The 71,092-nt window shown below is 37.2% G+C and overlaps 7 protein-coding genes and 1 pseudogene across 7 annotated transcripts; all 8 read right to left on the bottom strand.

Moving 5' to 3' along the window:
• Nucleotides 1-8,061: 8,061 nt before the first annotated feature.
• Nucleotides 8,062-10,001, bottom strand: LOC135198731 (putative uncharacterized protein DDB_G0286901). Its single transcript, XM_064226586.1, has 2 exons — nt 9,913-10,001; nt 8,062-9,478 (listed from the first exon to the last, which is right to left on the bottom strand). Exons 1-2 carry the CDS (start codon nt 9,932-9,934, stop codon nt 8,400-8,402), a joined length of 1,101 nt encoding a protein of 366 aa, XP_064082656.1. The 5' UTR covers nt 9,935-10,001; the 3' UTR covers nt 8,062-8,399.
• A 9,429-nt stretch (nt 10,002-19,430) lies between these two features.
• On the bottom strand, nt 19,431-21,312 carry LOC135198732 (pro-resilin-like; annotated as a pseudogene).
• A 2,078-nt stretch (nt 21,313-23,390) lies between these two features.
• On the bottom strand, nt 23,391-25,349 carry LOC135198414 (pro-resilin-like). Its single transcript, XM_064225948.1, has 2 exons — nt 25,206-25,349; nt 23,391-25,101 (listed from the first exon to the last, which is right to left on the bottom strand). The coding sequence occupies exons 1-2, from the start codon at nt 25,225-25,227 to the stop codon at nt 24,134-24,136; spliced, it is 990 nt and encodes a 329-aa protein (XP_064082018.1). The 5' UTR covers nt 25,228-25,349; the 3' UTR covers nt 23,391-24,133.
• Nucleotides 25,350-32,787: 7,438 nt separating this feature from the next.
• Nucleotides 32,788-34,741, bottom strand: LOC135198730 (pro-resilin-like). Its single transcript, XM_064226584.1, has 2 exons — nt 34,599-34,741; nt 32,788-34,494 (listed from the first exon to the last, which is right to left on the bottom strand). Exons 1-2 carry the CDS (start codon nt 34,618-34,620, stop codon nt 33,527-33,529), a joined length of 990 nt encoding a protein of 329 aa, XP_064082654.1. The 5' UTR covers nt 34,621-34,741; the 3' UTR covers nt 32,788-33,526.
• A 3,627-nt stretch (nt 34,742-38,368) lies between these two features.
• Nucleotides 38,369-40,299, bottom strand: LOC135198735 (pro-resilin-like). Its single transcript, XM_064226589.1, has 2 exons — nt 40,157-40,299; nt 38,369-40,050 (listed from the first exon to the last, which is right to left on the bottom strand). Exons 1-2 carry the CDS (start codon nt 40,176-40,178, stop codon nt 39,098-39,100), a joined length of 975 nt encoding a protein of 324 aa, XP_064082659.1. The 5' UTR covers nt 40,179-40,299; the 3' UTR covers nt 38,369-39,097.
• A 9,981-nt stretch (nt 40,300-50,280) lies between these two features.
• On the bottom strand, nt 50,281-51,796 carry LOC135198736 (pro-resilin-like). Its single transcript, XM_064226590.1, has 2 exons — nt 51,720-51,796; nt 50,281-51,533 (listed from the first exon to the last, which is right to left on the bottom strand). The coding sequence occupies exons 1-2, from the start codon at nt 51,739-51,741 to the stop codon at nt 50,641-50,643; spliced, it is 915 nt and encodes a 304-aa protein (XP_064082660.1). The 5' UTR covers nt 51,742-51,796; the 3' UTR covers nt 50,281-50,640.
• Nucleotides 51,797-59,600: 7,804 nt separating this feature from the next.
• On the bottom strand, nt 59,601-61,412 carry LOC135198741 (pro-resilin-like). Its single transcript, XM_064226596.1, has 2 exons — nt 61,274-61,412; nt 59,601-60,978 (listed from the first exon to the last, which is right to left on the bottom strand). Exons 1-2 carry the CDS (start codon nt 61,293-61,295, stop codon nt 60,284-60,286), a joined length of 717 nt encoding a protein of 238 aa, XP_064082666.1. The 5' UTR covers nt 61,296-61,412; the 3' UTR covers nt 59,601-60,283.
• Nucleotides 61,413-65,577: 4,165 nt separating this feature from the next.
• LOC135198304 (pro-resilin-like) lies at nt 65,578-66,767 on the bottom strand. The gene is made up of 2 exons (XM_064225874.1): nt 66,743-66,767; nt 65,578-66,311 (listed from the first exon to the last, which is right to left on the bottom strand). Exons 1-2 carry the CDS (start codon nt 66,765-66,767, stop codon nt 65,770-65,772), a joined length of 567 nt encoding a protein of 188 aa, XP_064081944.1. The 3' UTR covers nt 65,578-65,769.
• Between the last annotated feature and the right edge of the window lie 4,325 nt (nt 66,768-71,092).

Genomic DNA, 71,092 nt, shown 5'->3' with positions numbered 1-71,092 from the left:
ATTAATATATGCATGTGTGTGTGTGTGTGTAGTGCGCGCGCGCGGGACATGTCAGTTGTACCTGGTATTATAATAATATCCTATGACTTCAATGTTCTAATAATTTTGTTTCCATTGGTTGGTATCATATACTAAAAGAAGCTAAAATAGCAGTTTGCTTTTATTTTATGTTAGTCACAGTACCCGATAGGAATCTAGGTTCTAGAATTTTCTTCTTGGTTCCTTTTTCCTTGACATGTAACTTCCTTTTAGGGGTTGGTCTGTCGCTTCCTCAGGGAGTAAGTCTCTCTCTTTTCCTTTTTCCCGTATTTTCTCCTATCGCTTTTTTCTTTTCGTATTTCCAAAATATTTCCTTCAACTCTTCCATTCTCCTTTTTTCCCCTTTCACATTCCTATTTTCTTGTTTTATTCAGGCTTGGGCCAGAAAAGGGCGCGGGCCGTCCGTCCAACTGACCTCTGCATCTTATTCTCCGGATCAATTGAGTAGCCATCCTAGAATCACTACCGGCAGCGTTTGTTATTCATAATATTCGTGTCAAAGTCTTGATTGCTGTCATTCAAGGCAGTTTCATATGTGCTGTGTAATTTAAGGTCAGGTATTGCGTCGACTTCTCCCTCAAATAGGTTTCGTAGCTGTATTAGAAAGAAAGTCAAATCGAACTATGAATTGGGTGCAGTTGTTACTGAAAGTGTTCTTGGAAGTTGTAAGATAGTGTACAGGGAAGGCTCACACAATATCAGAACATTTAAACCGGCTGTCACGACGATGGCTATCCAACGAAATTTCGGGCTATTTTTTTATGGTCAATGATACAGACGAAAGGTTGTGGAGTTCGCTGTTTATCTTTGAATTTTTTTAAAACCGTTAATGTTCATTCATGCTATAAAAAGTATTTGATGTGAGGCACCAGAAATTTTGTCGTAATGATGAGTGTTTGTTGAATATTGACTATTTATTTTTAATGCACGACTTGTGAGCTGCATTCCTCCTTGCTGACACAAACCCTTATGGCGATATTACACGAGCCGGTTTTCTTGGAATTTTTCAATTAACTCTTTTCTTTAGTGTTCAGAGTTGAAGCCGCGCATGTTCCTGAAGATAATTTTCCACAAGGAAGAGTTGTAAGACATCAATTTTGATGGCTGTAAGTTGCCGGAAAACCTGCTTAGATGTCATCGATGCCAAGAGAGTTTAGTTAACGAACAATCTGTTTAGTCACATAAACGACCGTTTTCTGTAGTTTTCTTTCAAGTGAATTTATTATATCCTTTCTTTTAGCTTAAAAAATATACTTTAGTTGTAGTTCTTTTACAGTATTGCCCATCAGTGTGTATCTTTTTACTCATGCTCGTGAATCTTAAAAGAAAGAATTTATGCAATGTCATTTTGTACCCTTGATAAACTTACACAGTAGCATGTCTTCTTTTGGAGGGAAAAATATGTCAACATAATTTCTGTGAAGAACAGATTAAAAGTCAAGCTATCGACAGATGTATAAAAATAAAAACATATGCGGCGAGTCACCTAATTTCCCATTGTCGAGAACAACAAGCCTTCGAGTCCGTGTTAGTGCTCGATAAAAGGAGGAGCAAGGAATCCTGAATATATTTCCAGTAAGTCCCATAAAGGATGACACGGTTTTAATAAAAGCGCCCGGGGTTTCACGGTGTTACCTTTTTTGGGAAATTTATGAATGCGGACGCTTCTTACAAGGAAAAATTTATTAATGGGAATGTATTACACGAAAGAAAATGTACAGTGCCATAAAATCGAAGGTGATTCTGAGTTTCACGCGCGCTGTTTGTGAAGGACTGTATCTGACTAAGTATTTTTTTGTATATTTCATCAATTTTTGGGTGTATATTACCGTTATACTGTTCTGTGATATAGTGGAAGGCTTTCATTATTGCAGCAAACTATTCTTCAGGCTTCGCTGACTGGCTTCAAGTATATAATTTGTAAACCTATCTCCATTAGTTTTACTTGCTTAAATTACATTGCCTTAATTGTTTATGAGTTCGACGGTATGCACATGCTGTATATAAAGTTCTTTTACATGGACGCGATATTGCTAAGAAATAAAGGCTTTGGAGTTCAAGGGTGAGATAGAAAAAAAAAAAAAATTTAAGCAATTCTTTTGAACTGCCATTGGTCATAATTGTAATTCCGCCAAAATTTTTAATACTTTTCTTGATATAAATAAAAGTTTGATTTCGCTAGATAATCCTAAATGTAGGATTGTTTAGTCGAGGTTAAAAAGAAATCGAGTTTACTGGAACCCCTATTCATGGATGTGTTTCATGATATTTTTTATTCGGTTCCATTCATGCTTAAATCGAGTAGAATTTCCTTAAATCTAAAAAACTGGTAAATGAATGCACACAGATCGTGCGTGCATTGTGGCTACCTTGCAACTTTCAGTCTCTTTCATGGTCATTTCAGTTTTCTTGTTTGTTGAAAAAAAGTGGTTTGAGCACGTAGGATCCGACGTGGGGAAAAAAATGAAGAGCGTTGGTTGATTTATTATTTACTTTTTAAATTGCTCTGGAAAGCTTGTCGTTTTCACTTTTAAAATTATATATTTTTTATGTTTTATATTTATCATAAATGCTTCATTTGATATTTTATATTTCTTTTGAGATTTTTTAAATGCTTTATTTTTTATTATCATTTATCCAGACTGGTTTATTTTTCTTAATTGTAAAATTAATGTGGACTGCTTGATTTTTTGTTCTCTTAAATTAATCTAGACTGCTTTACTCTTGCTTTGTATTTTAATGTTTTATCATCGGAAATGCTTTTACCTTTCGTTATTGATTTGTTTCCTTTTTTAAATAATCTGGCCTGCTTTTCTTTTTACTTTTTAAAGTAATTTAGATTGTTTGAAACTTGTTTTTTATTTTTATGTTTTATTATTATCTTTTACGCTTTTAGTTTCCTTTTTTATTTTATATTTCATTAGAGATGTTTTCAGGACGCTTTATTTCTTTTTACTTTTGAAATTAATCCCGAATGCTTTACTTTTTTACATTTTAAATTATTCTTGATATTTTTACATTTATATCATTTATATCAAATGCTTCATATTATTTCTGGATACATTTAATGCTTCATTTCATTTATGTTTACGCTTATCGCAAATGCTTTTAGTTTAGTTTTTTTATATATATTTTATATTTCATCAGAGACGCTTTGTCAGTTTTATCTTTTGAATTCATCGGAGCGGAGATGCTATTAGCTTGTCTTGTTTTTCTGTTCGTAAAACATTTTATATCCCATGCGAAATGCCTTAGACTTGCTGGGCTACTTTTTTATGAAGCGTGATACTGTAAGCTTTCTATGTTTGTTTTATTTTTTCATGATGATTTAACTGCGGATTTGTATAATTGCATCAGTCAGCAATTTATCATTACCTTAATTTTAATATTTTAATCAACCTACACATATTTATTTATGTGTTTATCAGTTTCCTGTTTCATCTCTTTGTTAGTTCATTTGCTTGTTCTTTGGAAATTTGCTGAGGAGTTGGAAGACTTTTAATCTTGTCGTGTATGAATGCATGTAAATTCTGAATAATATAATATTAATCATGAACCTCTCATAATAGTATGAGTCACTAAAGTGGTGGAGAAATCCACAGCGGGGTATATGTATATATCAATTTTAGAAATATATAAACTAAAGAGCTTTTGAGAACCTGCTCGATTCTCCTTTTTAATCTCGAAAGCTATAATTTGTGTATATATATATATATATATATAATATATATATATATTATATATATATATATATATATGTATGTATATATTTATATATGCATGTATATATATATACATATATATATATATGTATAGTATATAATATCATACATACATACCATACATATATATATATAATATATATATGTAATGTATATATATATATATATATATATATATATATATATATATATCATATACATATATATATGTATGTATATATACATGATATATATATATATATATATATATATATATATATATAAATATATATATATATATATATCATTCGAGCTACAAATGTCCTTTAATATCTAATTCGCTCTACCTCGGAATTGATATATTTTCATATATGTACCGAAGGGGAATTTTTAGTTTGATAATAATTTCGTCACCCCATGTAATCGAACCATCGCCTGTTCTGATTTCGTTTCACGTCCACTGGACGGTGGTTCGATCCTATGGGGGGACGAAATTATTATCAACTAAAAATTCCCCTTCGGTACATATATGAAAATATATCAATTCCGAGGTAGAGCGAAATTAGGTAGTAAAGGACATTTGTAGCTCGAATGATTTATATGAATCACGGTGATGTGATATGTATTCATATATATATATATATATATATATATATATATATATATATATATATATATATATATAGTATATATATGTATGTATGTATAAATGTATGGATTTCCTCACCAGTAATGGTAATGATAGACTTTTAGGTTGTTTTACTACCACAGAAACTAACTGATACTGCTTGTATTGACAGTGGCAATGGCAAATAAAAAGAAGAAAAAAAAACGAAAACATGAAATTAGCGAAGAAAGTAATGTCATTTTAATCTTTTTGCCTTTCAGCGTCGTTTTCCCCCGTTACACTGAATCCTGTTTGTTAGCAATTGTGGTTTCTCAACAGAGGTGAGTGGATGATGCTTTCTTCTTCGAGATGCAGGTCAGGCAGCCAACAATTCGGCAGACCTTGGCATCTTTTGCCTGTGGGAATGAGATTTCCTCCTGCCGAGGCCTCCCTCCTTTTATGCCGTGCCTGTTGAAGCGGCGCTGAAATAAGAGGCGAGGCAAGTTGTGCCTTGAACAATTTAATTTTTTTTGTAGGTATTTTAGATTTTTGCGTAGCACTCTCGTTACCTTTGTTTTTTTGGCCGTTATGATTATTGCGTTTGTTGGTGATTCTCTTGTCTCCTCTGTAATGATAATATTGTTTTTTCATGAAGACGTAGCATTCTGACAGGGCTGGTTTCATTGGAGACCGAAACAGTGTTCCAGTCATTTTATGAATTTTTGTTTGAAACGGAGGCATCTTTTATAGGATGTCGCCTCCCCCTTCTTCAACTGCCGGCCATTTTCATCTTGGAAACTCTCTCTAGCTATCTGAACACGAAAGACCTTTCACTTTGTTACGTATCCGATCGGTCAATCATTCAAGCATATTCTCTGTATCCTTGTTTGTTTTGCTCCAATGGCAGGGAAGTTACGTACCTTTTTATTGTAAAAAAAATTGGGTGTGAAATACCCTGAGTTAGGAAATAAGAATAAATGAATACTAATGAATGGTACTTGTATCTAGTAATTTTTATTTTTCGCAGTTAGTACTGATGCGGGAGGTATCTAATGCTGTAAACGGGATAGTACTCATGGAGGGCAAACATTGTTGTAAAAAGCTTTGCTTTGAATTGAAAAAGTTTGATATTGAAGTTCCTGACGACGTTATTGCCTTTTTGTTTCTTTTGTAAAGATATCAGTATATTTTCGAATATCTTAATAATTTGATAAAGCATAGAAAACGTCAAAAGCAACCATGTAGGGAGACACTAAAATATTTTCAAAAGGCAAATGTTTTATATGCATTCTTTTGACACTTGAAAGATCACATTTTCAAAACATTCTCTTAAAAAGAATAAATAAATAAATTCTTGACGTTCTCACCACCACGTTCCCTCAGATGACGTAGGTGCGCAGAAGAGGCTTAAAATTGGGGAGCTGTCTGGCTAACCTGTTCTATCTGGACCGTGGTCAGACCATACTTCCTTCACTTGTGTTCATCTTTAAACGAAAGTAAATCCGTGTTTATATCAGACTAATTAACAGTCAGTGCGGGTTCCCTTTTAGACATCTGCAGTCACGGCGCTGTAATAGCACAAAAGCATTATTGTCATTATAGTAAGTTTTTTACGATTAATACTCTGCTTGCATACTAATCACACTAATATGACGAATCAACGTTTCATCACGATATTGTTTTACGCTGAACTGAGTGAGGTTTTAAATGTATCTGGTTTAGTTAAAGTATCCTCTCTCTCTCTCTCTCTCTCTCTCTCTCTCTCTCTCTCTCTCCTCTCTCTTCTCTCTCTCTCAGCACGGATATCTTACGCTATCGTGCAGGTGCTTATTAAAGCGTGGTCGATTTTATTTTGAATTTTCAGTATAATTAAGAGATTACATAGTCAGGCGTAACTTGACGCCTCTTGAAACTTCATAAGTTTACAAACGTGAATTGTGGAATTGGGAATTCTTTTGAGGACTTCAACCCTTCAACCTTTTGGTTAAATTGGACATTATTATTTTAGGAGTGGGTATGTTTTCGAAAAGATGAAAGCTTTGGGGTTTGAAAAACAATGCAGAAATCATTACTACATTTATTTTACAGTAAAGGGTTAAAATATGAATTACACTTTGCGGAAAAGTAACATTTCTTTTGAGGACTTCAACCCTTCAACCGTTTGGTTAATTTGGATATTATTACTTTAGGAATGGGTTTGTTTTACAAAAGGTGAAAGGTTTGGGGGAAAACAATGCAGAAATCATTACTACATTTATTTTATAGTAAAGAGTTAGAATATGAATTGCACTTTGCGGAAAAGCTAACATGACTAAATAAATTCTTTCTTAGATGTGTAAGGACGCTATTAATAGAACAGCTATATCAAGCTTAGTTTAAATTGAGATTTTGCCGAGAGATATTAATGTTTTAAGTGAAACAGATATGTCTATTGCAGTCAGATCATTGCAAGTCGAGTGGCCGCGAGTTCGATTCTCGGGCATTCCATTGAGCGGTGAGAGATCTGCATTTCTGGTGATAGAAGTTCGCACTCGATGTGGTTCAGAAGTCACGTAAAGCCTTTGGTCCCGTTGCTGAATAACCACTGGTTCCATGCAACGTAAAAACACCATACAAACAAACAAACATTGCAAGTCGTCTCCCACTCTCAATATTAGTATCGATTTTTACGCAGTTGTGAAACATCTAAAGAAACATTAAAACCTTAAAGAATGTTTAGAAGCTGAGGTCTAGTATGGTCAGGAATACCGGTTTTCCGTTTCATGAGAACATTTAATGGTGAAATATTTCGTAATTTTTGCTTTATCTGAAGAAGTAATTAACGTTAGTCTTGGGAAATGTGACCCGGTTTTCGAAAGGCTATTAAACTAGCTTCATAGTATGCTCTGATATCTTGTACGATTTCTTGCTTTTCGTGACACGTAACAGTATTTTACCATGTAATGGTAATTTTTCTTTCTGTTTACGTTTTATGTATCATTTAAATTAGCGTCGTAATCATGGGAGAAGCTTTCAAAATTGTAATTTTTTTCAACTAACTAATATAGCGCCTCAGTGGCGTGGTCGGTGGCCGCGAATTCGATTCTCGGACATTCCACTGAGGGGTGAGAGATGTGTATTTCTTGTGATAGAAGTTCACTCTCGACGTGGTTCGGAAGTCACGTAAAGCCGTTGGTTCCGTTGCTGAATAACCACTGGTTCCATGCAACGTAAAAACACCATACAAACAAAAATCTAACTAACATTCTACAGTGGTGATTGAATTGAGTGAACTAATGTACTGGTTTGCTGGTAAAGTGGTTAGTGTCGTGGTGTGCCATTCAGATGTGGCGGGTTTGATGCTCCACCAGGGCAATGAAAAATCACTGACTCTGTATCAATCAGTTATTGCAGCAGTGTTATGGCTGCGGTGGGAGGTTTAAACCAACATTCTGTCAAAGTTTGAATTTCAAGTCATTGGGCCTTGTGTGCTTGCTCCATGCGAATAGGTTTCATCTACTGAAATAATGATAATAATATTAAAGAAAAAAATGTTGACTGATATTCTTGAAAATCAATTATTCAACCATTTTATAAGGGTTCTTTACTCCAGATATTTTTGATTGATCTCTGTGAAGTAATTTCTTGTATAAAGTTAAAAAAAGTACTTAATTTCGAGGAAAATTCGCAGCATCTTACTCAGGACCGCGAAGAAAAATCTTATAATAATTGCAGGTATTTTATTGAAAAAATATCAATATTGCCTATATACAATGTTTTCTAGTTGGTGAGTGAGCATTTATTGTATAATGTTTGTTAAAAAATATTGTCTTTATTTTAAGAGGTGTCTTCTTTTGTTCACGTCACTGTAACTTTCCGGGTATTTTATTGAAAAAATATTAATATTGCCTATATACAATGTTTTTTAGTTGGTGAGTGAGCATTTATTGTGTAATATATGTTAGAAAATATAATCTTTACTCTAAGATGTGTCTTGTTTTGTTCACGCCACTGTAAGTTTCCGGCCATCATAAAGAATATTATTATAATAGATAGTTCTGAAACATAGGGCTTTAGAGAGGAACACTGTAGGAATACGAAGGAACAGCTGATTCGCCGTTTTCGGTGGAAGTTACACCGGCCTCTTTACTTCCATCGCTGTTAGAAACAGAATCATTGGTTTCGTCTCCATTATCCTCATTGGTAATGCTATTTCTAGCTTCATTTCCATGAGAGCCATAGCTGTCAGATTCATTGCCATTTTCTTGGTCTTGTTCGCTTCCACCGCCATTATTACCATCATCACTGTTTTCAATGTCATTGTTACTGCCATTCTCGTTGACATTGTTGTTGGCACTATAGCCAGAAGGGCCGTTACCATTTCCGTTTCCACTGGTAATGTGACCGTCAGTGTCCTTGTCATTATTCCCATTACCATTTCCATTGGCGTAATTGTATACAACATTGATCACTTCGTCGAGGAGTTCATTAACTGAATAAAAGTCTTCAGCAGTTGCGCAGTCAAAGTTGAACCACCAGTCACACACGAGATATTGTTGGTTGAAGACGGTGCCGTTGGGGCAGAGGAAAGAGTCTTGTTGCCGGCGGCCATCGGGTCGATCCTGGCAGACGTGGAAAACTTGGCATTCAACCTCAGGGGCACTGTCGGCATAGTAGCCAGGCACATTCTGGGCATCACAGGAGAAGCCAGTGTCTGGAACCGAGGCTAAAACCGGGTAGTCTTTTCCAGGGACACCACTGCCTGGAATATTTTCGTGTAGGGCTGCTGTCTGTGGATCCACCCCATATCCATTGGGGAGAACTTCGTTAACGTTGCTTGGTACAGCGCCGTTACCATTTTGTAGAACTCCATTAGTAGCGATGAAGCCATCTCCGTTACTTTCAGGTCCATTGATAAATCCATTGTCCTGTGTGGCGTTGCGATCTTTGCTGGTTGTTGCCGTTGAACCAACATGGACATTGAAGTCTACAGGGTTGTCTCCGTTACCATGATCTTGAGTAGTGTGACCGTTGCCTATGGGTTCAATAGCAGCTCCTTCTTCATTTCCATTAGGCTCAGGCAAGGTACTTTCATTTGGTACTCCATAGTTGGTGGTTGGGATATTGTCGGCGATTACAATCCCCAGAAATGCTGTAAAAAGACCAGATTTATATAGTACAAACAAAATAGGTGTTATCTGCAGTAATTAGTACTAAAGCGTACTTTCCTTGTAACCAAATTGGAAAGGATGTGGTATGTTGCTTAAAAGTTGTTTTGAAAGGAAGGACAGTGGGACAGTGGTTGAAAAGAAATGTTTCAATTCTTTTAAAGAGGCTTTGATGGGGTCAGTTACGTTCTTAGTTATGATAAAAATCTTTTTACTATTCTGCATCAGTGACACTTGGCAAAATTTTACTTTTAAAAACTGGGAAATTTAGATCAGGAATTTATATCTCCCAATTCCTTATAAGAGAGAGAGAGAGAGAGAGAGAGAGAGAGAGAGAGACGATTCAGACCGAGGAGAGAGAGAGAGAGAGAGAGAGAGAGAGAGAGAGAGAGAGAGAGAGAGAGAGAGAGATTCTTACCTAGGAAAAATAGGATTTTCATTTTTGTCTTCGAGGAGCAGATGGGATTAGACCAAGTGGAAAGCCGAGATGCTACTACGTTGTTGACGTTGGAGGTTTTATACGAACAGGGGGCCAATCTTCGCTCCGCCCCTTTTCGAACTAGAGGGTCGCTTTTGCGTCTCCATGTCCACCCCCCTCTGACCTTCCTTATCTTTCCGTCCTCTCACGTGATTCCTGACGAATAGGTCTTCTTCATTCTAGTGTAAGGTCGCGAAACCTGTTTTTGGAAGCGACGGGACGCGCCAGGAATGCCGATGAGCCGATTCCAAATGCAGCGACGATATTCGGAGTCGTTCAGCGCGTGTCGTCGTAATGAAGTTGATATTGTCGCTTATGTCATCCTTTATGCAACCGATTTTAAAATATTGAGCTGAAGCAGAGGCCCTCTTTGTTTTTCTCTTAGCCATGTTCAAGCGAAAATGCAATGCACTGCTACGCTAATACTATTCTTCTTGCGTTTAAATAGGTTTTCATCTTTATCTGTTTATTATTTTTTTCGGTTTTGATAAGTGGGATCTCTAATGTCTGTATTTTCCTGTAATTCCTCTTACTTATTCCTAATGACCGCCATATTCTTTGGAAGCTTGAATTTCAAGTCAATGGCTCCTCTGGGCTTGTTCCATATGAATAGATTCCATCTACTGAATAATAATAATAATAATAATAATAATAATAATAATAATAATAATGTCATTTTCTTAATATGTAAGACCACTAGGGCATTTTCGTCAGATAGAAGCGATTTCCGAATATTTCTTCCCCTCTCCTCTCACTTTCGGCATTGAGGCTTTGTGACTCATCTGGCATAGACAAGGTTATTTTTTGCTGGTAACTTTCGTTCTCAACTCATAGTGTCCTAGGGTTTCTGTCACGCCGCTTCGATAAATATGAGTCAATAGACTTGCTGTGAAACCTTGTACCTCAGCACCACTTGATGGTCGTTTGAACGCGGTGAAATATACCTCTGTCGATTCACTTTTTAAATAATTCAGATTAGCCTCGGTTAGTAATCTAAAGACCTTAAGGGTATCGAGAAGTATATTAAAATGAAGTAATGAAGTACTAGTGGATGAGAATGTCATTTTGTTTCTTCTGAAAAATTTCCGTTTACAATAGAAATATCTCTATAAATCGCTAAACTTGATAAAATGTTAAGCACTATTGTCCCCACACCTTAAATGACGACAATATAGCAGATGGTTGAGACGTTAAGTCTCGCCCTAAGGGCGTTACTTATCCTTCGGAAACTTTAACCAAGAAATGTCCATTCGTCACACACATATCGAGGCTAGTGGTAATTACTTTGATGGTTGATTGCGACAAATAGTTATCAATTGATATCGGTGTGACCATGTAATAACATTGTTTATTTGATTGCATTTTGATAATAAGTCAGCATTAGACTTCCCTGATGAAATGGCATCTTTAGAACTTTTTAAAAGTTGACTTGTGTGAACTTTTGAGTAAGTTGAAATGATTTATTCTCTCCTCGACTTCGTATCAAATCTTCTGGTCTGAATGAAAACATTTCGACGGCTCATGGCTTGAACGAAGCTACAGGCAATGATTCAGTAACGTATCTGTGACTTTCTTGACGGAAGTTTTATGAATTAAAGTTTCCGTGGCTAAACCGTCACGCAAAGAACAATTATGCGATATTAAGTTAAACCACTCGCAAGATCAAGCGCCTTAGTGGCGTGATCGGTATGGTCTTGGCCTGCCACCTCTGTGGCTGCGAGTTCGATTCTCGGGCATTCCACTGAGGAGTCCGAGATGTGTATTTCTGGTGATAGAAGTTCACTCTCGACGTGGTTCGGAAGTCACGTAAAGCCGTTGGTCCCGTTGCTGAATAACCACTGGTTCCATGCAGCGTAAAAACAAACAAACAAACACTTGCAAGATCAAGATATTACTGGCATTTCCATTTAGATCTTCAGAGAAATAAGCGGCCCAATATATGAAAGTCGAATATTTTTTAAGGCCAGTTGAAGCTGGCGACTCAGAGTATTCATAATGACAAAATAAACTGGTCAGTTTGAGAAAAATGTCGTGACTCCCTGCTGGTGACAAGTCACTGAGGGTGAGTCATCTGGGATGATCACAATTTTAAGTAATAAACATATTTTTTACTGACTGTAAAGTTTTTATAGGTCAAAGAATTTTATGTTTAGGTCAGAAAAGTATGTCTGACATTTTACCAGATGATGAGCATTTTTCTGTTTTTAGGATTTTAACGTTTTCAAGAAATATAGGTATTATAAATAAAATTTAGATTTTTTCCACTTAGATATGATATTTCATAATCTATTTTTTTATGACTTAAATTTCATATTAACATGATTTCTTATATCACTTATATTTGATCTATTTTTTTTTTTTTAACTAGATTTCATAAATATTATAATTTATATGTGAATGTATGCATGTGTGTGTATATATGTACGTATATTTTATATATATATATATATATATATATATATATATATAATATAGGTATATATATATATAGATAGATAGATAGATAGATAGATAGATAGATAGATAGATAGATAGATAGATAGATAGATAAGATAGATAGATAGATATATATATATATATACTATATATATATATATATATATATATATATATATATATTAGTATATTTATTGGGCTGGTTAATCTCCTTCCTTTTGATAATAATGATGATAATAATAATAATAATAATCTGGGATGATCATCTTGTCTGCTTGACCTGTTTTTACCTCAGACCTGGTTTTATTCGTTTCGTGAAGAAGCAGGCGAAAAATATATATATTTTGCTTGAGGTAATAAAAGAAGTTCTATGCTCCGTAGGAGTATCTTATTGGACGAGTCGGTTGCATACTCGCCTACCAATCTGGTAGCCCGAGTTCGCTCCCAGCTACCGCCAGCGCGGAATCAGAGGAACGTATTTTTGGTGATTAGAAATTCATTTCTCGATATAATGTGGATCGGATCCCACAATAAGTTGTAGGTCCCGATGCTAAGTAACCAATTGGTTCCTAGCCACGTAAATAAAAATATAATGCTTCGGGCCAGACCTAGGAGAGCTGTTAATCAGCTCAGTGGTCTGGTTAAGCTAAGATATACCTAACTTATGCTCCGTAGTTTGCAATATCTGTGAATTCCGGATAAAATAAATGTTCCAAAACTAGATTTTTTTTCGAAGATATGGTTTCAGGTAGCTTCTCTTCTCATAATATTTTGTTTTTCGTTCAAGCATCGCATTTAAGATGGAAGCGAGGACACTTAAGAGAAAATTGAGGTGATTCAGCATTGTTTTAATCGAAACGAGAAATTGGATCAGCCAAAAACAGTCCATATTTGGGTAAATCGTGAATTCTATCGCCCCGCGAAATGGTGTGACGTTTCAAAGTTTGACGCTTTTGAAATATGATTGACCGCTTGTAACTTACAATACCATCAGTTTTGCGAGGCATCTTCTCCAACACTGAGTCACTTTAATTCCTTCGTAAGGTGCTGCTATTTTAAGTTTATGTTATACATATTCCTTTCGATGTTACCTTTAAGTTTATTTAGGATAATGTACCTATACCGCCAGAAATTTATTGTATCATCAGAGTGGTTCATTAAGGCTACTTCCGACCCTAAGGACATATTCCCTTGTCCTGAAGCTCGTCCATTTATTTTTCATACTTCAGTAGGGGTCAGTGGTGTGATCCAATGGCTCCATGTTGGGCGATAGGAGAGCAGGGCTTAGTGACGAGTTCATCACTACTATCATCATTAATATCGTGACCATAACCAGGGCCATGACTTTTTGTTTAAAGGGATGAGCCTTTCAATTGGTGGAGGGGTTTCGGGGGGGGGGGGGGGGGGGCGGGGGGGGGGGGGGGGGGGCGCCGTTATTCTCTTTAAAAGCCTAGGGCCTTAACACAGGGCGTTACTTCCGTCAAAGAGTGTTTCGTGTTACCTTTAATTTTTCTCCTCACCCCCAGGGTTCTTAACCCCTGGTTTACGTAGGGAGTTAGTGCCGTCAGTCTACCTCGTGCGGTGCACTGTAGGCTTTACTTAAGGCTCAATACAGTGTGCCTTCGGCCCCTAGCTGCAATCCTTTCGTTCTTTTTACAGTACCTCCTTCATATTCCCTTTCTTTCATCTTATTTTCCACCCTCTCTTAACAGTTGATTCATAGTGCAATTGCTTTAAGGTTTTCCTCCTGTTGCGCCTTTCAAACCCTTTGCTCAATTTCCGTTTCAGCGTTGAATGGCCTTTTAGGTTCCAGTGCTTACCCGTTGGCCTAAATTCTACATTCTATGTTCAGCTAACTCTTGGGCTATGTTGTCTTTACCAGCCAGGGCTCTTTAACCTTGGTTGTTGCTATTCTTGATAAAAAAGGGATCCTGAACCCTTTGGCTACATTTTCTTCTCACGCCAGGGCCATTAATCCCAAAGGCATTACTTTTACCTCACGAGACAGGGTCCTTAAATGAAAGACTCTGTCCTTGATTAAGGGATATTACTTTTTTCTTTACAAGACAGCGTCGTTAACCAAGGGAAACATACTTTCCTTTAAGAGCCCTTTTATCAATTCGTGGGAATCCGTACAAGTCGAGATCAGACCCATTGGTGCTCGACTTCAATTCTCGTTTTATATATCAGTATTTGAAAATGTTATTTTTGTTATTTTGTTCAAAGATCACAGAAATTAAATAGATCTTGCGTTAGTAATATAATAGTCCGCTATTATTCTGCTTGTGTGCAACTGCTTTCATTATTGTCAATACGAATTTGATCTGCTATATAGGCTATGTTTAAATTGATATTTTTCCTTCCTGTCAACTTGCAGGTCTCGCTGGACACGTAAATATCAGTCGTTTCATATAACTGAAACAAAACATTGTCTTTCACTCTTATATTGGACGTTAAGCTGAAATGGGTTCCATTTTTAAAGAAATTCTGAAAATAAAAGTTTCTTAAGAGTACGGTGCGTTAATGGATAACAAATATATAAAGAGTTCATGTGTGACATTTTTAAATGTGTAAAAGGTGCGTCTAATATACATTAGGTAACTGGTAGACTACTGGGTTCTCATTTTGGTGATCCGGAGTTCGATCCTGGTCTGCTAGCCTCCAGTCGCTCCGGGTGTGAATGGGTACCGCGTCAGTTGCTTGGGTGGTGGAAAGTTCATCGGGTTAACATAGTATGTTTGTATAAAGTTTTTTGTACGTAAATTATGTATGTATATATATATATATATATAATATATATATATATATATATAATATACGTATATATATATATATATATATATATATATATATGCGTATATATGTATGTATATATGCTGAGAGAGAGGGGGGAGAGGGGGGGCGTTGGTGGCTGGTTTAGGTGCATGCTCACATGTTTGGGTCACTCCCGATCTCTGATATATATATATATATATATATATATATATATATATATATATATATATATATATATATACGCATAATATATATATATATATATATATATATATACGTATATACATTAAGCGACGACGAAACTGTCCTTTTAAATATCCATTCGCTCTACGGCTCGGAACTGATATATATTCATGTGTTAACCGAAGGGGAATTATTTAGCTGATAATAATTTTGAATCAACGGGAGGACGAAATTATTATCAACTAAAAATTCTCCTACGGTTAACGCACATGAAAATATACTGATTCCGAAGTAAAGCGAATTGGATATTAAAGACATTTGTCGCTTAATGCTTGTAGTATTTGAATCACGTTGATGCGATATATATATATATATATATATATATATATATATATATATATATATATATATCAGTATATATATATATATATATATATAGATATATATATACTAGGATATATATAAAGATATATATATAGATAATGTATATATATATATATATAATATATATATTTATATCATATGTATATATATGTATATTATATATATATATATATATATATATATATATATATATATACATATATGGGTGTGTGTGCATTATATAATCTACTTTCATGCATAAATGTATCTTAGTCATTGAAGATATGCTACGAAAACCAGACGTTATATAGGAGAAAAGAGATGAACGTAATATTATCTCAGCAAGACCTGAAAGGACTCTTGAATGTCCATATCGGGATGTATAGAATCGTGACCTCCTCTGAAAGCAGCAGCAGCAGTACCTCTCTCAGTCTCTGCTCCGCTGTAGCAGAATTATAGGCATGCGCTTTGGATCGGAGTGCGGGACAACGTTGCAACGGGCCATTGCTCTATCGCGATAAGGTGATGAGGGCATTTACCATGTATTCCTGCCATGCTGGAAGAAAGGTATGCCTGGAAAGACGACCCTAAATGGGGTGGTGAGGCGGGGGGGGATGTTGGGCAAGACTGAGACTCCTTCAAGGATTGTGGGTCACGGGATCAAGTGGATCTTGTTGACATTCTACTTTGGCTCTTCGACTCTCTGTTTCTCAGATGTTACGGGTAAATATTATTAAGTACATAAAGCCTTCTTGGATATCACATTTGCTGTAAAGTGTATTCAGTGTTGATGTTATGGCTGATTGTTGTCAAGCTTTAGGCAAAGTATCCATAGTAGTTTTCTGGGTTCCCTGAAGTTGTCCATGAATATTGACACATATTTTGAAATACATCATTTTGTAAATAAGCTTTGGCATTAAGAATAATGGCATATTTTTTTTCAATTAGAAGTGAAACTATGGATGGATATTTTCCTGTTAAAAACCTGTATTTAAAAATCTTTAAATGTGAGCATGTTGTTATGTCAAGAAATTCACGACAAATATCGTTAGTGAGCTAAACCTGTTCTTAGAAAATTAAAAACACTTTTAGCCAGTTATGCTAGAAGGCAGACACACATAGTACACACTCCCTTCATTTAAAGGCTGATCAGTGTTTATCTCGTCGTTAAGCTATACCATTTCATTTCTTGCTTTCCATTTTTACTTTCGTTTTTTTCCTTTCTCTCATGTGTCCCTCGTGGACGGGACTAGACCACCAAAACGATTGCTTACCCGTATCGTCGACTTCTGCAATAGATGAAAGCTCCTCGATAACAAACGTGATTTACCCCATTTCCTAAAGTCGTCTTGGAATGGCTATAGTAGATTCACATCAACCGTGCATTTGATGTCTAGGCCCGTCCCTTACGACGTTCCTGATTGGCTGTTGATAACCCAATCACTGGGATGGAAACTTTCAGTCTCGAGAGAGAGTTCACATTGGCAGGATCTATGTTCCACCTCTCCTGAGGGGTACGTCTTTCAGAAGTATCCCTCAGGAGAGGTGGAACATACATCCTGCCTCTGTGAACTCTCGAGAGACGCTGAGAGTTTCCAGCCGTGTCATTAGCTTATCAGCAGCCAATCACGAATGATGTGAATCTACTATAGGTGGAAAGAGTCATTTCAAATTCTGTTCTTTCGCCTTGGAAACGCCGTATCATTAGCTTTTGTTTTTTTTACAGACTTAAAAGGAATATGTAGTAAAAAAGAGGAGGCATAGAGTTGGCAGTGAAAGAAAGGGAACAGTCGTTGAGGATGACTGATATCAGCTTATTAACAGGTAGTTAAAAGTCAAATAATCCCGAATTTCGAATTTTGAAGTCTTGGCTCGTTTCCGTATTTTTTTTTTCACTGGCTGCTCTGTGAGCAAGAGCCCGTGTTGGCAAAAGGTCAGCTAAATCTAAAACAACATTCCGTACTTTTGTAGATTTTAAAATTTATTTCCCAAGACCTAATATGCTCCCTTTTTTAATACTTTTCATAGAAATTTTATGTACAGTGTGGTTATTAAGTAGTATATATAGTAATATTTGAGCTTCGTAATCTGGATATAACTAAGAAGGTAGATAACGTTAACTCATGGCAGTTTTTTTTAAATATTATAAGTCCTCGATGAATGTTTTCGAGCCCAGAGGTCTTTTATTTATTTATTTATTTTTTTTTCGTAAAAGACGGCTAACGGTTGTTTTCCGAGGTGGGCAAGAGAGGAAACCCTATGTGGGGCATGTTGGGTTCGCATGGCCCCAGTCTAAGAGATTTTTTCATTTTGTTTCCTTTTTTATTTTGTTTTATGAAATCCTGGAATGCCTGTAGTAGATTCACATCAACCTTGCATTTGATGTCTAGGCCAGCCCCTTACGACGCTCCTGATTGGCTGTTGATAAGCCAATCACAGGACTGGAAACTCTCAGTCTCTCTCTCGAGAGTTCACATAGGCAGGATGTATGTTCCACCTCTCCTGAAAGACGTATTCCCCAGGAGAGGGGGAACATGCATCCTGCCTATGTGAACTCTCTCGAGAGACAGAGAGTTTCCAGTCCTGCGATTGGCTTATCAACAGCCAGTCAGGAGCGTCGTAAGCGACTGGCCTAGACATCGGATACACAGTTGATATCAATCTACTATATTCTGCAGGATTTCCTTATTTTGTTCCATCAAATTTTGTCGATTGGCTGATATTTCCAGAAAACCATTTAAAGGTATGTAATAAGAGTTTTTTTTAGATAATCTCTGGTAGAAAAGAAACCTTGATAGCAAACAGTAAGGGCATTCCTAGATACTGGGATAGCTGTACCACAGTGAGGAATTTTTTATGTTTTATTCGAAGAAGGGCAAGTAGAAGTTAGTTACTTTCTTTGCAGACTCCAAATGCTTTTGACAACGATGGAATGTTTTACGTTTTTGAGAAACTCCTTCCTGTTATTGGTCTTATTTGAAAGGTAGTTATTGTTGTCGAATGTTAGATCAGTGTGTTAGAGGTGAGTACTCACGCTGAAATCTTTATGAATCTCAGTTTTTATTGAACCTGGCATATTTTCATTTTTGGAGTATTAGATATCTCAAAATTCGTAGTCACAAAAAAATTGAAACTCCATTGCATTTCAAATACGTTTCTTAGTATGTGCATGTATGAACATGTATAAAGGATTCTCAAGAGTTACGGATACATATTGTTAATTATTTTTTTCATATGTCTTGCTAATAGGATTTAGTCGATTTTATGCATTAGTTTTTAATGCCATCTGAAAAGTTACTGTTAAATCGTAGTGATTGTTGTGTATAATCTCATTTTGTATTTTTTACCGCCTCAGTGTTCCACGTAACCACTTAGGTTTCTGTATTGTGAAGGTGTCTCGTGAAGTCGAATTTGTATGAAATGAATTTCCATATGGGAATAACAATTGTAATTCACATCTGCATGATGGGCTTCTAAAGTGATTTTGACTTTAGTCTTATGGTGACTGCTTCAAACTTTATTAGAGCTAGATATATTGTTCCTCAGAAGTATAGAATTTTTTAAGATTTCATCTGGGGAATTATTTGCACGTTGATATTTTTTGGGCTTCGTTTGTTTTTATTTTATTTTTTTTTAAGTGCTTTTGTGGTCGGTTGCATAATTTATGAGTTTTGGGTGAGATGTAAACAACAATGACATGCTCGCGTTTATTATGAAAAAATAAAGATTTACTATGTATAATTATTTATTGCTACCATGCAACTGGTTTTGTACTTTTCTCGTTCGTTTCGCTGCAGTGAAGAAATGATGGTGAAAAGGGTCAGGGAAAGAGTTGTTGCCATTGCAAAGGGTCAGGCTTGAAAGAAGAGGAGACGTTCAGTCGAAGTATAGTTTAAGTTCTTAGTTAAAGAAGTGACGTAGCCTAGAATATTCAAGCAACAAAATGGACAGGGATGTAAGTGGAAGTAAGAGATGCTAAACTTCGAGTAATAACATTTTAAAATCGATGGATTTTGAGAAACGGAAGATAGCAGTGGCGTATGAGTCAGTTGAGGGAAAGAAGAAAAGAATTGGTTACTTTCCCCTGGTAACAGAAGGGCAGAATACAATAGGAAAATGAAGAATAACATCTGTAGTCATTGAAAGACGGGAATGGTAAGAATCTAGAGTAGGAACTGTACATGGATCATGGCTAGTGAAAAACTAACCAGAAAGAGTAAAAGTGAAGTCATGCAAATGTCTTGCAACAGAGATGGTACAATCGAAGGAGACTAGTGACTTGAAAGAGAATAGAGAAATATTTACAATTACTATCGTATGAATGTAGATGAGAACAGTTGGCTTTAGGAGAAGGAAGTTTAGAGTGAACAGAAATGTAAATGACTGGTTAAGATTTCAGAGGATGGGAACATGGGGGTGAGTGGTCGTCATTTAGAAAGGAGCGCCGTAGCTGTCTGATGGGGCGGCTGGGGCACCGTAGCCATTGGCAGGAGCTGCAGCGGCACCAGCGGCACCATTTCCGTTGGCACCATACCCATTGCTTCCATTGCCATTTCTGCCATTACCATTTCTGCCATTGCCATTTCTTCCATTTCCGTTGGAGCCATATCCATTGCCATTTCCATTGCCATTGCCATTTCCATTTCCATTTCCATTAGCACTAGGTCCATAACCGTATCCGGCATTAGGAACAACTTCCGATTTGTTTGTTCGTTGACAGGAAGTAGAAGGATTCGGCGTCAGCACAGTCGAAGTTGAACCACCAGTCGCAGACGAGGTACTGTTGGTTGAAGATGGTGCCGTTGGGGCAGAGGAAGGAGTCCTGCTGACGGCGCTCATTGGGCCTGTCCTGGCAGATATGGAAGACCTGGCAGCCAGCTTCAGCATCAGTGTCGGCATAATATCCAGGGACATTCTGGGCATTGCAGTCGAAGCCGGTGTCAGGGACAGAGGCCAAGATAGGGTAGTCCTCTCCAGGGACACCACCTCCTGGGATGTTCTCAGCCAAAGCAGCAATAGCAGGGTCTACTCCATAGCCGTTAGTAGGGGCTCCGTATGTGTTACTTGGGGGAGCATAGCCGTTCCTTGGAGCACCGTTGGATCCTCCAAAGCCGTTTCCATTACGGCCATTGCCATTAGGAGCGGTGTAGCCATTGGTAGGGGCGCCGTTTGAGCCTCCAAATCCATTGCCATTGACGGCACCGTTTCCATTGGGTGCGCTGTAACCGTTGCTGGGAGCTCCATTCGCTCCACCGAATCCGTTGGAAGCTCCGCCATTAGGTGCCCCGTAGCTGCTGGAGGGCAGGCGGTCGGCGATGGCGATCCCGAAGAGGGCTGCAGGAATTGAAGCATTTAGCATTTTAAAGACAATATTTTCCCCATTTAATAATATTAAAAACATTCAATATTATTTTATACGTGTGTGACCTTTTACTCTTACCTGCTAAGAGAACGATCTTCATGATTTTAGCAGCGTCTACAATGAAAGATATGAATAACAGAAACTAGAGGAGCCAAGACGTGGGAAAAGAGAGGGAGAGATAGAATAGGAGGAGATCGTAACCAGAAGAGAGGCTGCTGGCGAGTGATGCTGTTAGGATGTGGGTTGGGGTTTATATACTGCGTCAACTGAAATACTCCCCCTCCCCTCCCTCCTCACGTCACAGACCCTAAAATATGACTCGGATTTTTTTTTTTTTTTTTTTTTTTTTTTCAGCAGACAACCTATTTGCGAAGGTCATTTACTTATACTGGTTTCTTGCAGTTTTGGGTGGAGAAAACTGCGGATCCCTTGATAGTCATTGCTCTCTCTCTCTCTCTCTCTCTCTCCTCTCTCTCTCTCTCTCTCTCTCTCTCTCTCTCTCTCCATTTCGATCGCTGAATGTAGAATTCTTCTGGAAAAATTCTGAAGACCAGAAACACCTTTTCTTTGTAATTTTCGAATATACAGAACTTATATAAAGAAGTTGCAATAAACGGGTGTATCTGCTGTCATTTAATCAGCTGCAATTCACGACTTGCATGTGAACGCGATCTCTCGATCTCATTCGTCTGAATCCCATAGAAATGGATGAGCCAGATGGCGTATTGGTCAACTGTCTAACCATGCTGTATATTATTATAAGATGGGTCTGTAGACACATTTCCAAGTATTTGAATCTCTCTCTCTCTCTCTCTCTCTCTCTCTCTCTCTCTCTCTCTCTCTCTCTCTCTCTCTCTCTCTCTCTCTCATGCGCACATGAAAATTTAAGACAAATTTGAAAACTTTCGTTAAAAATTCTGGCAGTTTTGATAAAACTGGAAAATAATGAGTTAGAAATTTCCTTGTTTTCCCCATCTATGTCGATCTCATTCACCTCACTAATCTCGCTGTTGCATTTTAAATACGGAGATTAAGCATCCAGGCCTGCACCATCACCAATTAGAGAATAATGGAAATTCATATAATCAGGGTATTATCTTGTTTCGAGATGATCCCGCTTTCTGCCTGGTGGGAATTTCCGAAATCTGCTGGTTTGTGCTTGATCCACTTAATTTATTTGTTTTCTTTTGTTTCCCTTTTTTTTCAAATAAATCCTAGTATGCCTAGTCTGCAGTATTTCTTATTTTGTTTCATCAGCTTTTTCTCGTGTTGCTGACATTTCCAGAAAACCATGTAAAGGAATGTAATAAGAGTTTTATCTCAATAGAAGAGAAACCTTGATAGTAAACAGTAAAGGCATTCCTAGATATAAGGATGGCTGTACCACAATGAGGAATTTTTTTACATTGCATTCGAAGAATGGGAAGTAGAAGTTGGGTACCACCTTTCCAGACTCCAGCTGCTTTTGACAACGTTGGAATGTTTTACGTTTTCGAGAAACTCCTTCCGTTATTGGTCTTATTTGAAAGGTAGTTATTGTTGTCGAATGTTAGATCAGTGTGTTAGAGGTGAGTACTCATGCTGAAATCTTTATGAATCTCAGTTATTATATTTTCATTTTGGAGAGTTGGATATCTCAAAAGACATAGTCACAGAAACATTAAAACTCCATTGCATTTTTTATCACAAGGATTATTAACTCTTTCAGATTTCAAATACGTTTCTTAATATGTTCCTGTATGAATTGTATATGGGATTCTCAAGAGTTACGGATGCATATTGTTAATTATTTTTTTCATGTCTTGCCATTAGGATTTAGTCGATTATATGCATTAATAATTTTTTTACAGAATAATGACAACTGATAAAAAAAAAACACTGCAAAATCTTAGTAATTGTTATGTATAATCTCATTTTATATTTTTTACTGCCTTGTGGAAGTTACATCATTGTTCCACGTAACTACTTAGGTTTCTGTATTGTGAAGGTGCCTCATGGAGTCGAATTTGTAAGAAATAAATTTCCATGTAGAAATAACATTTGTAATTCACATCTGCATGATGGGCGGCTTCTAACATGAATTTGAGTTTTGTTTTGCGGTGACTGCTTCAAGGTTTACTAGAGCTAGATATATTGTTTCTCAGAAGTGTTGAATTCTTTAAGGTTTCCTTTTCAGAATAATTTGTACCTTCGATATTTTTTAAGCTTCATTTGTAATACGGAAAATTGGTTTTATATGAAGTGGTATTGTGGTCGGTTTCATAATTTATGAGTTTTGGGTGAGAAGTAAACAACAGAATAACATGCTCGCGTTTATTATGAAAAAATAAACATTTACTATATATATTTATTTATTGCTACCATGCAACTGGTTTTGTACTTTCTTCGTTCGTTTCGCTGCAGTGAAGAGATGATGATGAAAAGGGTCAGGGAAAGGGTTGTAGACATTGCAGAAGGTCAGGCTTTAAAGAAGAAGAAACGTTCAGGCGAAGTATAGTTGTTTTAAGTTCTTAGTTGAAGAAGTGACGTAGCCTAGCATATTCAAGCAACAAAATGGACAGGGATGTAAGTGAAAGTAAGAGATGCTAAACTTCAAGTAATAACATTTTAAAATCGATGGATTTTGAGAAACGGAAGATAGCAGGGGCGTATGAGTCAGTTGAAGGAGAGAGGAAAAGAATTGGTTACTTTCCCCTGGTAACAGAAGGGCAGAATACAATAGAAAAATGAAGAATAACATCTGTAATCTTTGAAAGACGGGAATGGTAAGAATCTAGAGTAGGAACTGTACATGGCTCATGTCTAGTGAAAAACTAGCTAGAAAGAGTAAAAGTAAAGTCATGTAAATGTCTTGCAACAGAGAATCGTACAATTGAAGGAGACTAGTGACTTGAAAGAGAATAGATAAATATTTACAATTACTATCGTATGAATGTAGATGAGAACAGTTGGCTTTAGGAGAAGGAAGTTTAGAGTGAACAGAAATGTAAATGACTGGTTAAGATTTCAGAGGATTGGAACAGGGGTGTGAGTGCTCGTCATTTAGAAAGGAGCGCCGTAGCTGTCTGATGGGGCGGCTGGGGCACCGTAGCCATTGGCAGGAGCTGCAGCGGCACCAGCGGCACCATTTCCGTTGGCACCATACCCATTGCTTCCATTGCCATTTCTGCCATTACCATTTCTGCCATTGCCGTTTCTTCCATTGCCATTTCTTCCATTTCCGTTGGAGCCATATCCATTGCCATTTCCATTGCCGTTGCCATTGCCATTTCCATTTCCATTAGCACTAGGTCCATAACCGTATCCGGCATTAGGAACAACTCCGATTTGTTCGTTGACGGAGTAGAAGGATTCGGCGTCAGCGCAGTCGAAGTTGAACCACCAGTCGCAGACGAGGTACTGTTGGTTGAAGATGGTGCCGTTGGGGCAGAGGAAGGAGTCCTGCTGACGGCGTCCATTGGGCCTGTCCTGGCAGATGTGGAAGACCTGGCAGCCGGCTTCAGCATCAGTGTCGGCGTAATATCCAGGGACATTCTGGGCGTTGCAGTCGAAGCTGGTGTCAGGAACAGAGGCCAAGATAGGGTAGTCCTCTCCAGGGACACCACCTCCAGGGATGTTCTCAGCCAAAACAGCAATAGCAGGGTCTACTCCATAGCCGGTAGTAGGGGCTCCGTATGTGTTACTTGGGGGAGCATAGCCGTTCCTTGGAGCACCGTTGGATCCTCCAAAGCCGTTTCCATTACGGCCATTACCATTAGGAGCAGTGTAGCCATTGGTAGGGGCACCATTTGAGCCTCCAAATCCGTTGCCGTTTGGTGCACTGTATCCATTGCTGGGAGCGCCATTTGAACCTCCAAAACCATTGCCATTGGCGGCACCGTTTCCATTGGGTGCGCTGTAACCGTTGCTGGGAGCTCCATTCGCTCCACCGAATCCGTTGGAAGCTCCGCCATTAGGTGCCCCGTAGCTGGTGGAGGGCAGGCGGTCGGCGATGGCGATCCCGAAGAGGGCTGCAGGAATTCAGGCATTAAGCATTTTAAAGACAATATTTTCCCCATTTAATAATATTAAAAACATTCAATATCATTTTATATGTGTGACCTTTTACTCTTACCTGCCAAGAGAACGATCTTCATGATTTTAGCAGCGTCTTCAATGAAAGATATGAAAAACAGAAACTAGAAGAGCCAAGACGTGGGAAAAGAGAGGGAGAGACAGAATAGGAGATCGTAACCAGAAGAGAGGCTGCTGGCGAGTGATGCTGTTGGGATGTGGGTTGGGGTTTATATAGTGCGTCAACTGAAATACTCCCCTTCCCTTCCCTCCTCACGTCACAGACCCTAAAATATGACTCGGATTTATTTTTTTTTTTTTCAGCAGGCACCCTTTTTGCGAAGGTCATTTACTTATACTGGTTTCTTGCAGTTTTGGGTGCAGGAAACTGCGGATCCCTTAAGGAATATTCACTTGCGTTCTAGGTCATCTTCATTGGATTATATTACCAGTATTCTCTAGCTGTTCCTAATAAGCAGTGCCGATTGCAAATTCTCTCTCTCTCTCTCTCTCTCTCTCTCTCTCTCTCTCTCTCTCTCTCTCTCTCTCTCTCTCTCTCCATTTCGATCGCTGAATGTAGAATTCTTCTGAAAAAATTCTGAAGACTTAGAAACACTTTCTCTTTGTAATCTTCGAATATACAGAACTTATATAAAGAAGTTGCAATAAACGGGTGTATCTGCTGTCATTTAATCAGCTGCAATTCACGACTTGCATGTGAACGCGATCTCTCGATCTCATTCTTCTGAATCACATAGAAATGGATGAGCCAGAATGAAGTACTTTTGCTTTTATGGCGTATTGGTCAACTGTCTGACTATGCTCTATATTATTATAAGATGGGTCTGTAGACATAAGAGAAATCAGAATTTCGAAAGTGATGCGGTCTCATTACGTTTAGTGAGTGTGCTATCCTGTGTTTGTGGAAGTCGGTTTATTGTGTTGATAACTTTTGAACTGCTTCGATAAGTAGTTAATTTGTTCGTTTACAGGTTGTATTTTAAATTTGTGTCTATAATGCCAGGGTTCTGCTCACGAATCTATAATTTCTGCCAGATCCAAATAACCAGCAATTTTAATCTATTGGATTTTCGCCAAGATCTGACGTCATTTGAAACTTTGAAATTGGTAGAAGTTTGTGGATAAGGGTCGAATCATTAGTGGAAATATGGAAACTTGAATTGAAAAATTGATACTAATTAAAAAATCTGAAACTGTGAATACACGTTTCGAAAATTTAAGACAAATTTGAAAACTTTCGTTGAAAATTCTGGCAGTTTTGATAAAACTGGAAAATGATGAGTTAGAAATTTCCTTGTTTTCCCCATCTATGTCGATCTCATTCACCTCACTAATCTCGCTGTTGCATTTTAAATACGGAGATTAAGCATCCAGGCCTGCACCATCACCAATTAGAGTATAATGGAAATTCATATAATCAGGGTATTATCTTGTTTCGAGATGATCCCTGTTTCTGGCTGGTGGTAATATCCGAAATCTGCTGGTTTGGTTCTTGATCCACTTGATTTATTCGTTTTCTTTTGTTTCCCTTTTTTTAAAAATAAAATCCTAGTATGCCTAGTTTGCAGTATTTCTTATTTTGTTTCACCAGCTTTTTCTCGTGTTGCTAACATTTCCAGAAAACCATGTAAAGGAATGTAATAAGAGTTTTATTTCAATAGAAGAGAAACCTTGATAGTAAACAGTAAAGGCATTCCTAGATATAAGGATAGCTGTACCACAATGAGGAATTTTTTTACATTGCATTCGAAGAATGGGAAGTAGAAGTTGGGTACCTTCTTTCCAGACTCTAGCTGCTTTTGACAACGTTGGAATGTTTTACGTTTTCGAGAAACTCCTTCCTGTTATTGGTCTTATTTGAAAGGTAGTTATTGTTGTCGAATGTTAGATCAGTGTGTTAGAGGTTAGTACTCATGCTGGAATCTTTATGAATCTCAGTTATTATATTTTCATTTTGGAGAGTTGGATATCTCAAAAGACATAGTCACAGTGTGATGGTAATTGCTTCCTAGCAAAGAAAGATAAAGGAAAGGAGAACGCATTTTCGAGAAGTTCGACAGTAAGGAGGTTTTCGCGCCTGTGTTGGAGATGCCTGTTATCATGATGGTTCTAGAATCAGCAGGAGTGTTGTGGATCTCGTCGGGACGTGAGAAACGCCGCGATTTCTGATGCAATACCTCGTCTAGATTCATCTAAGAAATTCTGGAAATCTCGCGAGTCTGTGACGCTCACCGTAGGCTCCGCCCCCAGAGTGCCGTATAAATGCGACGAACGAACTTTGGAGAGCAGTGATCGTAGGAGAGAGAGAGATCGTAAAAGAGAGAGATCACCAGTTAGTTACAGAGAGATATCCTCAGTAAGAGCCACAGATCAGATTATCAGTGAGAGATCAGCAGCAGTGATCGTCAGAGAGAGACTAGAGACGAAGGAACCGACAAAGTATCAATCATCAGAAGAGTTGTTCGAGAGTTGGTTGGATATTGGTCTAGTCGTCTTCAGGTGTGGACGGCCGAGTTCTCTCTACGTTGAGCAGACTTCGGAGAAGAAAAGGGGGGAGTTCCTGCCTAACGAATAGACTAGTTTCTGCAATACGTAGTCAAGAGGACATCTGCGATTGCCGCTCTACTTTTATGAAGCCACCTCTTCCAAGTGCCAAACTGATTAGCAAGTATTCGAATTGCCTCACTGTTTCCCCCAGTTCATGCAGTGTAAGATTCTATCTTTTTATGTAAATAGGAGATACCATTCTGCATTTACCTTTGTTAGTAAGCTTGTAAATAAACCTTTGTTGTGTTATGTGTTAGTGTTTCTTTCTATATTCATATCCCCAGTTTCAACTGTTGGTGTTGAAATTTTTTTTTATTATTTCATATCGAACCTGAAGTGGACCTCTCTCAGAGGCCGTAACATTGTGTCGACCTTTAACCAGGATATTTCGACACCGTAACATTGTCTCTGAGATCTTAGGGTCCGTAACATTTGTGGCGACCTTGCCTAGGCTATCAACACTTTTAACAGTTTGAAACAGGGAGAATATAGAAAGAATCAGAATGAGTGAGATGGTGAAAGAGTTTATTGAGTTAGGTAAGCTACTAGGTCTAGAGGGGAATGATCTCCGTGAGTATGTTGAAAGGAAAGAAAGGGAAAAGTATGAGAGAGAAGTAATGAAAATGCAGCAAGAGAAAGAGAGAGAAGCAATGATAATGCAGCAAGAGAAAGAGAGAGAAGCAATGAAAATGCAGCAAGAGAGAGAAATGTTGGTAATGCAGCAGGAAGAGAGAGAGAAAGAGCGCATGCATTAGTTGGAAATTGTTCGGTTAAGGGAAAGTACTCGTAACAGTCGGTCAGGCGAGAACGAAAACGAAGCTGATACGTTAGGTATGAATGCAGTGCTAAAATTAGTACCAAAGTTTGATGAGGAGGATGTTACGACATATTTCATGTGTTTTGAGAAGTTAATGGAACGAGTAGGTTCTCCTAAAGAAACGTGGACTTTATATTTGCAGTCAGTGTTGAGTGGTAGGGCACTTACTGTGTATAGCTGCATGTCTAAGGAGGAATATGATAATTACGATATCGTGAAAAAAACTGTTCTTAGTGCATATAGGTTAGTACCAGAGGCGTACCGTAAGAAATTTAGAAATTTGAGAAAGGATGAAAATATTACGTATGTAGAATACGGTAAGAAGTTAGAAAGGCTGTTTTTTGACTGGTTAACTTCTTCTAAGGTTGAGGAATTTGATAGTTTGAAGAACTTAGTGTTGTTAGAAAACTTCAAAGATAACGTATCCCCTGAGATTAAGCTTTATATAGAGGATAGGCGAGAAGTATCTTTTGCAGGAGCAACTAGGCAAGCTGACGAACATAGTCTAACTCATAATTTGAGTGTTAGTAAGAAACGAAATGATCCTTCGTCTGGTAGAGTACAAAGCAGTAAAGGTTTCAGTCCTAGTAATAGCAATGCGAGTAAAAGTGACTATTCCTGTTATACATGCGGAAAACCTGGTCATACGTCTAAGGTTTGTAAGAGTAAAGTGGCATCTAGTGGCTCAAAATTAACTTGTTTCTGATGTAATGGGAAAGGGCATTTAGCGAGGAATTGTGTAGTAGAAAAGAAGGACGGTAAGAAACCAGTGTCTCTAGTTAACCTTTCATCAAGTAGGGATGATGTGATGAGAGAAACTAGGAAAGTTTTTGGTGAATTTCTGTCGGAAGGCGTAGTTTCTTCTCTTGGAGGAGTAGATTCGAGAGAAGTGGTCTTGCTTCGAGACACAGGGGCCGCTGTATCACTGATAAGGAGTGAGTGTGTGCCGAACAGGGCAGAAATTAATATGGAAGAGAAAGTTATGTTAGGTGGATTTCCTAACACTTGTGTTCTTTGTCCTTTGTCGAAGTTGAATTTAGAAAGTCAGGTAGTGTCAGGAGAAGTGAAACTTGCAGTTGTGGACAGTTTGCCCGTTGAAGGCGTTGACATTATTGTCGGTAACGACTTAGCTTTATCCAAGAATGTGAATCCTGTTGTGAGGAATATTCCAGTGCCTGAAATGGTAGTAACTAGGTCGGGTTTAGATACAGACATAGACCACGGTCATAATTTGTTCGTGGATTCGAACGAGTCCGATTTCGTGGATTCGAACATGAGTTCGTTCGTGGATTCGAACGAGTGTGATAGAGGTTGCAAGGTTGATCTTGGCATGAGTGTGGCTGAGAGACCTAACTATCGTTGACAGTGAGAGCCAAACGGAAGGCGTAGCTGTCGAGAGTAACGTAGTAAATGTACCGGTATCTAGTTCTAGTTACGGTGATGAATTAGGCTCTAACGTTTTGGATAAGTATGAGCTAGTCAAGTTGCAGAGAGAGGATGAGACACTAACCCGAATTTTTGAATGTGAGCTGGATGATGATCTCGATGATGTGTGTAAGGAAACTTTTTGTGTAAAGGACGAAGTTATGTGTCACGTTTGTCCTAAGTCAGGTAGTGAAGGGGGAATCACAGAAAAGTTCGTAGTTTCTAGGAAGCTTCATGAATTAATTTTGAAGTTAGCACACGATGAGCAAGGACATTTAGGAGTAAATAAAATTTTCAAGTGTATAAGTAGGGCGTACTTTTGGCCCAAGATGAAAAATGATGTGTTTTTTTAAGAGGTTTGCTTTAAGCTGTTCTGAATATCAAATTGCCGGGAAACCGATTCAAGTAATTCCTAGAGTTCAGTTGTGTAATATTCCTTCAGTAGGCGAATCTTTAGAGAATGAATTTATAAATATGTTCGTACCTTTGCCTAGAAGTAAGGGTAGAGATGATTGCATAACTAATCTTGATTATTATAAAAACAATTTAAGAGATGGTTGGCAACTTGCGGAGGAGAACGGAAGCGCTTGGGACTTAGCGAAAGAAAACCCGAACGGAAGTCAAGGGGAAACTGAAAGAAAACCTTATCTTAGAGCCAAAGAGAGAAGTTTGTGTATAAGAGATAAAGTTTTAGTACTAGTCCAGAAAGAAGGTTCCTCTTTATCTCATAATTTCGAAGGTTCTTTTTCAGTTTTAGAGAAGAGGGGAAATATACATTATAGAATTAGTGTGGGTAAGAATAGAGCAAAGGCAATAAATGTAAATTTGCTTCAGAATTATAAACAACGCCCCATGCCGTGGCCTCCGCCCGTGTAACAGTGTTACTGACAGAGATTAGTTTTGAGAAAAACACAAGAGGTATTTTAGTATTTATAAGTTTTAATCAGAGTTCAGAAAACGGTAATAGTAAGAGAGAAGGATAATGTTATAGCAAATAACCTCTAGAGATTTTTCTCAGAATGAGTAGCCTAATAACCGTTTTCTGTTATCGCACAAGTAAGTGTGAGTGGAGAAGCTTGTGTGTTTGACTGGATTAAAGCTTTATGCAGAATTGTTTCCCCGCTGTTTAATTCTTGCTTCTCTTTAGAAAAAAATAAAATCAGTTGATTTCATTTTTTTTTCTCTTTTGAGGGGGCGTGTGATGGTAATTGCTTCCTAGCAAAGAAAGATAAAGGAAAGGAGAACGCATTTTCGAGAAGTTCGAAAGTAAGGAGGTTTTTGCGCCTGTGTTGGAGATGCCTGTAACATATCATGATGGTTCTAGAATCAGCAGGAGTGTTGTGGATCTCGTCGGGACGTGAGAAACGCCGCGATTTCTGATGCAATACCTCGTCTAGATTCATCTAAGAAATTCTGGAAATCTCGCGAGTCTGTGACGCTCACCGTAGGCTCCGCCCCCAGAGTGCCGTATAAATGCGACGAACGAACTTTGGAGAGCAGTGATCGTAGAAGAGAGAGAGATCGTAAAAGAGAGATCACCAGTTAGTTACAGAGAGATATCCTCAGTAAGAGCCACAGATCAGATTATCAGTGAGAGATCAGCAGCAGTGATCGTCAGAGAGAGACTAGAGACGAAGGAACCGACAAAGTATCAATCATCAGAAGAGTTGTTCGAGAGTTGGTTGGATATTGGTCTAGTCGTCTTCAGGTGTGGACGGCCGAGTTCTCTCTACGTTGAGCAGACTTCGGAGAAGAAAATGGGGGAGTTCCTGCCTTACGAATAGACTAGTTTCTGCAATACGTAGTCAAGAGGACGTCTGCAATTGCCGCTCTACTTTTATGAAGCCACCTCTTCCAAGTGCCAAACTGATTAGCAAGTATTCGAATTGCCTCACTGTTTCCCCCAGTTCATGCAGTGTAAGATTCTATCTTTTTATGTAAATAGGAGTTACCATTCTGCATTTACCTTTGTTAGTAAGCTTGTAAATAAACCTTTGTTGTGTTATGTGTTAGTGTTTCTTTCTATATTCATATCCCCAGTTTCAACTGTTGGTGTTGAAATATTTTTTTTTATTATTTCATATCGAACCTGAAGTGGACTTCTCTCAGAGGCCGTAACATTGTGTCGACCTTTAACCAGGATATTTCGACACCGTAACATTGTCTCTGAGATCTCAGAGTCCGTAACACACAGAAACATTAAAACTCCATTGCATTTTTTATCACAAGGATCATTAACTTTCAGATTTCAATTACGTTTCTTAATATGTTCCTGTATGAATTGTATATGGGATTCTCAAGAGTTACGGATGCATAGCTAATTATTTTTTTCATGTCTTGCCATTAGGATTTAGTCGATTTTATGCATTAATTTATTTTTATGTACAGAATAATGACAACTGATAAAAAAAAACACTGCAAAATTTTAGTGATTGTTATGTATAATCTCATTTTATATATTTTACTGCCTTGTGGAAGTTACATCATTGTTCCACGTAACTACTTAGGTTTCTGTATTGTGAAGGTGCCTCATGGAGTCGAATTTGTATGAAATAAATTTCCATGTAGAAATAACATTTGTAATTCACATCTGCATGATGGGCTTCTAAAATGAATTTCAGTTTTGTTTTGTGGTGACTGCTTCAAGCTTTATTAGAGCTAGATATATTGTTTCTCCGAAGTGTTGAATTCTTTAAGGTTTCATTTTAAGAATAATTTGTACCTTCGATGTTTTTTAAGTTTCATTTGTAATACGGAAAATTGGTTTTATATGAAGTGGTTTTGTGGTCGGTTGCATAATTTATGAGTTTTGGGTGAGAAGTAAACAACAGAATAACATGCCTGCGTTTATTATGAAAAAATAAACATTTACTATATATATTTATTTATTGCTACCATGCATCTGGTTTTGCACTTTTCTCGTTCGTTTCGCTGCAGTGAAGAGATGATGATGAAAAGGGTCAGGGAAAGAGTTGTTGCCATTGCAAAGGTTCAGGCTTGAAAGAAGAGGAGACGTTCAGTCGAAGTATAGTTTAAGTTCTTAGTTAAAGAAGTGACGTAGCCTAGAATGTTCAAGATACAAAATATACAGGGATGTAAGTGGAAGTAAGAGATGCTAAACTTCAAGTAATAACATTTTAAAATCGATGGATTTTGAGGAACGGAAGATAGCAGTGGCGTATAAGTCAGTTGAGGGAGAGAGGAAAAGAATTGGTTACTTTTCCCTGGTAACAGAAGGGCAGAATACAATAGGAAAATGAAGAATAACATCTGTAGTCATTGAAAGACGGGAATGGTAAGAATCTAGAGTAGGAACTGTACATGGCTCATGTCTAGTGAAAAACTAACCAGAAAGAGTAAAAGTAAAGTCATGCAAATGTCTTGCAACAGAAAATGGTACAATCGAAGGAGACTAGTGACTTGAAAGAGAATAGAAAAATATTTACAATTACTATCGTATGAATGTAGATGAGAACAGTTGGCTTTAGGAGAAGGAAGTTTAGAGTGAACAGAAATGTAAATGACTGGTTAAGTTTTCCGAGGATGGGGACATGGGGGTGAGTGGTTGTCATTTAGAAAGGAGCGCCGTAGCTGTCTGATGGGGCGGCTGGGGCACCGTAGCCATTGGCAGGAGCTGCAGCGGCACCAGCGGCACCATTTCCGTTGGCACCATACCCATTGCTTCCATTGCCATTTCTGCCATTACCATTTCTGCCATTGCCGTTTCTTCCATTGCCATTTCTTCCATTTCCGTTGGAGCCATATCCATTGCCATTTCCATTGCCATTGCCATTTCCATTTCCATTTCCATTAGCACTAGGTCCATAACCGTATCCGGCATTAGGAACAACTCCGATTTGTTCGTTGACGGAATAGAAGGATTCGGCGTCAGCACAGTCGAAGTTGAACCACCAGTCGCAGACGAGGTACTGTTGGTTGAAGATGGTGCCGTTGGGGCAGAGGAAGGAGTCCTGCTGACGGCGTCCATTGGGCCTGTCCTGGCAGATGTGGAAGACCTGGCAGCCGGCTTCAGCATCAGTGTCGGCGTAATATCCAGGGACATTCTGGGCGTTGCAGTCGAATCCGGTGTCAGGGACAGAGGCCAAGATAGGGTAGTCCTCTCCAGGGACACCACCTCCTGGGATGTTCTCAGCCAAAGCAGCAATAGCAGGGTCTACTCCATAGCCGTTAGTAGGGGCTCCGTATGTGTTACTTGGGGGAGCATAGCCGTTCCTTGTAGCACCGTTGGATCCTCCAAAGCCGTTTCCATTACGGCCATTGCCATTAGGAGCGGTGTAGCCATTGGTAGGGGCGCCGTTTGAGCCTCCAAATCCATTGCCGTTTTGTGCACTGTATCCATTGCTGGGAGCGCCATTTGAACCTACAAAACCATTGCCATTGGCGGCACCGTTTCCATTGGGTGCGCTGTAACCGTTGCTGGGAGCTCCATTCGCTCCACCGAATCCGTTGGAAGCTCCGCCATTAGGTGCCCCGTAGCTGGTGGAGGGCAGGCGGTCGGCGATGGCGATCCCGAAGAGGGCTGCAGGAATTCAAGCATTAAGCATTTTAAAGACAATAATTTCCCCATTTAATAATATTAAAAACATTCAATATAATTTTATGTGTGTGACCTTTTACTCTTACCTGCTAAGAGAACGATCTTCATGATTTTAGCAGCGTCTACAATGAAAGATATGAATAACAGAAACTAGAGGAGCCAAGACGTGGGAAAAGAGAGGGAGAGATAGAATAGGAGGAGATCGTAACCAGAAGAGAGGCAGCTGGCGAGTGATGCTGTTAGGATGTGGGTTGGGGTTTATATACTGCGTCAACTGAAATACTCCCCCTCCCCTCCCTCCTCACGTCACAGACCCAAAAATATGACTCGGAATTTTTTTTTGTTTGATTTAAGCTGAAAACCGAAGGTCATTTACTTATGCTGGGTTGTTGCTTTTTTGTTTGCAAAAAACTACGGATCTCTTAAGGAATATTCACTTGCTTTCTAGTTCATCTTCATTTGATTATTATGAGTATTCTGTAGCTGTTCTTGATAGTCATTGCTGATCGTAAAACTCTCTCTCTCTCTCCATTTCGATCGCTGAATGTTGAATTCTTTTAAAAATATTTGAAGAATAAACACACTTTTTCTGTAAAATTTTCGATTTTGCAGTAGTTGTACAAAGAAGTTGCAGTAAAATGGTATATCTGCTTTCATTATTAGTATTACTCTAGCATTGGTTAATAATGAGGTTTTTCATTGCATATTGCACTCTCTCTCTCTCTCTCTCTCTCTCTCTCTCTCTCTCTCTCTCTCTCTCTCTCTCTCTCTCTCTCCATTTCGATCGCTGAACGTAGAATTCTTCTTCTGAAAAAAATCTGAAGAATGAAAACACCTTTTCTCTGTAATTTTCGAATGTACAGAACTTGTACAAAGAAGGTATATCTGCTATTATTATTATATTATTATTATTATTATTATTATTATTATTATTTATTATTATTATTATTATTATTATTATTATTATTATTCTTTAACATTGCTTAATAATGTGGTTGGGCAATGCATATTGCACATTCTCTCTCTCTCTCTCTCTCTCTCTCTCTCTCTCTCTCTCTCTCTCTCTCTCTCTCTCTCTCTCTCTCTAATGGAAAAATTCTGAATAATAACAAATCCTTTTTGTAATTTTCGAATATACAGAACATGTCCAAAGAAGCTTCAGTAAAAGGGTGTATCTGCTGTCATTTAATCAGCTGCAATTCTCGACTTGCGTGTGAACGCGATCTCTCGATCTCATTCTTCTGAATCCTATAGAAATGGGTTATCTGTCACATATATATATATATATATATATATATATATATATATTATATATATATATATATATATATATATATATATATAGATATATATATATAATATATATTATATAAATATAATTAATATAAATATATATATTAATATATATTAATCCATTATATATATATATATATATATATTTGTTAAGCATTTTCTTCATTAATTCATTCATTTGTCATATGGTAATTTATCTGTGAACCATTTTCTTCATACACTACCTCATTTATAATGTAATTTATTTACTTTCCATTACGGCGCTGAATGGCTTTTTAGGCCCCAGTGCCTGGGCTTTTGCCATAAAACTCATACATCCATCTATGTATAGAAATGGATGAGCCAGAATGAAATACTGTTCCTTTGATGTGGTATTGGTCAACTGTCTGCACTGGGATCCCCTGGTCATCTGTACGGAAGATGTAGCGAGAGTAATTTTAACAATGTTTTTTCTTTTTTTGACTGTTCAACAATAATAAGTTTTTTATTTTTTATTTCAAACGTGGTAATATTAATTGAAAGAGAACAGTGAGTTACGTTTCCAGATGACGTCTTATTAATGAGCATGCTCCGTATTATTGTAAGATAGATTTGTTGACACATTTCCGAGGACTTAAATTCTCTCTCTCTCTCTCTCTCTCTCTCTCTCTCTCTCTCTCTCTCTCTCTCTCTCTCTCTCTCTCTCTCTCTCTCTCTCTCATGCGCACAATAAGCTGACTTAAGTCTTGAAATGTTGAAGAGAAATCAGAATTTCGAAAGTGATGCGGTCTCATTACGTTTAGTGGTTGTGCTATCCTGTGTTTGTGGAAGTCGGTTTATTGTGTTGATAACTTTTGAACTGCTTCGATAAGTAGTTAATTTGTTCGTTTACAGGTTGTATTTTAATTTGTGTCTATAATACCAGGGTTCTGCTCACGAATCTATAATTTCTGCCTGATCCAAATAACCAGCAATTTTAATCTGTTGGATTTTCGTCAAGATCTGACGTCCATCGAAACTTTTAAATTGGTAGTAGCTTTTGGATAAGATTCAAATCTTTAGTGGAAATATGGAAACTTGAATTGAAAAATTGATACTAAGTAAAAAATCTGAAACTATAAATACACGTTTCGAAAACTTAACACAAATTTGAAAACTTTCGTTAAAAATTCTGGCAGTTTTGATAAAACTGGAAAATAATGAATTGATAATTTCTTGTTTTTTCCCATATATGTCGATCTCATTCACCTCACTAATCTCGCTGTTGCATTTTAAATACGGAGATTAAGCATCCAGGCCTGCACCATCACCAATTAGAGAATAATGGAAATTCATATAATCAGGGTATTATCTTGTTTAGAGATGATCCCGCTTTCTGCCTGGTGGGAATTTCCGAAATCTGCTGGTTTGTGCTTGATCCACTTGATTTATTCATTTTGTTTTGTTTCCCCCCCTTTTTTAAAATCAAATCCTAGTATACCTAGTCAGCAGCATTTTCTTATTTTGTTCCATCAGATTTTGTCGTGTGGCTGACATTTCCAGAAAACCGAACAAAGACATATGATAAGTGTCTTGTCATCTAGTCTCTAATGACAGAGAAACTTTGATAGTGATATCCGGGTCGAAGTAAACAGTAGAGGCATTCCTAGATACAGGGATAGCAGTACCACGATAAGGAATTTCTTGTTTCTTTCGAAGAATGGGAAGTAGATGTTGGTTACCACCTTTCCAGACTCCAGCTGCTTTTGACAACGTTGGAATGTTTTACGTTTTTGAGAAACTCCTTCCTGTTATTGGTCTTATTTGAAAGGTAGTTATTGTCGAATGTTAGGTCAGTGTGTTAGAGGTGAGTACTCATGCTGAAATCTTTATGAATCTCAGTTTTTATTGAACCTGGCATGTTTTCATTTTGGAGAGTTGGATATCTCAAAAGTCATAGTCACAGAAGCATTAAAACTCCATTGTATTTTTTATGTCAAGGATCAGTGGCTCTTTCAGATTTCAATTAGTTTTTAAATATGTTCCTGTATGAATTGTATACGGGATTCTCAAGAGTTATGGGTGCATACTGTTAATTATTTTTTTCATGTCTTGCCATTAGGATTTAGTCGATTTTATGCATCAATTAATTGTCATGTACAGGATAATGCCATCTAATAAAAAAAACACTGTAAAATCTTAGTGATTGTTATGTATAATTTCACTTTGTATTTTTTACTGCCATGTGGAAGTTACATCATTGTTCCATATAACTACTTGTCTGTATTGTGATGGTGCCTCATGGAGCCAAATTTGTAAGAAATAAATTTCCATGCGGAAATAACATTTTAATTCACATCTGCATGATGGGTTTCTAAAATGATTTTGAGCTTTGTTTAGTGGTGTTTTCCTTCAAGTTACAGTAGAGCTAGATACATTTTTTTTTACAGAAATGTTGAATTCTTTAATGTTCCATCTTGAGAATTATTTGCACTTTGATACTTTTTAAGCTTCATATGGAAATTTATGGTAGGTAGTTTCATGCTATTGCTTTCGTGTTCGTTTGTATAGGTTATGAGTTTTGGGTGAGAATTAAACAACAAAATAACATGCTCGCGTTTATTATGAAAAAATAAACATTTACTATATATATTTATTTATTACTACCATGCAACTGGTTTTGCATTTTTCTCGTTCGTTTCGCAGCAGTGAAGAGATGATGATGAAAAGGGTCTGGGAAAGAGTTGTTGCCATTGCAGAGGGTCAGGCTTTAAAAAATAGGAGACGTTCAGTCGAAGTATCGTGATTTAAGTTGAATGAGTGACGTAGCCTTGAATATACAAGCAAGACAGATATGTAAGTGAAAGTAAGAGAAGCTAAACTTCAAGTAATAACATTTTAAAATCGATGGATTTTGAGGAAAGGAAGATAGCAGTGGCGTATGAGTCAGTTGAAGGAGAGAGGAAAAGAATTGGTTACTTTCATCCTGGTAACAGAAGGGCAGAATGCAATAGGAAAATGAAGAATAACATCTGTAGTTATTGAAAGACGGGAATGATAAGTATCTAGAGTAGGAACTGTACATGGCTCATGTCTAGTGAAAAACTAACTAGAAAGAGTAAAGGTAAAGTCATGCAAATGTCTTGCAACAGAGAGTGGTACAATCGAAGGAGACTAGTGACGTGAAAGAGAATAGAGAAATATTTACAATTACTATCGTATGAATGTAGATGAGAACAGTTGGCTTTAGGAAAAGGAAGTTTAGAGTGAACAGAAATGTAAATGACTGGTTAAGTTTTCCGAGGATGGGGACATGGGGGTGAGTGTTTGTCATTTAGAAAGGAGCGCCGTAGCTGTCTGATGGGGCGGCTGGGGCACCGTAGCCATTGGCAGGAGCTGCAGCGGCACCATTTCCGTTGGCACCATTTCCGTTGGCACCATACCCATTACTTCCATTACCATTTCTGCCATTACCATTTCTGCCATTGCCGTTTCTTCCATTTCCGTTGGAGCCATATCCATTGCCATTTCCATTGCCGTTGCCATTGCCATTTCCATTAGCACTAGGTCCATAACCGTATCCGGCATTAGGGACAACTCCGATCTGTTCGTTGACGGAGTAGAAGGATTCGGCGTCAGCGCAGTCGAAGTTGAACCACCAGTCGCAGACGAGGTACTGTTGGTTGAAGATGGTGCCGTTGGGGCAGAGGAAGGAGTCCTGCTGACGGCGTCCATTGGGCCTGTCCTGGCAGATATGGAAGACCTGGCAGCCAGCTTCAGCATCAGTGTCGGCATAATATCCAGGGACATTCTGGGCGTTGCAGTCGAAGCCTGTGTCAGGGACAGAGGCCAAGATAGGGAAGTCCTCTCCAGGGACACCACCTCCTGGAATGTTCTCAGCCAAAGCAGCAATAGCAGGGTCTACTCCATAGCCGTTAGTAGGGGCTCCGTATGTGTTGCTTGGGGGAGCATAGCCGTTCCTTGGAGCACCGTTGGATCCTCCAAAGCCGTTTCCATTACGGCCGTTGCCATTAGGAGCAGTGTAGCCATTGCTAGGGGCACCGTTTGAGCCTCCATTTCCGTTGCCGTTTGGTGCACTGTATCCATTGCTGGGAGCGCCATTTGAACCTCCAACACCATTGCCATTGGCGGCACCGTTTCCATTGGGTGCACTGTTACCGTTGCTGGGAGCTCCATTCGCTCCACCGAATCCGTTGGAAGCTCCGCCATTAGGTGCCCCGTAGCTGGTGGAGGGCAGGCGGTCGGCGATGGCGATCCCGAAGAGGGCTGCAGGAATTCAAGCATTAAGCATTTCTATGACAATATTTTCTCTATTTAATAATATTAAAAACATTCAATATCATTTTATATGTGTGTGACCTTTTACTCTTACCTGCCAAGAGAACGATCTTCATGATTTTAGCAGCGTCTTCAATGAAAGATATGAATAACAAAAACTAGAGGAGCCAAGACGTGGGAAAAGAGAGGGAGAGATAGAATAGGAGGAGATCGCAACCAGAAGAGAGGCAGCTGGCGAGTGATGCTGTTGGGATGTGGGTTGGGGTTTATATACTGCGTCAACTGAAATACTCCCCCTCCCCTCCCTCCTCACTTCACAGACCCTACCTTTCCCCCAACCCATCTTTAGAAGACTGCGACCTTGCTCCGGTATTACATACCTCTCTCTCTCTCTCTCTCTCTCTCTCTCTCTCTCTCTCTCTCTCTCTCTCGCACGAGATTTCAGGGATGGTGATGTTTCCTGCTCATCCTCTGTGTTTTTTCTCTCACTTTTGTACGAACTCATTTTTAATGATTGCAGCGAAGACATGGAGGAAGTTCTCAAAGTGGCCATTAGGCTGCGGTAAAAGTTACGGTACGAAGTAGTCGTTTTCTGACTGGTATAATGGCTCGACTCCTCAGCAAGCACGCATCGCATTGTGTTTCCTTTGTGTGTTTTCGCAAGTCGTCTAGAAAATATATGGTATTGTGGTTTCTTTCCCTAATGTTTGTTTTTTTTTTTTTTCGTTTCTGCTTTGCGTTTGGGAAATGTATACTGAAGCTATTTATTTTGCTTTGGAAAACAGATGTTGGAAAATGAATAGTATACGAGTGACTGAGAAGCTTTAAAAGTACTTTGACTGGCTCAGTTTATTTTTTCTTCTTGGATATGATTTTAATCGACGAATAAGAATTTGTTAAATGAAATACACGACTTTTTATTTAATCAAGCTCATTTTCCATATTCTTATTCGTGATTAAACAGTCCGTGTCCTCTTTTGCATTCCAGTGCGGTTGATCTATTCGTGTTTAATTCTCTTCAAGCTCTGCATTTATAAGCCAAGAATAATGACGCGTATAAGGAGTGGCAAAGGAGAAACCTCATGAATATGTAGTGAGCCAATTGTATGTAAGGATTCGACTTTAAACCAGTAAATAACTGCCAGTAGACTGACGAAATTTTTTGAAAATACTTTATTCATGGTACAATACAGCTACTTACAACTGTCGGTTGGCTCTCTCGTAATGATGAGGCTTATACTTGTGTAAATTGTATCATTGAACTTTACCGTTTTAAGAAAACTATGAACGTTGTTGCGTACGTATCTTTGATTTACCTGATACTTTTTCTCGGAGAAATATATGAATTTTACGTGTTTTTTTTTTGCCTGGTTTGAGTGACAAATGAAGCAAGAAATAAAAACGATCAGTTGAATGTGCTTTGATAATTATCCAGTTCTTCATATTTGCCAGGTTAATGGAGAGGTCACGTGCTAATGAGCCAAGCTAATAATTACAGTAATAAAACAATAGCTACTTATGTTATAATATGTATATATATATATATATATATATATATATATATATATATATATATATGTGTGTGTGTGTGTGTGTGTGGTTGTGCGTGTGTGTATGAGTGTAATACTTATATATATATATATATATATATATATATATATATATATATATATATATAAATAATCACAGCTGAGGTTTAGATTCTGGTTATAGCATGACATTTCCTGAACAGCTTTGGATTTTCACTTGCGTAAGAATACCCGTACGTTCTGTTTATATACGAAAGTAAATTTCGTTCATTCTTTGTCGCCTTCCAGTGTCTTCAAGAGTTACTTTTGAAGAGGGTTTGTATATATATATATATATAATATATATATATATATATATATATATATATATATATATATATAATAATACTTAGTAGTTTTAAGCAAAAAAATATTCAAAACTATAGAAGTTGCGTGCGGTCATTGAATCGAGTTACTGTGAATCCCGTTTGTAAACCAATATGAATATTGAAGAACATACCGGCTTGAATTTTTTTTTTTTTGCTTATTTTTTCGTACTTCAGTAAAGTACTAAAAACCTAATCCCAATTCTGATGCCTTTTGTAAATCTCACTTTATACGTAATGTTTGACACTGAAAATAAGGTAGAACAGCATACAGATGACTTAACTCTTGCCGTGTTTATTTCTTGCCTCCATATGCAAAATGTAATGACGGCATGCAAACCTTAATAGAGATTCAAGACAGAATATTAACTGAAGCTATCTATTGTCTAAAGTTAATCTTTATTTATTTACGTATTTTTGTCAGAACTTAATTTTAATCTCCGCTCTGGTTTTATCTTTTAACTAATAATAATAATAATAATAATAATAATAATAATAATAATAATAATAATAATACTAAGTATAGAGGACTGCGTCAACATCGAGAACAGAGCACTGGGGCAATATCTGAAAACCAGTGAAGACGAGTGGCTAAAGAGTGCATGGGAAGAAGGACTGATAAAAGTAGACGAAGACCCAGAAATATACAGGGACAGGAGAATGGCAGACAGAAAAGAGGACTGGCACAACAAACCAATGCACGGACACATGAGACAGACTAAAGAACTAGCAGGCGATGACACATGGCAATGGCTACAGAGGGGAGAGATAAAGAAGGAAACTGAAGGAAGGATAACAGCGGCACAAGATCAGGCCCTAAGAACCAGATATGTTCAAAGAACGATAGACGGAAATAACATCTCTCCCATATGTAGGAAGTGCAATACGAAAAATGATACCATTAACCACATAGCAAGCGAATGCCCGGCACTTGCACAGAACCAGTACAAAAAGAGTCATGATTCAGTGGCAAAAGCCCTCCACTGGAGCCTGTGCAAGAAACATCAGCTACCTTGCAGTAATAAGTGGTACGAGCACCAACCTGAGGGAGTGATAGAAAACGATCACGCAAAGATCCTCTGGGACTATGGTATCAGAACGGATAGGGTGATACGTGCAAACAGACCAGACGTGACGTTGATTGACAAAGTCAAGAAGAAAGTATCACTCATTGATGTCGCAATACCATGGGACACCAGAGTTGAAGAGAAAGAGAGGGAAAAAATGGATAAGTATCAAGATCTGAAAATAAAAATAAGAAGGATATGGGATATGCCAGTGGAAATCGTACCCATAATCATAGGAGCACTAGGCACGATCACAAGATCCCTGAAAAGGAATCTAGAAAAACTAGAGGCTGAAGTAGCTCCAGGACTCATGCAGAAGAGTGTGATCTAGAAACGGCACACGTAGTAAGAAAAGTGATGGACTCCTAAGGAAGGCAGGATGCAACCCGGAACCCCACACTATAAATACCACCAGTCGAATTGGAGGACTGTGATAGAGCAAAAAAAAAAAAAAAAAAAATAATAATAATAATAATAATGATCTAAAGGGTCCACAATAATACAAAGTGTAAGAAGTCCGTGTATAATTTTGAAGACTTTACAGAAAGCTTTCGAACCCTTCCCTGGGTTCATCTTCAGTCCAAATGAACAAAAAGTTACGGCAAGTACAGAGGTAAATTTAAAAAACAACGATCTTCAACGTCTTTTGTTTTGTAAATTTACCTCTGTACTTGCCGTAACTTTTTGTTCATTTGGACTGAAGATGAACCCAGGGAAGGGAAGGGTTCGAAAGCTTTCTGTAAAGTCTTCAAAATTATACACGGACTTCTTACACTTTGTATTATTGTGGACCCTTTAGAACATTATATATACTCTCGTGATAGAGAGTTTTTCTCTAATAATAATAATAATAGTAATAATAATAATAATAATATCAAACATAAGATGCTTGTTACCTTTTTTCCTGCTTCAAAATATAATAATAATGATAATAATAATAATAATAATAATAATAATAATAATAATAATAATAATAATAATAATAATATCAAACAAGATAATGCTTGTTCCATGTTTTATTGCTTCAAAATAAGCTTTAAATCGCGTGCCATCTTTCAGATCATTATTCCAAATGCATCAGGCTACAAAGGATGACATGAGATACCATCAAGGGCAGATGCCAGAGTCACGGCAGTGAAATTCTAATACAAATGATAGCCTGATAGAAATGTTATTAGGCCACGAGTGGTGAGGAGGTCCGTTGGCTGAAGGACGTCGGTAGTGAGTGATTGGACCCTTTCCAAAATGAAAATGAATGCTTCTGACCCGTTGCAATGATGCTGGCTTGACTATCGTGGGCATGTTTTAACATGATATATATATATATATATATATATATATATATATATATATATATATATATATATATAAATTATGTACATTACACATATTTATATATATATATATATATTTTATATATATATATATATATATATATATATATATATATATATATATATATATATATATGTTTATCTAGTGAAAAAGCGGAATTGGCATTTCGTTAAAATACTTACTTTCTGCCTGCATACAAAATGTTTGAATTCTGGATTACATCAGTTTTCGAAATAATGACGATGAAATCAAAGGTTCTTCAAAGGTTCCGTTCATTTCAGTTCGTTTAGTTGGCGCAGATATTTACTTTGAAATTAATGTCGATTTCCAACATGACTGTCAACGGACAACCCCTCTCTATTCCTCCTCCTCTCCTCTTCCTCCCCTCTCCTCATTCATCGCCGCTTCTCTCCTCTCTCTCTCGTCTCTCTCTCTCTCTCTCTCTTCTCTCCTCTCTCTCTCTCTCTCGCTCTCATTCCATATTTATTATATATAATATATATATATTATATATACTATATATATATATATTATTATATATATATATATTCCATATAAAGAATATATTTATAATATATATTCATTATTATATATAATTTATATATTATATTAATTATATATTTTATATATATATTAGATTATATCTATATATATATATATAATTATATAATATATAATATTATATATATATATATATATATATAGATATATATACTATATATATATATATATATATAGATATATTATATATGTGGAGAGAGAGAGGAGAGAGAGAGAGAGAGAAGAGAGAGAGAGAGGAGAGAAGAGGGGTTGTCCGTTGACAGTCATGTTGGAAATCAACATTAATTCAAAGTAAATATCTGCGCCAACTAAACGAACTGAAATGAACGGAACCTTTGAAGAACCTTTGATTTCATCGTCATTATTTCGAAAACTGATGTATCCAGAATTCAAAATTTTGTATGCCGGCAGAAAGTAAGTATTTTAACGAAATGCCAATTCCGCTTTTTCACTAGATAAACATACAAGCATTGTTTTCATTGACAGCATCAAGTTTTCTAAACTAGATGCCGCCAGTTTTAAATTCCGAGAGATACAAGCTTTTAGGCCCAGTTTTCTAGATTTTAAAACAGGCCGTCAGTTTGTTTTAAACTTTTCAAGTTAAGAAAATCTGTGTTGACGCTTTTGAATACGTTTTGGGTTATGTGATGAATGATATACCCACTCAGCTCCAGTGCGTGTTGATGTTACCAGATATTGTCTGGCTACTGAGACAGTTTAGTACTTGAAGCAACAAACACTGAAAGTTTCTACCTAGTACCAGATGAATTTACCTGTAGCCGAGAGTTGATGGGGAGACGAACCTCGTGACCAGGAGAGCACTCATAACATTCACAGACCAGAGAGTTACGTCCCGCCTGAGCCAAGTCTGTGGTTTTGCCATCGTTGCTTCACTCGTCGGTTCTAATGCTTTGTTCCGTTAGTGCCATAGTCTTTGGGACTTGGCGGCAAGACTTTGCCTTTCTCATGACTGATTGGGCTAGGGGTAATATTTATACAGTTTTTTGTTTTTTTTAGGAAGAAGACTGATTTTTTCGCTTTAGTCGGAAACATGAATAATATTGAAGAAATAACACCTTCTTTGATAAAAAAAAAAAAAAGACCTTCTTTGACAACAGATCCTAAGTTTTCTATGTAATTCCTTTTCCTTTCAAATTATTGATTGGGGTAGAGCTGCAATATTTATACCGCAATCCCCCCCCCACACCCCTCTCTCCTTTAAGGTAGAAGCCTTCTTTTTTCCTTTAAGTTGTAAATATGAATATTATTGAAAAAGAGGCCCTTTGTGATTATAGATCGTATTTCGTACGTAATTATTTATGTATGTTTTATTTTAGGTTAAAGATTAAAGTTTTTAGTGTAATGGCAATAACATTTTAAACAAGGAGCGGTTGACTGACTGGCATTCTTTATGATCTACTTTATTTCTACTTTACTTTTGGTGGCAGATTATTCTACCAATGAATCCAAAGTTAGCTGGAAAGTATGAGATATGTTTCCTTATTGTCACAGCATTACTGGTGACAATTGGCTGAAAGTTTCGCACTGGTAGTGGACGCCATTTTTCTCACTCGGTAGCTGGCTCGATCATCAGGCCTTTTAACAGGACACTGATTGATGCAGAGAATGTTAGCTTGCTCGGGGAGCAAGCCGACATGCTACTCTGTTGTTGTTCTTGTTGGGAGGTAGGAAAGCCCTGTGGAAAAGCCCAAAAAGGAATGAAACCGGTGTTTTGCGTTGAGTTATAGATACAGGAATTTTAGGATAGGATATTTATGATTTATCTATTAGAATGAAAATGTAAAACATAAATAATGTGTATGTTAAACATATGTTAAACAGTTCAGAAAATTTATTTATAATAAAATATTGCGTATTTATTTGATTTTCTTTGGTGAAACAACACTATTTGACCGCAGACTTTAGCACGCGCCACGAGTAAGCTGGAGGTTGGATCGCGCCTTGTTGAATTCAGCACCCAATTTCATCGTTTTGGACCAAACTGTCAGTATCAATTTTTTTTTAAAGATCTGGGTCATAAAGAAAATATCTGACTGTAAGATGGTTCCTTGAGATTTTTTGTCACTTTAATTCTCTTTATTAAAAGACTTATTTTTTATTAATAATTTCTGTTCTCTTTCCTCCCGTTTGAGTTAAATCTAAAGAAGGTCTTATCAAAAGCAAGTTTCAACTCAATTCATTTTCTGCAGTTATTGCTCTGTACATTACTGTGTGCAATCGTTTGAACATTGTTTTCATGAGGTGTATGACTGACTAGAATGCCAGCGTTGTCTCCCCGTCCATGGCTTTTTGAAAGATTTATATTGTATTAGGCAATTTTTCTAAAGTTCGAACATACTTGTCCATTAATAAACTAAACAGTCTTTATTTATTTTTAGGCTCGTTTCTCCGAACTTTGGCCTTTTTTTACATTTAAAAATGTCACTCTCTCCTGTACAGTTGTTGACGTCACAGTTACGGGCTGCTGAATAGCAAGAGCCCGTGCCAGCACAAGGCTGGCTTAATCTTACTACTACTACTACTCTCCTATTAGGAGAGGATATTTCTTTCCTTCTTATAAGACTAGTTTTTAAAACACTCGTTTAATTTTCACATTTTCCTTGAAGTGGTCAAGTTGGTCTTTCTGTCTCATCTTTTTGTGCGTCCGAATGAAGGAGGTTTAATTAAATTCCTTTGAAGAGAAAAGAGCGCATCATGCCTTTCTAATTAGTCTGTCTTTAATAGAGTCTAAAGTTCGTTATCATCATCTCATGAAGACGTAATTTACTGCTTATGCTTTAATGAAATGAGGTGAGGCTCATTACGATTTCTGCATGTTTCTTTTAACTGCGCTTGTTCGTTTGTTAATTGAATCATGCATGACCTGGTCCTCTTCACGGTTGAGACTCTGTAGGGGGGTAGTGCCGTCAGTGCACCTCATTTGGTGCAATGTAGGCATTACTTAAGGTTCTTTGCAGCGTCCCTTCTGCCCCTAGCTGCCACTACTTTCATTCCTCTTACCGAACCTCCGTTCATATTCTCTTTCTTCCATCTCACTGTCCACCCTCTCCTAACAATTGTTTCATAGTGCAACTACTTTGAGGGTTTCCTCCCGTAACACCTTTTACTGTCAATTTCCGCTTCAGCGCTGAATGGCCTTAGTTGTCCCAGTGCTTGGCATATATAATGCCAAAATTCTACATAAGTCAAATTCACGGTTGAGGTTCTCTGGGAATTCTGGGATAATCCCTGGCACTTGCTGGATGCGGAAATGGGTCACAACGAGGGCCAAAAGGCTTGAAGGGTTCAGTGGGGGAAGCGAGGCTTTTGTATTAATAGAAGTTGGTGTTGATCTGTTCAATATCTGACCTCTCAGATTTGGAGTAAATCGTTGTTTTATTGGACTTTATACTTAGTAAGGTATTTGACTTTATCGCTCAATAAGGTGTTTTACTTTATCGCTTAATTAGGTACTTTACTTTATCACTTAATAAAGTATTTTACTTGGCTTAATTAGGTACTTTACATTATCACTTGATAAGGTGTTTTACTTTTATCACTTGATCAGGTGTTGTACTTTATTACTTAATAATATTTACCCTATCTTTTAATAAGGTACTTTACTTTATCGCTTGATTATAAGTACTTTTTCTCTTAAGGTGCGTTACTTTATCACTCAATAAGGTACTTTACTATATCATTTAATAATAATTTACTTTATCTTTAAATAAGCTCTCTCTCTCTCTCTCTCTCTCTCTCTCTCTCTCTCTCTCTCTCTCTCTCTCTCTCTCTCTCTCTCTCTCTCTCTCTCTCTCTCTCTATTAGAATTAATGTTTCAATATTTATTGAATAACACACAAAACCAGAAAAATAATTGAATGGGTTTATGCTCTCTTAAGCGTCCTGTTTCCTAATTGGGGGTGGCCCGGTTAAACAACACTTGTGTTCTCCACCTTTCATGTATTTCCTTTCTCGTCCGAGCTAAAGAAGTAAGTGGAATTAGTTTGTTTATTTCATCGGCCCTTGCGCTGAAGCTAATTTGCTTCGAACACGAGACAAGATCTTTGTAAGTGCACATGGACTGGAGGCCATTGTTCCACGCACTCATTTATTTATTTATTTATTTTTTATTCTATTAAGATCTAGTTTTTTGTAGGAGGACTAACCTCCGAGAAACTGCCACTATGCCGGTGGTTTGAGGTTATAGGAAGAATCTGTGAGCGTGGTAATGCAATCGCAGCTTTTTCGAGTTGCTGTGTTGGCATATTCACACATATATCAAAGCTATAACAATAACGTTTGTATATGCTGGAAGTAAACCCTCTTTTAAACATGTTTTATTAAAAGTAATTGCTGTCTTAGCTGCATTAATTTTTACATAGGTTCTTCTCTATTTTCCTTATTATTGTTTTCTCATTGTTGCTCACCAGTTTAAGCAACAATGAGAAAACAATTAGGAAAATAGAGACGAACCTATATAAAATTAATGTAGCTCAGGCAGTAATTACTTTTAATGAAATAACGTTTGTAGATAGAATTGCTGACTATGGTTCAAGTTAGGTAGGTTCAGTGATAGCAAGGACCCTTACCCAAAGGCAACTTGTAAGTGAGATCAATTGTGAGAGGGAGAATGAGGCCTGTGAACTCAAAGCAACCAAGAATGAAAATTGCTATTGTCGATAGAGAAAAGTACAAATTGATGTGATGTTATAGCAGAAGAGCGACAATAGTGAATAGCTTGTAATTCAGACCTCTGAGTACTCAAAAGAGAAAGCTTTAAGAAAGGAAAGTAAAGCGTGCAAAAGGAAAAGTGGTTCATTCTCTGAGGAAAGCATCTGATTAATTGATTGATTTGATACTCAAAAGTGGCGTCGTGACTGCCGAGGTCATCGATGCGAAGAAATTCAAGAACTACTTTATGGACCAACATGGATCAGTATTTCATTTGCTGGCCAGCGACACTAAATACCTTAGCATTTTTCTATTTCATATTCTGTTCCTCACCATTACTGTATGGTTTATTATAGTCAGGAATTGAATAACTCCCTCTCTTTTGTATAAAATTATATGCATTGCATTTTGTCTCAGTTTCCAAAGTTTTCCTGATTCATTTACACCAAAGTTTTAGAATTTATTGTTTACTGAGACTTCCCCACGAAAATGTTTTTGTTTAGTTGGAAAGTAGGTTAACTTTACTTGAAGAGCTTTGGATTTATGGCAATTTATGCATTTTAGGAAATTGTATATTTTCATGCAATGACCAGTGCTACTTTAGCAAAATCTGCTAACAATGCAAGACATGAATTTGAAGGCATTTAATAATAGTTTTGAGGTTCAGACGTATAAGGAAAAGAGTTTGAATTTCGTTGCTGCATCTTTATTACAAAAATATACATTGAGATTTGTTTCTCTCAGTGGCGATGAATCTGCGTCTCTGGGAAATATCTTAAGGAGAAGAGATTTGTTGATATAGAATAAATGAGGGTGAAATTCGGTCATCATCAGCTCTGAGTTTCAAGATAAGTCCCGGGTAGCTCTCTTTGGTCCTGTCGATTGTTAATTGTAGTTATTTAAGGAGCATTTTGGACTTGATAGAAAATTTCAGTAAGAGAGAGATGTAGAAAAAGTGGTTATTTTAGCAAATTCTTAGTAATTCGTTTTGAAGAAAAAAGGGACTCTTTTTGAAAGTCAGAGCTGATTTTGGTAGAGATGAATAGGCATTTAGAAAGGTGCTCCGTAGGAGTCAGATGGAGCAGCGGGAGCACCGTTGCCGTTTGAGCCGTAGCCGTTGTTTCCATTTCCGTTTCTCCTGCCGTTGCCATTGCCATTGCCATTTCCATTTCCATTAGCACTAGGTCCATAACCGTATCCGGCATTAGGGACAACTCCGATTTGTTCGTTGACGGAGTAGAAGGATTCGGCGTCAGCGCAGTCGAAGTTGAACCACCAGTCGCAGACGAGGTACTGTTGGTTGAAGATGGTGCCGTTGGGGCAGAGGAAGGAGTCCTGCTGGCGGCGGCCATTTGGCCTGTCCTGGCAGATGTGGAAGGCCTGGCAGCCAGCCTCAGCATCAGTGTCGGCATAATATCCAGGGACATTCTGGGCATTGCAGTCGAATCCGGTATCAGGGACAGAGGCCAAGATAGGGTAGTCTTCTCCAGGGACACCACCTCCTGGGATGTTCTCAGCCAAAGCAGCAATAGCAGGGTCTACTCCATATCCGTTCCTTGGTGGGCCGTAGGAATTGCTTGGAGGAGCATAGCCATTTGAGGGACCGCCGTTTCCAAAACCATTTCCATTGTTTCTACGACCATTTCCATTGCCATTAGGGGCGGTGTAGCCATTGCTTGGGGCGCCGTTTGAACCTCCAAAGCCGTTGCCGTTGCCGTTACCGTTACCATTTGGGGCGCTGTAGCCATTGCTAGGGGCACCGTTGGAACCTCCAAAGCCGTTGCCGTTGCCGTTGCCGTTACCATTCGGGGCGCTGTAGCCATTGCTGGGAGCACCGTTGGCTCCTCCAAAGCCATTGCCATTGGCACCTCCAAAGCCGTTTCCATTTGGTGCTCCATAGCTGCTTGATGGGGGACTGTCGCCGATGGCCATGCCCAAAAGGGCTGAATGAAAATACAAAGTGAATAAGAATAATGAAAAAAAACTATGTCGTCTCGCGATTCGTGGTATGGAGAACTATACGAATGGCTGTCATGCAAAAACATTCAAACTTGGCATTTTGATTATGGAAAATGAAATTCAAATCTTTTGTTGAAAATTCAGGGGAAATCTCGGAGAAGTTAACTTACCGCACAACAAGAAGAACTTCATTTTGTCGTCGGAGAAATGGGAAGAGAACTCAAGAGAGCGAGACGAAGTCGAAGGTGCTGAGGAGTGTCGGCTCCTAGCCTTATATATCCGACGAAGTGTTGATAGAGCTCCTCCCCCAACCATGTTCCTCTCCCGCGGGATGTCCCGCCTCCTCCGCGTCACTTCCCGACGGGCGCTCGGTCCCCCTTGCGTGACCTCAGTCGTGCCTTTCTTTCCCTCTCACACGACTTCCGAGGGTCGGAGCAAGGTCGCCGCCGCGTGTGCTCTCGCCCGAGAGGCAATTTATGACATCTGAAGTGGTCCACATTAACACCTGTCACGTCTAGTCTGCTTCAGCTGTGAAGTGACTTGAAGAGTTACCTTGGCTTCTTTAAGGAAGAGGGCACCAATCCGTCAGGTGTTTTTCACTTTCACGCCCCTTTTACCTTCAATGAAGTGTATTGAAATAGTCAATAGTATTTCTTGTTGTGATGTGTGCTAGTTTCCTTAGGTAATATTTTCTATGAAATGTATCCAGGAATGTTTTGTAATATTTTTTTCCTTTGTCCATCGCTGATCGGTATGTATTTGTGATGAAAGTGAAGGGAGGTCTGTTTGTTTATCTTTAACGAAGTCTGTTTAAAATGTCGATAGCATTTCTTGTTGCGACGTGTGCTAGTTTCCCCGTGTAATATTTTCATCGAAGTGTATCCAGATGTATTTTATATTTTTTTCCTTTGTCCATCGGTGGTCAGTATTTATGAGCAAAGTGAAGGGAAGTCAGGCACGGTAACTGTGTTAGCCGTAATAGTCTGCAAAGGATCGTGAAAGCTAAGATTCTAGAATGTGTCGAGTTGATGGACTTTAGAGTTTCGGATGGAATGTGAAATGGATTGTTGAAGTTTCCAAAATCAAGATTTATCTGCAAGGATGTGGTTTTTACGTAGAGAATTTGCGTTTTTCCCATAATTTATTTCAACTACTGAAGATGATTGTTGATAGTGTTTTAATCAAGGATTTGGGACTAAACAGACACCACAATAGCCCTTAAGTTTGATGTAAATGTCAGCACCTTAATGCAAGATACAAAATGGTGTCGAATGCGAAATGAAATGTCGAGGTTTTATATAAAATATTTTTTTATTAGTAATAAGATATTTATTTCTCTAATTTATTCGAAGTATATAAAATACCGTTATTGTTCAAAATAGTTGAGTTGAAAAAGCTAGTTGCAACGCCAGTTGCAAAGATGCTCAAGAGAGTTCAAGATTTAACTTCGATGATCCCAGATATAAAATGATATAGATACTGATTACGCGAAGGAATAAAATTATTATTTATGAACAGGAATAAAGCTGCATACTGTTCACACGTTCTGTCTTAGAATTTCGTGTTAGAAAGATACATAGCTCTGTATTTCTTGAAGTGTAACGTTGAACATCTGTCATATTCGTGATAGAAAAGTATCGAAAGAAAGGGAATGTTAAAGTCGCTTGATAAAGAATTGAAATGTCTTCTAAAGGTACAGCTTGAACCTAACACACATGTAATCGTTTGTGCTTGGGAATCGAAGACTTCTCAACCTCACGACATCATGCTTCCTTCCTGAGGGAAGTGGAAATTACACGAAAAGAACGTTCTAGAAGATTTTCCCCGTTTTCCTCATTTTGTTTCTTGAAAATTTTTTTTAAAGATTTTTTCCTCTTGGCTTTCAATACTTGTGTGTAATTGTGTTTGCTTTCACTGTTCCATTTTTTTTTTATTTTTTTCCTTTTTTCTAGTTGGAAAGCTACTTGACTTCTTTAAATAAATAGGTAAATTGATTTTAGGATTACTAGCATTTGGATGCTATATTCAGGTGGTTGCATTCGAATAATCCTATTTGGAAGTTTGTTTTATTTTAGGTTCTTAATACATCAACCTCAACCTCCCCAGTATAAAGAGTTTTGGCCCTTTTTGTCCCCAGAGACTATTCTATTTCATACACTAAGTATAGGAACGTGTGTTCTGGTAGATATAATTCCATGCCGTAAGTATATTTTAGAAAACCGTGTGTTAACATATTTCAATTAAGTGCAGTGCATAATAACTCAAATTTTCTCTATTATTATTATTATTATTATTATTATTATTATTATTATTATTATTATTATTATTATTATTATTATTATTATTATTGATTAAAACAGAAGATTCATTGGAAAAGTATTATTATTGTATTAAAACCCGAAGAATTCCTTGGAAAAGTATTTTAAGGGTTTAATTCCCATCCTTTGCGAAAGGTTATACCTTTTGTTTGGATATTTTTCTCCTCACCAGAGCAAGATGCTCAGTTGTGATTAAAATGTTGTGATTAAGAACCTCAGCTCGTGGTGATTCCAACGAAATCTCACTTTTGTTGTTCAATCTTAAACTTGTGGAATTAACGCGTATTCAAGCTTACATATACGGTATAATTTTTTTTACCGTATAATTTGGGTTGATGTGTACCTAGTATGTGTTTGGGGACATTTTAGGTTAGTATGTTTTTTTTTTTTTTTTTTTTTTTAGGAACAGTTCTAGACTCTTCTTAGTAATGTTATACTTTTTATCTTCTTTTTATAGCTGTATTGGAATTTCTCCAGATTCAGTTTAATTGCTGTTTATTAGGGCATGCATTGCTTGTGTAAGAAATTAAAATGAAAGAGAAAATACAGCTGCAGGTAAAATGAAGGCTTGAATATGCAGTTTGTGGCCATTATTCATGGACTTGATTAGCTGTAGATCTGAGAACGGTTGTGAGGTCCGATCCGGATTAAAGAAAAGCCCGAAATCTTGAACAGGGGAAGGTTTCAGAAGTTAATAGAACAATTACTGAGGCGTACTTAATGGTTGTAGATAGCGCAGGGTATGCGCACCTCATGATCATTAAAGCTTGATGGAACCATAAGAGTAGTAGTATCTTATGGCAGTTCTGGGGTTGAATATACTGGCTGTAGTTTCATCATTTAGAATCTTATAATTTTTAATATTTTATACATTATGGGATTTTGATGATTATGAATTATTACGATGTTTGGCCGTAATATTACGAAAGAGTGAATAAAAATTAAGAATATCTTAGTTTAACCAGACCACTGAGCTGATTAACAGCTCTCCTAAGGCTGGCCCAAAGGATTAGATATTTTTACGTGGCTAGAAACCAATTGGCTACCAAGCAACGGGACCTACAGCTTATTGTGGGATCCGAACCACATTATATCGTGAAATGAATTTCTATCACCAGAAATACATTCCTCTGGTTCCGCGTTGGCCGAGCCAAGAATTGAACTTCGGACCATCGGATTGGTAGCCGAGCGCGAAATCCACTCGTCCAACGAGGAACTAAAACAGGGAATCAAGAGGAATATGACCCTTAAGAGTTGGAGAGGCGAGCAGAGTCTCTTACAAGTGCATGAGAGGAGTAATGTCTCTGAGGAGGGGTGGTGGCTGGAGCTGTGTCTGAAATCTGCATAGGAGGAATAATTATCTCTTTGTTTGAGGGCAAGGGTGAGTTAAGAACATTGTTGGGGGGGGGGTGGGGGTATAACCTATATTTTCTTACAACGAGGAGCGCATGGAATGGCTCTTGTTGAGTAGGTAACTCAGGTTAAAGAAGAGAGCGGTGTGGTTTCATTGAAATATGAGTTTCCTTAAAATTAATTTAATTCCGGGATTATTATTTATTTGTCTTATATATGGAACATAACTTTTTGAAATTTTATTTAATTATTTTTAAAAATTTCGTATCATTTGTTCAATGGAGAGTTATTTTCCCGAAATACCACTAAAATTGCTTCATAGTTTATTTCTCCGTTGATGAGTTACAAAAAATATAAAATTTAAACTTTGTTATTTAAGATATTTGTAAGCTACTGAATTTTCCGTATTCACGGAGGGGATTGCTTGTTGATTACCTCCTATAAGATAGTTTGTATTCTCAAGCAAACTTGCTTGAAAATAATATAGCAAAGTATATTATCTTTTTCATGTGTAAATTCCAGTGCATAGTCTTTTAGATATACATCAGATATTTTCATGATAGTGTTAACAAAAAGATTCCGTAAGATAATGCTTACTATCTACGTATATTTTAAAATATAATCAAAATTCTTATAGTGGCATAAGGTGAAGTATCATAGCAACTCAACACTTAAACTTAAATTATATATGTATTTTTCATGCGTTGCTCTGTAAATTACTGGTACTTTTTCTCAAGAATATTGCTCTAGCTTAACTTTTATTTTGAGTGCAATGTTTTTGTATAGTATTCATGCTAATGACTAGTAAATTAAAACAAAATATGATTGTTAACCATAGTTACCAAAATGAATTCATTTTGCCTTTTAGTACAAAAAAAACATTCTTTTACTGACATTTACTTAAAAACGAAACAATGATTGATTTTCCAAATTGTTTGAAATGACCAAAGAGCTTTAATATATTCAGGTGACGAAGTCAATAGTCTACTAATTATTTGAGATGCAAATGAGTCTAGTGAAATTGGGATACTACTTTCCGTAGAGATTTCCTCTCACCTTTCTCGTCTCGCACTGTTAGATTACTAAGCTGTTTACCAGGCTCCCTCTCTTGTATTTTATATCTGATTGGTTTTTCATACGACTTGTTTGTGCAGTATTTGAAGGTGCTCACTGAACTTTGTACATTTGTGTTATGCTATTTTTTCTTGCACGGTTTTGCTTATTTTATGAATCATTCTGTTCAGAAGTGGCCATAAAATTTCTCTCTCTCTCTCTATTTGTTTTTTGAATGTTATTTTTCTGACGCACAGTTTTGCTTGTTTTATGACTCATAGCATTCAGGAGTGACCAGAAAATTTTCTCTCTCTCTCTCTCTCTCCGTTTTTTATGTTATATTTCTGATGTATATACGGTGTTGCTTAATTTATGAATCATACTGTTCAAGAGGGACCATAAATTCTCTCTCTCTCTCTCTCTCTCTCTCTCTCTCTCTCTCTCTCTCTCTCTCTCTCTCTCTCTCTTTTGCTTATTTTATGAATCATACTGTTCAAGAGGGACAATAACATTCTCTCTCTCTCTCTCTCTCTCTCTCTCTCTCTCTCTCTCTCTCTCTCTCTCTCATGTAAACCATGCTTTTACAGAAAACCTTCTACGCTTTAGGCAGTTAATATTTGCACTGCCTTTCACAACAGGTGCTCTAGGAGAAACCAAGCATTGCGTAAAAAAAAAAAAAAACTTCCGTGAACAGCCAAGGCCGCGATCTGGTATTTTTATTAGTCACGCGAGAGGTAAACGGGAAAGGGCGGACTGTTAGCAAGGAGTTTTAACCTGCTGTTCTTCAGTTATGTTTATTTATTTATTTTTTTGCACGGTCATGTCTTATGGCAAATAAAAGTACTGTGATTATTCTCTCTTGATTAGTTCCATCTTCATTCTTAGGATATTCATAATTATTCCTACCTTCATTCGTGAGATTTTCCCATCTTCGTTCGTAAGATATTCCTGTCTTCATTCATAAGATATTTCTATCGTTATTCGTAAGATATTCCTGTCTTCTTTTGCAAGATGTTCATTTCTTCTTTCGTAAGATGTTCCTGTCTTCTTTCGTAAGATGTTCCTATCTTCGTTCTTAAGATTTTCCTATCTTCTTCGTAAGATATTCCCTACCTTCATTCGTAAGATATTTCTATCTTCATTTGTAAGATATTTCTATCTTCATTCGTAATACATTCCTATCTTCATTCTTAAAATATTCTTATCTTCATTCGTAAGATATTTTGATCATCATTCGTAATATATTCCTACCTTCGTTCGTAAAATACTCTCTTCATTCGTGAAATATTCCTATTTTCATTCGTGAGATATTTCTATCTTCATTCGTAATATATTCCTATCTTCATTCGTGAGATATTTCTATCTTCATTCGTAATATATTCCTATCTTAATTCGTGATATATTTCTATCTGCATTCGTAATATATTTCTATCTTCATTCGTGAGATATTTCTATCTTCATTCGTAATATATTCCTATCTTCATTCGTAATATATTCCTATCTTCATTCGTAATATATTTCTATCTTCATTCGTAATATATTCCTATCTTCATTCGTAAGATATTCTTATTCTTATTCTTATTCTTGAAATTCTTAAAAATGTCAAGGTGCTGCTTCATCAACTTACAAATAAAAACTAAGTTTAATAGCCACTATAGCAATCTTTGCTTTTGCCCCCAATAACTTTCGAAAAAAATAATTTTCTTATGAACTTTCAGTTAAATAATTCATTCATACAATTTTTTGTCATCTAAAGAAAATCCAAAGGGGAATGATTTGGTGTTTTAATGCTGTCAAACAAAATAGCTGCACTTTTCTAAGATTATATTTGTATATCCTTTTCTTAAATTCTTTGCATCAATACAAAAGGTGAGGAACTATTCTCAAACTGGGTGTGTCTGCACCCTGGTGTGCCACAGACAGAGCTTAGGGGTGCCGAAAGATTGACATGAATTTTGTCTTGGCTAGATAATCTTAATGAACATTGCAAGAAATAAAAACAAATATTACAAAGTCTTCATATAATCATCATCAGTGTGTCTACTTGAATATATTAGCACACACAACATATATATAAATATAGATATAGTATATATATATATATGTATATATATATAATATATATCCTAATATATATATATATATATATATATATATATATAATATATCATATATTAAATATATATATATATAATATAGATAATAACATTATATATATATTATATATATAAATGCCACGAAGGAAAAATAAACGAAGGAGTCTGCGAGATCTTTCGGCTTAAAAGCCCTTTACTGAAGCAACTACTGACAAAAATACGAGAAAAGACAATACAAGAAGGTTCGTATAACTGACAGATAGGGATTATAAAAGGATTAGTGCCTAGAATCCGACACACCTGGAAGATAAGAAACCTTCCCAAACAAGCATAAACAAAGGGTGCAATTAAAGGTTTAAGACAATCATCTCAGATACAATCTCCAGACAATTAAAGGATTATATATATATATATATATATATATATATATATATATATATATATATATATATAGGGTACCATAACTGAAAAAGATTGGAGAACTACTGTATATAGACATTTATTATAGATCACAATGCTAAATATTTGTTATTGCGAAATTCGGTCTTGATTGTCCATAGTATTTCGTAAGGTAATTGCATCGCCTCCTATGGATATAAGATATTTGAAGTGGAGGTTTTCTGTACAACAAAGAGTAGGTAATATTTACTTACGCTCTCTTCACTATTTTATTCTTGCATACAAAAGCTGTGTGTTGTCAAACTTTAGTTATTTTTGTGCATATGCATATAGATCCATATGTACTGCTCATACCTGTGATTGATTTATATATATCTAAATATATATATATATATATATATATATATATATATATATATATATATATATTTAAAGATATGTGCGCATGTTAGCGTATATGTACTGCTCATACCTGTGATTTGATTTATATATATGTATATGTATATATATATATATATATATATATATATATATATATATATATCTATATATAAAGATATGTGCACATGTGTGCGTATACAAACGTACATTATTACTTGGTTAATATCGAACTGGAGGATGATCGGTATTACCTTTGTGTCATCACTTTCATTGGTGTAATATTTATGTGTGATGTTTTAAGAACCCATGCTGTCGCCAGGAGGCTTCTTTCTTTCTTTCTTTCTGTCTTTCTGTTATTCACAGGCCTATGATGTATGGGTGGGTGAAATAATTACCTATGGATATTATCAATCCTCTTCAAGCTTCGTAAGGGTGGAATCAAAGATGGAAATACATGCATCTGTTTATTATAAAAATATATCGTCTCTACATCTATTGCAAGAATACTCTTCGTTCGTTCGTTCGTTTCGTTTTCACATAAGGCAAAGAGAGTGAAGTAGAGCATTGCAAATTGATTTTGTATGGCCAAACCAAGCCTTCAGGGAAGAGCTAATAAAGTCATAGGAATAAGGATGGTAACAGAAGTGAAGTTGTGAAAAATCGAGGTGAGATGAAAGTCACAAGTTGGATAGGTTCTCTCCTTGAGTGAAATATTGAATGGCGTCTCTTCTTGAGTAAAACATTGAATGGCGTCTGCATAACTGGAGAAGAAAACCAAAATGAAAAACGTTTGGAAGTACGATGCCTGGAGAATGGAATGCGTGGTCGAGAAGGAGAAAGTTAAATTAATATTAACGTTTTGAAGGAAGCTCCATCAGTATTAACGTTTTGTAGGAAGTTCCATCTACGGGCATTGGTCTAGAGGAAGAGAGTCAATAGCAGTGTGGGTATAGACGGCATAGCTGAAATAGCAAGCGGACAGTTAGCCTAGACTCCAAATGGAAATAAATTTGACTATTTACAAATCGAAAATACACAGAGTATTTTGTCCCGTGCAGTCATAGAAAATAGAATAGTTAAAATGAAGAATTGAAATCATTAGTTCGGTCAGAAGTCGTTTAGACAAGATCGAGTTTAGAAAGGAGCGCCATAAGAATCAGATGGGGCTGATGGTGCTCCGTAGCCATTGCTGATCCCGGCACCGTTTCCATTTCTGCCATTGCCGTTTCCGTTGCCATTAGGTCCATAACCGTATCCGGCATTAGGGACAACTCCAATGAGTTCGTTGACTGAGTAGAAGGATTCGGCGTCAGCGCAGTCGAAGTTGAACCACCAGTCACAGACGAGGTACTGTTGGTTGAAGATGGTGCCGTTGGGGCAGAGGAAGGAGTCCTGCTGACGGCGGCCATTGGGCCTGTCCTGGCAGATGTGGAAGACTTGGCAGCCAGCTTCAGCATCAGTGTCGGCGTAATATCCAGGAACATTCTGGGCGTTGCAGTCGAATCCGGTATCAGGGACAGAGGCCAAGATTGGGTAGTCCTCTCCAGGGACACCACCTCCTGGGATGTTCTCAGCCAAAGCAGCAATAGCAGGGTCTACTCCATATCCGTTCCTGGGTGGTCCGTAGGAATTGCTTGGAGGAGCATAGCCATTTGAGGGAGCCCCGTTTCCGAAACCGTTTCCATTGCTTCCAAAGCCGTTCCCGTTGCCTCCAAAACCATTGCCATTAGGGGCCCCATTGGAACCTCCAAATCCATTGGTAAATCCGCCGTTAGGGGCACCGTAGGTGCTTGGCGGTAACTTGTCGGCGATGGCAATGGCCAAGAGTGCTGTAAAGGAAGTGCATTTTGTAACTTTATGCTAACTATTTTTGTAGGGTAATTTCTTCAATGTGTTGTAAATTCAGTGTTAACTTTACGAAGGTTTTCACCTACCGGTTAACTTCAACAGTCTACTAATATTTAAATCTGGAACAAAGAATCTTATGCATTTCAAAATGAATATTTAACAAAACTAATATTATTGTATCAAGTAATATACATCAAGTCCAATCATTCTTAAATGTCTGAAAGCGTTGCAATAGCTTTGCATCTGAATGATTTTGACACCTCGTTGTTTCCTTACCACTGAGCAAGAGAACCTTCATGGTAGCGATCTGTGGAGTGAATAAGAGAAAGGAGAGAGAGGAGAAGATCTTGGTCAGCCAAAGAATGCCAGGAAAATGATGCAGGTGACGAGTGTTGGACCACTTATATACTCCACCAGAGAGACTCTACCTCCTCCCTCTCCTTTCCTTTCTGCCTTCTCACTTACTCCTCCCTCCTGGAGAATCTTCGACCTTGCTCCATTGTTGGCGCTCGCTCTCTTTTATTTTTTTCCCCTCCCTCTCACTCAGTTTCGGTTACGATTGGGATGCCCCCTCCATCGTCTGCCTTATTTTTTGCGTAGAGCATCCTCTCATTCTCTCTCTCTTTTTTTTTTTCTTTCGGGGGAAGTGAAGCGTGAAGGAAGATGTAGTTAAGAATGCCTCGAACGATAGTAAAAGTGGGCGAGCAACAGGGGGTGTTCTAGTTTTTATAGCCGTGCAATGCTTTTGAGTATCTTGTGTCTTCTCGTGTGTGTGATTATTCCTTTTTCCTTTTTGAGTGTGTGGTACGAAATTTTGCTTTTCTTTTTCCTAATGGGTTTTTTTTATTTAGATTTTTAAAAAAGATTTTTTTTTCAAGAGAATGGGTTTGCTTTACCGAGTTTGTTTCCTTAGAAATTAAGCGTAGCCTTTGGTTAGTCATTATTTATCATGAGAACTCATCATTTAACGAAGTTTTCATGCATGTACACACATTTATAGTAGTAGGGTTGTATACATATATTATTATTTAAGAATGTTCCTATTTTTAGGAGGCTTCGGTTTATAATAAATGCCTTGCCTGTGATGACACAAAATTCTATATTTTTGCATATCAATTTGACGAGGTTGTTGTAACATTGAGAAGGGATACACTCACATATTCCTTATGTTTCACAGGCCGATAGAAAGTAGAAATTAGAGTATTGGAGACCGAAAGAATTTTGTTGTCAAAACTAGAGTATTTTCTTTTTTTCCAGATGGTATTAGACAGAATACTCGGTAATGTAGTAGGTTTAGTGCATATGATATGCATTATAAATGAAGTTAAGAGTATAAGGCATAAAGTAAGAGCAGAATTCATGCAGGGCAACCTCCATACATGTAGGATGTGGTAAAGTTTTTGAAAATTGTAGTCTTTTATTTTATAATGGATTTTAGGATTAAAGGATTGTTATTGTTTGTTTTACAATCACTCAATCATATTTTCACTTCGTCGCCTTGTTACGTGTTTGGTCTCCTTAAGAACTATATTGAGCTTCCACCGGACTCCTAAGGCTTTTTGCAAGTTTCGTGAATTTATTTCATACTATGAAAGTTAATACATTTCCTACTTAACTTCATTACATTCTTAATATTACAGTTGATATATTTCTTAGTATGAGAGTTAATACTTTTGCTACATAACTCCAATACATTCTTAGTATGAAAGTTGATATAATTCTTAGTATTAGAGTTAATACATTTGCAACATAAATTTAATACATTCTTAGTATGAAAGGTGATATATTCCTTAGTATTAGAGTTGATACATTTGGAACATAAATTTAATACATTCTTAGTATGAAAGTTGATATATTCCTTATTATCAGAGTTGATACATTTGGAACATAACTTTGGTACATTCTCAGTATTAAAGTTGATATATTTCTTAATATGAGAGTTAACACATTTGCTACGTAACTTTAATACGTTCTTTGTATTAAAGTTAATATATTTCGTGGTATTAGAGTTAACACGTTTGATCAGATCTATAACAGAACACATGTTAGCCTTTCAAATTGCATGACGAAACCTTCTACCTGATATGACTGAGACTTCATGGTGTTCCAGTCTGCTTTCACGAGTAAATGCTTCGTTGTCAAATATCTTTTCCAAATTAATTTTGGTAACTTTCGCCACCGAGCAGCAAGAAAGAGCAGGATCAGTGGCAGAATAAAGCTTAGTAGGATTTAACTCGGGTACCTTGTGGTTTCTGAATATAGAACTGAACTGAATATAGAATTTAGGCCAAGCGCTAGGACCGATGAGGTCATTCAACGCTGAAACGATAATTGCCAGTAAAAGGTGTGAAAGGTGTAACAGGAGGCAAACCTTGCAGTTGCACTATGAATCAATTGTTAGGAGAGGGTGGAAAGTAAGATGGAAGAAAAAGATGAAAGGAGGCACGGTTAAAGGAATGAAAGGGGTTGCAGCTAGGGCCCGAGGGCACGCCGCAAAGAACCTTAAGTAATGCCTACAGTGCACCGCATGAGGTACACTGACTGATGGTTTCGGTTATCTGCGTGCGAAGATTGACTTATAAGTAAAGTTATTTTTTATGATATTTACTACATCTTTTCTGAGGTGAAAATGGCTCGAAATCTCATATTTTTCAGCATCGTCTGCTTCTTTTTCATTTTCGCAGATGTATTTGTTGATGTTCGAGAATCTTCACGATGTTCTGTGTATTTTAGAGAACTATCGAATATGTTAGTTGCCTCATCTTTCAGCTGTTCTCTTCTCCAGTTTCGTTGAGATGCAGGTCTATATATATTTTCCGTATGCGAGAAAATGTGGAAAATTTTTATTTTCAGAGAGGCGTAATTATTTATTGTGATCTTCCCCGGCATTAGGTCACGGAAGTTAAGTATATCTTAGTCTTACCAGACCACTGAGCTGATGAACAGCTCTCCTAGGGCTGGCCCGAAGGATTAGATATTTTTACGTGGCTAGGAACCAATTGGTCGCCTAGCAACGGGACCTACAGTTTATTGTGGAATCCGAACCACATTATATCGAGAAATGACTTTATATCACCAGAAATAAATTCCTCTGATTCCGCGTTGGCAGAGCCGAGAATCGAACTTCGGACCACCGGATTGGGGCGAGCGCGAAAACCAGTTGTCCAACGAGGAACTTTGGACCGAGGAAAAGTAGAGGTGTTCTTTATGACTATGTACCTGGGAACATTGATTCATCTGTGCACGTATGAATGAAATTCAGAATGTACAAGTGAATAATAATTATGTTGACAAGGGATTTCGCTCTCTCGCTGATGTATCCGTAAAATAGCGTACTCTGAAACGAAGGGTTTTTATTACATAGGATATTAGTAGCACGAATATTATAGTATGACTGAATAGCCGATGCCTTAATATTATTATTGTTATGAGGAGGATATGATGATATATCTAGATATTACACGTGATATCGGAGTCATTCGCCATCCTACAGAGATATCCCATTTGGGAGTAGTGCCGTCAGTGCACTTCATATGGTGCACTGTTTGCATTACTTAAAAATTCTATATTCTATTCAGTTCTATACTATTCAGAAGGTTATTTTTGTTATCGAAAGTACAATATGTCCCACTTTTCTCGTTGAGGTATGCAGACTTTCGATCTTAATGGCAATCTGCTTTTGTCCGTTTTATTTTCATTTTTGGGTCATGGATAGGTATTGGCATTGGTGTTGCTTAACAAATTGCTGCTCGCTACATCTGAAAGCAGTGTTCCAAACTAAAATACTGACTGATATGGAATGTAATGCATTGGTGCAATTTCGAGTCAGTGGCATACAAAATGTGATAATGTGATGTTATTTTTGGAAGGAATATATTTTTCCTTATTTATGTAAAAAAAGAATCAAAATGATATGGTACCCGACTCTCGTATCGTAAAAGTCACCAATAGTCGAGGTGCATAGTGCGAAAACATAGGGTAAGCTTAAGATTTGTATATATATATATATATATATATATATATCTATATATATATATATATATATATATCTATATCTATCTATATAATATATATATATATAATATATAATAATGTGATAGATATACATATATAATATATATATATATGATATATATATTATATATGTGTGTGTTGGTGTGTGTATCTATATATATATATATATATATATAGATATATATATATATATATATATATAGTGCATATATATATATATATATATATATAATGCATATATATATATATATATTATAAATATATACTATATATATAATATATATATATATATATATGTATATATATGTATGTATGTGTGTGTGTATGTATGTATGTAGTATGTATATAGTGCGTTTGTTATGAATGGGTAGTTACAAACTTTCCTGATAAAACAGAGCAAGTAATCATAATTTTCATACAAGTACAAGCCAGATAATCATTGAGCTGAACAATTTTTAGGGAACTGCAACCCTTCCTAGTTTTGATCATAGCATTTTGTAAGCAATGTTGCAATGAAATGCATCATCTTCTTCCGCAGTGCGATTAGGTTAACTTCAAACCATAGATTATATTTTGTGATTTATTTTAGCAAAATATATGGATTTGTAATGATCGTTTACATAGTAGCGTCGGTTCGGGTGAAGTGGCAATCGGAGAGAGATAAGTGGAAATTGCTTTGAAAGATAGAAGAGTAGAAGCTTATGAATACTGCAGGGTTCTATGATGAGGACGTCTCGATATTCTAGGGGCCTGCTGGCTTAAAAGGGTGCTCCGTATGAATCGGAGGGAGACGATGGAGCGCCGTAGGCACTTGCTGGAGCCCTGGCTCCGTTGCCGTTTCCGTTGCCATTAGGGCCATAACCGTATCCGGTAGTAGGAACGACCCCGATGAGTTCGTTGACAGAGTAGAAGGATTCGGCGTCAGCGCAGTCGAAGTTGAACCACCAGTCGCAGACGAGGTACTGTTGGTTGAAGATGGTGCCGTTGGGGCAGAGGAAGGAGTCCTGCTGACGGCGTCCATTGGGCCTGTCCTGGCAGATGTGGAAGGCCTGGCAGCCAGCTTCACGGGCGGTGTCGGCGTAGTAGCCCTGGACGTTTTGGGCGTTGCAGTCGAATCCGGTGTCAGGGACGGAAGCCAGGATTGGGTAGTCCTCTCCAGGGACACCACCTCCAGGGATGTTCTCAGCCAGGGCAGCGATGGCGGGATCTACGCCGTAGCCATTGCTAGGTGGTCCGTAGGAATTGCTTGGAGGGCCGTAGCTATTGCTTGGAGGGGCGTAGCTATTGCTGGAGGGCGTTTATCAGCGGAAACGACTCCGAGGAATACTGAAAGCAATTGGATGTTTTTGTTAAGTGGATGGAAGTTGCACATTATAACAACAATGCAACTTTATAACATTTCTTAGTTTGTTCTTGGTGTGTTATCATGTTATCATTCAAGGTAGGGTAATTACAATATGCATCTTTATTTGGATTATAAGTTACTTAGGAATTATCCAAGTTAAATGAAAGAATTTTATGGGTAAACGCATCTTCCCAATGAGAGAGAGAGAGAGAGAGAGAGAGAGAGAGAGAGAGAGAGAGAGAGAGAGAGAGAGAGAGAGAAATATACTCAGCATGCAGATTGTTCCATCATGTCAGTGAACATAGACATCATAATTGTATTGCTTAAAGAAAGGAGAACATACAACACTTTGCAGTGCAAACCGAGCACCATCAGAGCCTACTTACCACAGAGGATCAGTCCCTTCATCATCTTGTATCGAGATAAGCGGATGGAGAGTGAGGAGCAGAGAGGATGAGAGCGAGAAGGATTTTGATGCCGATTATCGAGCTGGCACACCTTTTATACCACTCCAGCGACTGTGGTGTGCCCCTTGCCTTGCCCTGCCCACCTGACCTCTCGAGGGCCACCGCTCTCCAGGGCCTCAACCTCATGCAATATATTTCACGCAAGAAAATGTAACCTAATCTGCAAGGCGTTGCTGTGTACATTTCCTTGACGGGAAAGGAAATTTGGGTTGTGACAGATACTCATCCCATTTTTTCTTCGCGGTTTAGTTAACATTTTACTTTTTATATGTTGCCCCTAAAATGAAGTGTCTATCTTTCTCTTGGTAAAATTCCTCCAGAAAATATTAGATTTTTGTTTCATTTTCAGGTTATTTATTCGTATTTGTAACATCGCCATTTATTGAATTTGTATTTATTTTGCCTTTATATGTGGCTCGAAAAATGAAGTATTTTATATTTGGTATGGTATACAAATCTTTGACTAAATTTCACCCTACAAGTATTCGAAGTTTTTATTCTTTTTAGTTTCTTGTTACTTATTATATTTGTATGATATTGCCCTCACCACAATAATTATTAATTCCTGTTACCTTGAGCCTGTAGGCATATTTTTGTCCTTTTCAATGTTGCATGTACATGATTTATATTCTGTTGATTAGATATCATTCCCCAAAAAGTAAAAGTAAAAGTTTCCCTTTTCAACGTGTTTATTTCCTGAAGCTGTTGGCAACATTTCAACGTCATTAGCGTTCCAATCATATGATGCTAGATGCCATCTCAATCTTTTGTTATTTGTATATAGATTTTGTCGTAATTTTGAAAACGCATCCTTTGTTAGCTTTCCCTATCGACGACTATTTGTTACTTGAATCCTCATTTTGTAAACATATTACGTTCCTTCTACCCACACATTCCCCCACTGTAAAAATAAATAAAGAAAAACGTTTTCTCTATCTATTTGTTGAGGCTATAAGGAACATTTTTTCTCTACCCATTCCCCACGGTAGAAAAAATAAAGAAACGTTTTCCCTTTCTATTGTTTGAGGCTGTGATCCCCATTCCTCAATGTAAAACCATCCCCCGATGTAAAAAAAAAGAAAAAAAAAGTAATGAAAAAAGTTTTCCCTTTCTAGTTATTGAGACTAAACAACTTTAATTTTTACCCATTCCCTACGCTGAAAAAATAAAAGTTTTCCATTTCTATTTGGTGAGGATAAGCCTCTTTAATTTTTACCCATTCCCTACGGTGAAATAAATAGTTTTCACCTTATATTTGTGAAGGATAAGCAACTTTTATTTTTACCCATTCCCCACGGTGAAATAAACGTTTTCCCATTCTATTAGTTGAGGATCTCAGAAACTTTTTTTTTTATTCACCCATTCCCCAACTATAGAAGAAAAAAAGTTTTTCCCTTTCTGTTTGATGAGTCTGTAAGCAACTTTTTTTTTTTTTTTTTTTACCCATTCCCCCACAGAAAAAAAAAAATCCCTTACTGTTTGTTGAGGCTGTAAACAACTTTTTTTTTTTTTATATATAGCCATTCCCTACTGTCAAAAAAAAAGTTTTCCCTTTCTATTCGTTGAGGCTGTGAACAACATTTTTTTTTTCTTTTTGCCCTTATTAACTTTCCATGTATATACACTCACATGGCGGTTCGCCCGTGCGTACGTGGGGCTAATTTGCGATCAGCGCTAGTGACGGTGGGCTTCGCGATGGGATGACGCACAAGGCTGTTCTAGATTTCGTCTCTCCGCCTAAGGGAAACCTGTTCGGAATCTCACACCTGGCTGCATGTTTTTCTCCGATGATTTTATTTGTTACACTTTCAGATTTTTTTTTTAATTTTTATTTTTGGTAGTCATAAAAATGATGATAGTTCGTAGATATCAAGAGCGTCATTTTTTATTTTTATTTCTATTTTTGTTGTTGTTTATGCTTACAATGATTTGTTACTTTTTTTATTTTTGTCATTATTGTTGTTTTTTTTTCATGATATTACCGTTATTATTGTAGATGATGTTGATATGGTTTCAATGGCTTTATTATTATTATTATTATTATTATTATTATTATTATTATTATTATTATTATTATTATTATTATTATTATTACCACCTCATTCTTTTTCATAGAAATATGTAAAGTAAAAGTTGTAAATGTACGTGAGAGTAAATCATTGTGATCACGAACACAGGCAGTGCGAATCGAATTGATAATTAACCTAACTTACCCGACCATTCTATATCTTGCTATATTAAGTGCTTATTTTAATTTTCCCCTCTGCCATTAGCCTCTATATCTCCTGGCTCTGAATTTTTTCTTCAATATTTCATGCAAACGCAGAAGCGCACAACACATACACACATATCTATATCTATCTATCTATATATATTTTTTATTATAAATATATATATATATTTTATATATATATTATATATAAAAATATATATAGATAGATACAACTATAGTTGTATAGTATACACATATATACATGCATATATACATATGTACATATATATATGTGTGTGTGTGTGTGTGTGTGTGTGTGTATTTATAATCATTATTACTATTATTATTAGATGGAAAAGTGTGGAGTGTGCTACGCAGTATATCCTGTCGAAAATCCACAAATATAAGTAAAAGTACGTAGCGGCTGGATATACTTTGCTCGTCAAGACAAAATGTGGATCTTTACATATTTATTACTATTATCGCTGCTGTTGTGTCCAGACTCACTCGCTCTGAAGCCAATAAAATAAAAATGAAAAAAAAAACTTATTAAATTTCAGGTAAGACTACTTCATGACCAGTAGTGATCGCTTCTCGGATCTAGTGACCGCCTTATCAAAATGATCATTGATTACCTAACCGTTTCTAACGGTTGGCTTCTTATTTCGCGCAGATAAAACTTCTTGAAACCTGCTGAAAGCTGCTGCCGTAAGCTGGAAATGGCGAGGTGTTCATGGTTTTCCTCTTCGTGTCATTTCCTCATAACTTGAATGTGGAAATCATTGTCTCTCCAGGTTCCTTGACTGGGGTCCAGATTAGCTAACGGTTGGTTTGTTTACAGCGGTTTTTTTTTTTTTTTTTTTTTTTTATCACACGACTTTTACCCTTCAGAGGGCATGAGGGAAGGGTTTGGGGTGGGGGGGGGGGGGGGGGGGGGGGGGGGGGGGGGGGGGGTGGGGGGGGGGGGGGAGGGGGGGAGGGGGGGGGGAGGAGTGGAATCACTCCAGTTGTTAGCCGTCCGGTTCAATGCAAGTCTTTTGGTGTGCGGTTGCTAGCCCCATGAGTTACTACCAGGTACCTAACCTGACAGAGGCATCCTGGGATTTAACGGGTTTGGTATAAATAGTTGAAAGGGAAGTTAGTATGTAGGTTTTAAAAATCTATTGGAAGAAGAAATAATCATCTTTTAACATTTGAAGGTTTGGTATTCGTTTCCTACTGTTGTAGCCCTCATTTCCCAGGAAGGGATGCCTATCATTTCCCTTCACCCAATTTCATTTTCCAGTTTCATTTTTTTCTTTATCTTGATTGACAGACTTCCTCCATTATCGTGGCCAGATCCTTTGTGATGGGAAAACTCTCCATGTTCTTTTCATATTCTATATCCAGTTCCTCATTTCTTGGGTTGACATTTTTATCAGTAACATAAAGAGGCCTTAAAATTCCAATAGAATTTGAATCGGAAACTAAATTTGAATTTATAGTCCTTTCGCTAAGTAAGAATATCCTCTTAAATTACGCGTGAGATCTTCGCTTTTCTTAAACACTGGGATTTTACATAAATGTTTATTTTAAAATAAGTACAATGTTGTTATGCCCCAAATTTTGTATCTGCCATCCATTACAAACGCGCATTTATCGCATTCTTCGTTCTCACAGAAAAATGTTAGGTATAATTTTCTAAATGATTGTTTCCTCGTTCATTAGAATTGCTGTGCTATTGTGAACTATTTTCACGTATTGTGTGATTTTGAATATGTGTGTATATATATATATATATATATATATATATATATATATATATATATATATATATATATATGTATGTATATGTAACCGGGGGCACTTTTATCTCACGCCACCCCCTAGAAACTCATTGATCAGCTACTCTCAGGTCGTCACCTCTACACTGTTCTCCACATTCCATAGGTCACTGAGAACACATGGACAAATATATTATTAATCAAAACCCCTAGGCCTTACCTTACATATATATATATATATACGTGTATATATATATATATATATATATATATTATATATATATATATATATAT

The sequence above is a fragment of the Macrobrachium nipponense genome, chromosome 22, assembly GCF_015104395.2.
Source record: "Macrobrachium nipponense isolate FS-2020 chromosome 22, ASM1510439v2, whole genome shotgun sequence".
NCBI classification, from domain to species: Eukaryota; Metazoa; Arthropoda; class Malacostraca; order Decapoda; family Palaemonidae; genus Macrobrachium; species Macrobrachium nipponense.
The sequence above is the reverse complement of the archived record's forward strand: the minus strand, read 5'-3'. Positions and strand labels throughout refer to the sequence as shown.

What these genes read in the sequence shown, in the direction of transcription:
- LOC135198731 (XM_064226586.1), bottom strand. Translation starts at nt 9,934, where the DNA reads ATGAAAATCCTATTTTTCCTAG. An exon ending in GAAAATCCTATTTTTCCTAG is followed by an intron (nt 9,479 to 9,912) that starts GTAAGAATCTCT and finishes GTCTTTTTACAG; the next exon opens with CATTTCTGGGGATTGTAATC.
- LOC135198414 (XM_064225948.1), bottom strand. Translation starts at nt 25,227, where the DNA reads ATGAAGATCGTTCTCTTGGCAG. An exon ending in GAAGATCGTTCTCTTGGCAG is followed by an intron (nt 25,102 to 25,205) that starts GTAAGAGTAAAA and finishes GAATTCCTGCAG; the next exon opens with CCCTCTTCGGGATCGCCATC.
- LOC135198730 (XM_064226584.1), bottom strand. Translation starts at nt 34,620, where the DNA reads ATGAAGATCGTTCTCTTAGCAG. An exon ending in GAAGATCGTTCTCTTAGCAG is followed by an intron (nt 34,495 to 34,598) that starts GTAAGAGTAAAA and finishes GAATTCCTGCAG; the next exon opens with CCCTCTTCGGGATCGCCATC.
- LOC135198735 (XM_064226589.1), bottom strand. Translation starts at nt 40,178, where the DNA reads ATGAAGATCGTTCTCTTGGCAG. An exon ending in GAAGATCGTTCTCTTGGCAG is followed by an intron (nt 40,051 to 40,156) that starts GTAAGAGTAAAA and finishes GAATTCCTGCAG; the next exon opens with CCCTCTTCGGGATCGCCATC.
- LOC135198736 (XM_064226590.1), bottom strand. Translation starts at nt 51,741, where the DNA reads ATGAAGTTCTTCTTGTTGTGCG. An exon ending in GAAGTTCTTCTTGTTGTGCG is followed by an intron (nt 51,534 to 51,719) that starts GTAAGTTAACTT and finishes ATTTTCATTCAG; the next exon opens with CCCTTTTGGGCATGGCCATC.
- LOC135198741 (XM_064226596.1), bottom strand. Translation starts at nt 61,295, where the DNA reads ATGAAGGTTCTCTTGCTCAGTG. An exon ending in GAAGGTTCTCTTGCTCAGTG is followed by an intron (nt 60,979 to 61,273) that starts GTAAGGAAACAA and finishes CTTCCTTTACAG; the next exon opens with CACTCTTGGCCATTGCCATC.
- LOC135198304 (XM_064225874.1), bottom strand. Translation starts at nt 66,767, where the DNA reads ATGATGAAGGGACTGATCCTCTGTG. An exon ending in GAAGGGACTGATCCTCTGTG is followed by an intron (nt 66,312 to 66,742) that starts GTAAGTAGGCTC and finishes GTTTCCGCTGAT; the next exon opens with AAACGCCCTCCAGCAATAGC.